This window comes from Andrographis paniculata, unplaced genomic scaffold (genome assembly GCF_009805555.1).
Source record: "Andrographis paniculata isolate CXL003 unplaced genomic scaffold, ASM980555v1 Contig86END, whole genome shotgun sequence".
Taxonomy (NCBI): Eukaryota; Viridiplantae; Streptophyta; class Magnoliopsida; order Lamiales; family Acanthaceae; genus Andrographis; species Andrographis paniculata.
The window spans coordinates 5,085,559-5,157,647 of NW_026137624.1; the positions used below are offsets into that span (position 1 = coordinate 5,085,559).

At 29.4% G+C, this 72,089-nt stretch overlaps 11 protein-coding genes across 16 annotated transcripts; 6 read left to right on the plus strand and 5 right to left on the minus strand.

Moving 5' to 3' along the window:
• Positions 1-7,118: 7,118 nt before the first annotated feature.
• On the plus strand, positions 7,119-7,824 carry LOC127242231 (uncharacterized). The gene has a single exon (XM_051261693.1). It carries the CDS (start codon positions 7,181-7,183, stop codon positions 7,655-7,657), a length of 477 nt encoding a protein of 158 aa, XP_051117650.1. The 5' UTR covers positions 7,119-7,180; the 3' UTR covers positions 7,658-7,824.
• Positions 7,825-12,125: 4,301 nt separating this feature from the next.
• On the minus strand, positions 12,126-13,119 carry LOC127242278 (uncharacterized). The gene is made up of 3 exons (XM_051261758.1): positions 12,933-13,119; positions 12,519-12,803; positions 12,126-12,441 (listed from the first exon to the last, which is right to left on the minus strand). The coding sequence occupies exons 1-3, from the start codon at positions 13,030-13,032 to the stop codon at positions 12,362-12,364; spliced, it is 465 nt and encodes a 154-aa protein (XP_051117715.1). The 5' UTR covers positions 13,033-13,119; the 3' UTR covers positions 12,126-12,361.
• Positions 13,120-14,773: 1,654 nt separating this feature from the next.
• LOC127242314 (BTB/POZ domain-containing protein At3g50780) lies at positions 14,774-18,070 on the plus strand. The gene is made up of 2 exons (XM_051261802.1): positions 14,774-15,973; positions 17,041-18,070. Exons 1-2 carry the CDS (start codon positions 15,338-15,340, stop codon positions 17,965-17,967), a joined length of 1,563 nt encoding a protein of 520 aa, XP_051117759.1. The 5' UTR covers positions 14,774-15,337; the 3' UTR covers positions 17,968-18,070.
• A 5,870-nt stretch (positions 18,071-23,940) lies between these two features.
• On the plus strand, positions 23,941-27,032 carry LOC127242358 (protein DA1-related 1-like). Of its 4 annotated transcripts, none has more exons than XM_051261870.1 (11): positions 23,941-24,055; positions 24,440-24,666; positions 24,742-24,832; positions 24,923-25,070; positions 25,231-25,351; positions 25,424-25,507; positions 25,578-25,697; positions 25,766-25,978; positions 26,050-26,112; positions 26,183-26,298; positions 26,549-27,032. In XM_051261870.1, the coding sequence occupies exons 2-11, from the start codon at positions 24,508-24,510 to the stop codon at positions 26,940-26,942; spliced, it is 1,509 nt and encodes a 502-aa protein (XP_051117827.1). In that variant the 5' UTR covers positions 23,941-24,055; positions 24,440-24,507; the 3' UTR covers positions 26,943-27,032. The 4 variants fall into 4 exon arrangements, with proteins under 4 accessions (XP_051117827.1, XP_051117826.1, XP_051117825.1 ...); XM_051261869.1 differs by having other exon boundaries at positions 23,979-24,092; XM_051261868.1 differs by lacking the exon at positions 23,941-24,055 and adding an exon at positions 24,150-24,284.
• Positions 27,033-29,053: 2,021 nt separating this feature from the next.
• On the plus strand, positions 29,054-32,250 carry LOC127242298 (serine/threonine receptor-like kinase NFP). Its single transcript, XM_051261780.1, has 3 exons — positions 29,054-29,627; positions 30,733-31,385; positions 31,670-32,250. The coding sequence occupies exons 1-3, from the start codon at positions 29,064-29,066 to the stop codon at positions 32,205-32,207; spliced, it is 1,755 nt and encodes a 584-aa protein (XP_051117737.1). The 5' UTR covers positions 29,054-29,063; the 3' UTR covers positions 32,208-32,250.
• Positions 32,251-35,220: 2,970 nt separating this feature from the next.
• On the minus strand, positions 35,221-35,918 carry LOC127242054 (probable calcium-binding protein CML41). The gene has a single exon (XM_051261386.1). It carries the CDS (start codon positions 35,916-35,918, stop codon positions 35,349-35,351), a length of 570 nt encoding a protein of 189 aa, XP_051117343.1. The 3' UTR covers positions 35,221-35,348.
• Positions 35,919-41,483: 5,565 nt separating this feature from the next.
• Positions 41,484-42,567, plus strand: LOC127242263 (elongation of fatty acids protein 3-like). Its single transcript, XM_051261737.1, has one exon. It carries the CDS (start codon positions 41,572-41,574, stop codon positions 42,565-42,567), a length of 996 nt encoding a protein of 331 aa, XP_051117694.1. The 5' UTR covers positions 41,484-41,571.
• Positions 42,568-42,598: 31 nt separating this feature from the next.
• On the minus strand, positions 42,599-45,121 carry LOC127242264 (calcium uniporter protein 2, mitochondrial-like). Its single transcript, XM_051261740.1, has 2 exons — positions 44,451-45,121; positions 42,599-43,597 (listed from the first exon to the last, which is right to left on the minus strand). Exons 1-2 carry the CDS (start codon positions 45,000-45,002, stop codon positions 43,166-43,168), a joined length of 984 nt encoding a protein of 327 aa, XP_051117697.1. The 5' UTR covers positions 45,003-45,121; the 3' UTR covers positions 42,599-43,165.
• A 4,985-nt stretch (positions 45,122-50,106) lies between these two features.
• LOC127242443 (uncharacterized) lies at positions 50,107-54,974 on the minus strand. Of its 3 annotated transcripts, none has more exons than XM_051261989.1 (8): positions 54,821-54,974; positions 54,127-54,643; positions 53,159-53,322; positions 52,249-52,460; positions 51,787-52,041; positions 51,599-51,685; positions 50,526-50,698; positions 50,107-50,455 (listed from the first exon to the last, which is right to left on the minus strand). In XM_051261989.1, exons 2-8 carry the CDS (start codon positions 54,456-54,458, stop codon positions 50,344-50,346), a joined length of 1,335 nt encoding a protein of 444 aa, XP_051117946.1. In that variant the 5' UTR covers positions 54,459-54,643; positions 54,821-54,974; the 3' UTR covers positions 50,107-50,343. The 3 variants fall into 3 exon arrangements, with proteins under 3 accessions (XP_051117946.1, XP_051117944.1, XP_051117943.1); XM_051261987.1 differs by having other exon boundaries at positions 54,127-54,661; XM_051261986.1 differs by having other exon boundaries at positions 50,108-50,455; positions 54,127-54,473; positions 54,821-54,973.
• A 1,617-nt stretch (positions 54,975-56,591) lies between these two features.
• LOC127242493 (UPF0496 protein 1-like) lies at positions 56,592-58,188 on the minus strand. The gene has a single exon (XM_051262058.1). It carries the CDS (start codon positions 58,153-58,155, stop codon positions 56,878-56,880), a length of 1,278 nt encoding a protein of 425 aa, XP_051118015.1. The 5' UTR covers positions 58,156-58,188; the 3' UTR covers positions 56,592-56,877.
• Positions 58,189-67,021: 8,833 nt separating this feature from the next.
• LOC127242335 (transcription factor CYCLOIDEA-like) lies at positions 67,022-68,432 on the plus strand. Its single transcript, XM_051261837.1, has 3 exons — positions 67,022-68,065; positions 68,155-68,250; positions 68,339-68,432. Exons 1-2 carry the CDS (start codon positions 67,101-67,103, stop codon positions 68,171-68,173), a joined length of 984 nt encoding a protein of 327 aa, XP_051117794.1. The 5' UTR covers positions 67,022-67,100; the 3' UTR covers positions 68,174-68,250; positions 68,339-68,432.
• Positions 68,433-72,089: the final 3,657 nt, after the last annotated feature.

The window sequence follows — 72,089 nt, forward strand, 5'->3', positions numbered from 1 at the left end:
GGGGTGGGAATTAATTTCAGCATATGCTGATTTTATTTTCTAATCAGCATATGATCCCATCCCTTATTTTTTTACTTAGATATGAAAAATTGGTTTAGTAATATAGAAAAGACTATTTTTTTTAGTGTGACTTTTGTGAAATTAAACAATACACTGTATTATATATTGTGAATTTACATCCGGATCAATAAATGTTTTTCTAAAAATACGAATTATTAGCGGAAGTAAATTCGAATAAAGTTCAAACTAAATTTAACCGAATCAAAACTGAAATTAAACAATTAAGCTAGACTTATATTCTGAAAATTATTACAGAACTCAGGCTGAACTGAATACAAAAATTTAGATATCTTGATCCAAGAATCATGATCTAAATTTTGTGATGTCTTGTAAAAAAAGAAATAAGTAGTTTTTTTTTTTTTTTTTTTTTTTTTTTTTAACGAAGGACTCACAAGATCAAGCTACATTGTCTCTCACATCTCTTTTCAATGACTGAAACTTTCTATGGACATTGTAGTACTGGTCTGGAATAGGATAAGTATGATACTTTCATATTTTGAATGTAAAATTAATTTTAGTATTATAAAAAAATAGAAAATAAATATTTGATTTAATATTTTTGAAGAAAAAAAAAAGATGAATAGTAAAAATCCGGAGAAATCTACCAAAAGTACACACAAGAAATTTATGCTTTTGGTTTTTCTTTTTGGGGTCATATTATAGGTAGGATTTTTAGTGATCTTTAAAGAGAATTTGTGGATGTTTAATTGAATGTGATTAGTTGTGATTTTTTTAAAAAAAAATAAAATAAAATAATACTTATTTGAATTAATATTTGGTAAGAAAAATAATATATTTTTACATCATTGAAACGATTGAATAGTAGAAAAAATAATTGTAAAAATGCATCCTTTGTCGTTGTCATCAATGAATTGGCATACATATCAAATTAAAAAGAAAGGGTGATTAACTAATTTCATATTTTGCATATATGCAATAATGAAATAAATATTTTGTAAAATAATTATACATCAAATAGAATAATAATAATAAATAAATACCAGAAACAAAACTAAATAAATATATAAGAAAGAAAAAGTACCCATGTTTCTTTTATTATTATTATTATTATTATTATTATTATTATTATTATTATTATTATTATTATTATGTTAGTTTGTTTAATAAAAACATAGAACAATGTGTGTTCCATTAGTTTCATTATATTTGCAAAAATATCCGATAAATAAAAATATAATTAAAAACTCCAATATATAGCACAAATAAACGAAAAAAAATAAAACTGTGTCTTTACTTAATTTTTATTTGAATTTTATTTAAATAATGTTTTATGTGAGTAAATATTAGAAAATATAATTGGAGTTTTTTCAATTTTAACAAATATACGCTTTATTTACCCAACATATTTTCGTTCATTTGATACTATTCATTTTTAAAAATATATATAACATCAAATATATTTTTTCTCTCGCAAAATATCAAATCAAATATTAATTTTTTTTACTGTTTTTTCAAACTTCCAAATTTCCGAAATCCTCCAAAAAAAAAAAAAAAAATATCCTATTTAAACAACTTTGCAGTAGCATTGTCAAACATCAACATCAAACATAAAAAGTTTTGTACATAGTACAACGATAACCGTAAAGGTTGCTTGCATAGGTCAAAAGCGAAGAAAAATTTATGTGATTAAAAAAATTTTAAAATTTAAATTTTAAAATATAATTAGAATGTATAATTATATTTTTTTAAAAAAAATTAATTACATGTGACTACGTAAATAAAAAATATGAACAAATTATGTGGGACAAAAGAGAGCCCGTCAAAACAATACATAGGATGTCTCAAAAATTTATGTATGTTAGACATTAATTTGCCTAAGATTCAATTGTCTCCAAAACCTCCTACTTGACCAACATGCATGAATGTTGGTTAGAGTGCACAATTTGAATTAATTCTAGAGAGAGAAAATAGTTGTGTTTTCTTTTAAGGGTGTGTTTGTTTGGGGATTGGATTCCCAGTCGACCGTTCATTCTATTTTTTTTCTTTAAAAAATATCAAATCAAATATTTATTTTTTATTTTTTATATTATACTTAAAATCAATTTTACATTCAAAGCACACATCAACACCTATTTATATCACATCATACAATTATTCAAATTCTAAATTTTTACTGTTCAAATCCCAACTCAAAATCCAAACCCCCAGACAAACACACCCTTAACTATCCACCATTTGATATTCCAATTTGAATATGAATTGTTTGTGGTCTTGAGTCGTGTAAACTTGGTGATAAATTTAATAAAAAAACACTTCTGAATTGGAATTCCTCGAAATAGGCTTTGTTCTTTTTATATATTTTTTTTCGCATATTTTTTTTTAAAAAAAGTAATACACTACACACAATCATTATTTTTATATTTTATACATAATTTCATATATCTCACATAAAAAAATATATATATATTTTTCAACAATCTCACAAAACAAACAGATTTTTATATTGAACTGTGTCAACAAATCATGTGTGTTGTTTATTTATGTTTTCGCACTTATTCTGCATCCTAAATATATTGAAGTTATAACCACATGATCACCATGGTTGTGTTTATTTGTGATTTTAAATTAATTTGAAATGTGGTGTTGATTTGAATTTTTGTTTAAATAGTATTTTGATATTTTATAAGAGAAAATAATACCCTCTCCGTCCTGGTCCAAATGAGTACTTTGAGATTTTATAATAGATTAAGAAATAATAATATTTTATTAGTTAGTGGAAGTATGCATGATTTTTTTTTAAAAGATATTTTTGCCCTTTGACTATATGTAAAAAATAATTGTATGTATAATAGTATGCTCGTAATTTAGGTTAAAGTTAAGGCTATTTCAGTATAATGTATGATTACTTTTACTAAAATAGGAAAGTGATACTTTGAATTGAAACTGACGAAAATGGTAAAAATAATATTTTGAATTAATACAAAAAAAAATATTTTTATTAAAAACTGAATTAAGTAAATATTATTAATTTTTATTTGAAATAATAAAAGAACTAAATGCATATTATAAAACTGTGTTTACCACAATCGATTTCATAGTTCCTATGTGTATAGCCTTAGCCCATTATTGGAACTGATATGAACCTAACAAATTCAATGCATTTATTATACAATGCATGTATCCATCCTTCTCTTTTAATTTAATTTAATTTAATTTGTTTTTATTTCATTTAATTATGTAATTGGATTACAGCCAATTATTAATTATTATACATATCCTGATATATATATATATATATATTAATGAAACTTACCGATGGATTTATATAAAAATTTCTAAGTGGGGTATAAATTTATCAATATTTTTAATTAGATCATCGCATAATATTCATAAACATATTTTGTAAAATAATGAGTTATTTGAAATTTTATAATAAATTAGAAAAATAATAATAATTTATTAATTAGTAAAAATATATAAGATGATTCTGATATTTTTATTATTTGTACTATATGTATAAATTATTTATATTTATATGATATATTTGTAATTATATAAAAGTTAAAAGGTATATTTACCCATTCTATTTATCTCCATCTTATTTGTATAAAAGAAATCAGTCAAAGTATTTTTAGGAGTAAAATATTTGTAATTGCTTGTATTATTTTAGAGTTCGCATAATATTTTATTTTTTTAAAATTAATTTTAATAAATAAAATATTTAATATAAAAAATAAATAATATTATTTTAATTTTTAGTTTTTCATTATCTAACAAAAAAATAATTAAAATAAAATTACATTACAAATATTAAATCAAACTAGTAATTACCTACATAACACAATACTTCTTAAATTTTGTACTAAAAAGAAATTAGACTAATGCTGTGGGACGGAGGGTGTTGATATGCCTTGAATTTAGGGATATGTTTTGGATATTAGGTATTATATTCTACAGATATGATTTAGATATTAGATATTATATCCTAAATTTAGATATATGATTCAAATATTATTGACATAAGTTATACTATAAATAGACATGTATTCCCATTCTGACAGGCTGCCATTAGGCTAAGCCAAACGACCAGGCCATGCGGCCAAGCGGCTCAAATCCTGCAATAAAATCAGTTATCCGTTTCTGTCCGTGGAGGTAGCAAACTCGCTTTTTTTAACCACGTAAATCTTTGTCTTTTCTACGTTTTTTGTTTGTTAGTCGATCATTTAACCTTAATCCGTCACAGCAGAGGGAATAATACTTTTTAGTGGAAGTGACAAAAATGATAAAAAAAATATATATATTCAGTTGCGATTGAGGAAGTATATACTATCCCCGATCTAATATACTCCCTCCGTCCCATAACTACGTATCAATTTGCTTTTTGCTTTGAGTTTTAGAAATATTAGTATTATATTGAGGTGTAGTAAGAATAAAATATAAATGACTAAAATATTCTTAGGATGTGTTTGTTTGGGGGTTTGGATTTTGAGTTGAGATTTGAATAGTAAAAATTTTGAATTTGAATAATTATATGATGTGATATAAATAGGTGATGATGTGATGTTTTGAATGTAAAATTGATTTTTAGTATAATATAAAAAATGAAAAATAGGTGTTTGATTTGATGTTTTTTGGGGAAAAATTTTGGATGAATAGTAGGATTTTGTTAAAACCCTACAAACGAACACACCCTTATAGTATTGTGTGATATAAAGATAATGACATTTGTGTAATATATTGCAAGTTGTAAGGGTATTTGTAATGTTAGGTAGATAGTACAATCACTAAAAAAGGAAATGGATACTTTGTTATGGGACAGACTAAAGTGAAAAAATGAATACTTTGTTATGGGACGGAGGGAGTATATTTTTTAAAAGTTTTAAAAAAAATAATTTATTACTCCCTCCATCCCATATATCGTATCTGCTACACTGTAGATATAGTATTTTAGGAGAGATGTAATTAGTATGTAATTAGTAGATAATTAAAAATGTATTAGTAAAAATAATTATTTTATAATATAAATAATTATAAATTAAGATTAAGATAACTAATTAATTTAATTAAAAAAAATTTAAAAAATAAATTTAAATGTTTAAAATGAGATTAAAGTGCGTAGTCATTTTCCAATAAATAAAAGTGACATGGAATGTAGGACGGACAGAAACAGCAACGTGGATATGGTATGTGTAACGGAGGGAATATTTTATATATAAATTAGCTATATATATAATTATACATTAATACTTTATATAAAAAAAAATAAGAATAATTTAGTAATGTGGTATGTGTGACGGAGAGAATATTTTATATATAAATTAGCTATATATATAATTATACATTAATACTTTATATAAAAAAAATAAGAATAATTTAGTATTAATATATGTATATATATATTATTTTTACTACAAGGTAAAGAAATAAGATACATTTGTAAAGGCATACCAAAATTGTAAAAATTGTAAGTTTGAATGGAAAGAAAGGAATATAATGTATTTAGATATATTTTAAATTTTTCTCAATATTTTGGATAGATTTGAAACTAGTAAAAAAGTTAAATATAAAATAATATTTTCAATCCAATTGCATGTATATATTTATTTATTTTATAATAGATTAAAAGATAATAATATTTTATTAAATAGTATAATTATGTAAAATAGTTTTAATATTTTTGTTGTTCTAAGTACAAAAGAAGTAATTTTTTTTTTTATAAAAGTCATAATTATTTTGATATTTGTATATTTATAAATTTACTATAATAGAATATATATTTTTTAAATGAGACAAACAAAAATAAATAAATAAGTACATCAAAAATTGGAAGTATTTAGTAATATCATTCAATATCATATTGAGTATTGACATTTACAATACAATTTTTCGTACGTAACATCAATAATATTTTTACTAACAAACACAAAGTGAACACACCCAAATGCTCCATCTCTTCTACATGTTTGTATAAAATGTAAATTAATAAATTTTTTTATTTTTTTATTTTTATATCCGAATGTAAATTAATTCTTTTGAATTTATGTATAATATATTATGATATATGGATACAAAGAATTAAAAATAAAATAAATTGATAAAAATTAAAAAAATAATAATAAAAGCTATAAATATATGAATACAAATAATATATTATTTTATCTCATAAGTTTCTTTTGGTCTACCGGCTTTTTTTTATGTATTTATTTAAAAAGTAAATATAAATAAATAAAATATCAAGTCTTTTTTTTATCCCTATAAACTCATGTGCTTTTTTACAGCCCTTTTTTTTTTTTTATAATGATGTGTTAAATATAAATATATTTTTTATTGAATTAAAAAAGCATAATTATTAAAAAGTAAATAAATTAATTTTCAACATATCTAAATAACAAAATAAACAGATAGATAATGACAGCATAATAACATCAAATCAACATATAACACTCTTTCTGTCCTCATAAAGCATTCATTTTCATCTTTTTTTTTCTATTTTTGTCGATTTTTACATCATTTTAATTATATTTTAAATTTTAAAATTTATAATTTTATTAATTTTAATTAAATTATTTATAATTATTAATCTTAATTTATAAGTATTATACTATTCCCGTCTGGAATGATACAATTTTTTAATTTTGTCCATCTCAAAATAAGATATTATTTTCTATTTTTGTCCCTTCTTACAACTTTAAATATATTATACAAATATCGTTACATTTATATCACACAATCTAATAAAAATATTTTTGTCATTTTTATTATAAACTAATATAATATTAATATTAAAAAATTTATGTACAAAATATAATGTTACTAATTTTATGGGAAAGAAATAGTATTATATACTAATAATTATTTTATCAATATATTTTTAAATTTTTTGTTAATTATATATGGTCTAAATTAAACTACATAACAAAAATACAAAGCAAAAAAGAGATAGGAAAACGACAAAACATTAGTATTTAAAAGTGGGCCACACCATAACGACGCAATCCTTTCCGTATATGATTCCAGCTCGCTGACAGCCTGGCACTCCCTACTCCCTACTCACCTCCTTCCCTACGCACCTACACATATATACATACAAATTAATATATATATAAATATATACTGATATACATCTCTCTCTGTGTATTGAAGAAGAAACAATAGATCAATGAAGAAGACGAGTATGGACGTCTGCAAATCCGGCGAATCAACTTTTCCGATCACCGCCAAATTGATTCTCGACGACGGAACTTTACAGGAATTTCACTGTCCTGTCAACGTTTCTTACGTTTTGCACAACATCAATTCCGTCGCAGGCTGTTTCGTCTGCAATTCCGACGACCTAGATTTCGACGGCGTCGTATCGGCCATGAACGACGGCGAGGAGCTGCAGTCAGGTCAGCTCTATTTTGCGCTGCCGCTGAGCCGGCTGAGGCGCCGACTGCAGCCGGAGGATATGGCGGCATTGGCCGTCAAAGCAAGCTCCGCCCTCGGAGATTGCATCGGAAGTTGCAGGAACGCTCTAGAATTCTCTGGAGAGAATGGCGCGAAGGCCACCGCTGGGGGTTCGCGGAGGCGGCGGCGATGCGGCGGCGCCCCGCGACGGGGGAAGTTTGCGGAGAGGTTAACCGCCATACCTGAGTAGGGAGGGGCGTTTTAGTAATTTCCCGTAGGAGACCATTTTCTGTAGATGGTGTAAAATGTGTTTGGCAGTTTATTTGCATTTTGTGTTGTTAAGTCTTTGTTAATTATAATTTTGTATTTTTGTTTAAATAGGGTTAACTATAATAATACTACATTTTGTTCCATTTAGTTTTCCGTATTGATATTTGAATGTTAATTATTATATTAAAATATAGTAGAAATTAAGAAAAAATTACAAAAATACTTCCATTAGTGTTTTATAATACTAATAGAAAAATATTTTGTACAAATTTTTTTTTATACAAATATAAGGATATTTTTAATGTGAAATATAATAACGCAAAAGGTAAATGTACCCTAGGCAGACGGAAGTAGTATTTTATTAAAAAGATAACAATAGTTGTATAATTAAAAAAAAAAAAAAAAAAAAGGTTTCGAAAGGCTAAAATTTTCAATAATTTGACTGCTATATAACCAACTTTCAGTTACATATTTACATACATGTAGTTTTACCTACACCATTAGATTTCATCCCCACCTTTTGTCTCTTGCTACGTCTATGAACAAACCGAAATACACATTAAAGATAACACACATGTGTTTGTTTGGGGTTTCGATTTTAGATTGAGATTTGAATAGTAAAAATTTTGAATGTGAATAGTTGTATGATGTGATATAAATAGGTGTTGATGTGATAGTTTTGAATATAAAAAATAAAAAATAGATATTTGATTTGATGTTTTTGAAAAAAAAATTAAATAAATAGAAAAATTTGGTAAAAATCCCCTAAACACACACCGAAAGAACACATAGGTTCTAATATGCACCTAAATTGAATACACAATAATCTAACACGTGTATACATATAGTTACTACAAAACTATATAAGCATACAAATAAATTTGAACAGATTCAACACGTGAATCTACAAATTTTAAGCGAGCACACAAACTATTTCATAATTCAACAATATACATGTATATTCACAAAGCAATGTAAATATATACCAAACAAAACTTAGAATAACATAACAAGAGCTCCACTTTATTTGACGTTAACTAGAGAACAACACATAGTTTTAGGCGCAAAAAGTAACTTAGACACACAACTCTACCGCTTAAGTACAAAACTTGATGGGCTAAGAACAAAGTTCTTTAGTCTAAGCACATGGATCGATCGATCATTATCACAAGAATCTCCAGAGACAGAACCACATGGGACATCTTACCCAGGAAGAACACAAGCAATCCGAGAGGAACACAAAACACTAAATAAATAACAAAAACACATAGTTTGGTCGAACACTACCATAAAAATAAAAAATAAAAAAAAAAAAAAAACCCGAAAACACAAACACAAAATATTCACTAAGGAACAACAAAAAAGGATACACATAGATAATAACTACAAATGTAACAATCACACATAGACAAAAACCAAAAAGAAAATAATCATTAGAAAAATAATCAAACAAAAATTATACCAAGAAAAAATATATATAATTAATTCCAAGGTTATTTAAAACATTCTCTGGCTTCTATCTCAACAAGCCTTGATGAATATTATATATATAAAAAAAAGGGTTGAGTAATGGATAATAAGATTAATTATATTGATGCATGAATGGAGCCAAATAATGAGATATGATTTGATGGGCCATGCAAAATTCAGGCATATTTAAATAATAAATAAATAAGTTGGTTGTCCATTCCTTGCACTTGAGATTCAGCTGAGGTCAGGTCGAAGAATCCAATGATCCCTAAATTCAATGTCAATGAGCTGTAACCATTATGGCTCTATGCAATCATTGGGTTTGTTCGTCACTCAATTTTAATTCTCGAATTACGAGTTTAAATTTTTTGTAATTCTTTTAATTTTAATATAATTTGCAAATTATTATATTCGATATTATTATAAGAGAATATATTTGATTTATTTGGATCATTTTTAAAATTATTTTTATTTTTAAATCACGCCGTTAATTTTAGGATGAACTATATGTTACAGACAAAATTTGAAAAAATTGCAGACTTGAATCCATAATTTGCGATATAAATTTTATCGTTTCGCTTGACAATTTAACTATTTTTGGTAACTAAATGTCTTTTATCGTTTTAAAAATATATATATTATTGTCTAGTTATGTAATTGAAATTATTTAATTAAGGGTAACTAAAATATAGTAAAATTTATTTCTAGGTTTTATCTTTCGAATAAAATAGGGTAAATTATATAACACATTCTTATATTTTAGTAAAAATGTATAAAATATTTCTCATTTTATTTATTACGTAAAATCTCATTATGTTAATGTAAAATTTGTACGAAATACCATTTTGGTCCAAAATTGATATTTGATTGTAAATATACAAATAAAAAAGATGAAATATCTTAAATACTAATTTTTTTGAATAAAATAAACAAAATAAATAATTGATTAATCTTTTATTTTATAATTGTTTTAAAATAAATTTTTATATAATTTTTACAAAAAACTATAAAAATAAATAATTGCTCAATTATATATTTATTTATTTTATTTAAAAGATATTTAAGATATTTATAAAACTAATTTAGATCTTTATTCAGAATTAAACATCATTTTTGGACAATAAAATATAAATTTTTAATAAAATATAAGAGAATATTATATAATTTACCCAATTTTTTTTAATGTTTTTATTGGCTCAACCGGTTTCTCCATAGCCTACCTAGAATTGTTCTGAATTTTAAAAAATATAATTTAAATATAATTATGAGCCCATTAAAACCGACTAAAAATAAAAAATGATAAAGTTTGTTGGGCTGGGCCTAATTAGCCCGGCCCATCCAGTTCCTAGCTCTAGGAAATACCACTTGGGAGAGTGGGTTTGTTTGGATGAATTTCAAAATTCTTATCTATACAATTCATATTATATTTTCTAACAAAAAACACTTTTAATACTATAAATTATTATTTGGGAAAAAGTTATTTTTAGTGTCAATATATCAAAATTCATCAATTTTGGTCCCAATATAAAAATCTTATCAATTTTGGTTCCAATATAACTAAAACTCATTATTTTTGGTTTCAATATAACTAAAACTCATTATTTTTGTTCTCAATATAATCAAACTTTATCTTTTTTTGTCCTACCGTCAACAAACCGACGGAAAATATTGATGTGAAAAAAAATCAAACCTTATATTTATATTCGAAAAAATTGCACAATCTTCCAAGTCCACGTCAGCATTTTCCGTCGGTTTGTTGACGGTGGGACAAAAAAAGATAAAGTTTGATTATATTGGGACAAAAAATGATGAGTTTTGGTTATATTTAGACTAACATTAATTAAAAATTTATATTTAGACCAAGAATGATGAATATTGGTTATATTGAGACAAAAAATGATAAATTCTTATTATATTGAGACCAAAATTGATAATTTTTATAAAATTGATAAATTTTAATTATATTGTGATAAAAAATAATTTTTTCCTATATTATTTTATATATTAACGATGCAATTTCTCATAACTCCAAAAAAAAAAAAAAAAAAAAAAAACATAGTTAAAATTAGAATACTAAACAAACACACCCTTTATTGCTGGTCACAATTTTCTCTCTTAAAGTTTAAGTGAATCATGTATATTTATTTGAATTTTGTTGAATGTATCTTTTTATTAAATACAATAATACTATGTTTTTATAAATATTATTCTCATATAAAAATAAACTTGTTTAGTTTGAACACAATTTTTAATGTTGTTTGTGCTTCTTTATTTTTATAAATAGGAAAATGATTAAAAATGATATAATTCTTTTTGAAAAACTAGTACAATTATTTATTTATTTATTTTTATGATAGATAAATAAGAAAAATAAATTTATTTTTTATAAAAAAATATCATAATAATAATAAACTAGAAACTATCTTAAAGAAAGTATAACATATAAATATATATATATATTAAATAACATAATTATCTTTATCATTTAAAACTATCACATAAAGCAATGATTTTGATACTCCCTCCGTCCCGACCACTATTTGTCTTTTGTGTTTAACATTAAAAATATTCTTATATTTGTATAATTTACTCCAAAAATATTATTGAATTTGTATTATAAGTGTCTAATAAAAATACTTTTGTATTTTTTTCTTAATTTATACTATGTATTTATATAATAATTACTCCATCCGCCCCACATAATTTTTTTTAAATATAATTATACACTTTAATTATATTTTATAATTTTTTAATCTTAATTAAACTCCCACATAATTTATTTTTTTTTTAAATATAATTATACACTTTAATTATATTTCATAATTTTTTAATCTTAATTAAACTATTTAGTTATTTTAATTTTAATTTATAATTATACTAATAAATTTTTTAATTACTTACTAATTATATTTTAGCCGTACATAGGACAATATTTCAAAGTTTTTTCAAAAAATAAGTAAACAAAGCCAACAGCTGTGGAATTTAATCGAACAAAATGTCTACTGCAAAAATTCCTCGGGAGGCATTTCATCGAACAACTTGAGGGAGTAATTAATTCCGGTAAATACATGTCTCGATCAGACCAGTCAAGCAACAATGTCAATTTCATCAAACATTCTTCATCAGTCATATCATCAGCAGTGTAAGAAACACAACCAAATCACCCAAAATTTCGACAAACATTAAAAAATTCTACAAAACAATACAATAACTATCAGTACCTCATTTCGCCATATTGAAATGCAAAGAAGAACAAGCTAAGGCCGTACGAAACTCCAACCAGCATCTTCAACCCTAAAACAAGACAACATCAAATCGGGCAGTCGATCCTGACATCCTTAATCAGTAATTAATAATGATACAAAATTTACCATATTTTGAAAGTGTGCCAGAATGATTCGAGCTGGATGGATTTTCCAGGCACAAGAACATGGAACTAACCACCAGCCCACTCCCAAATGTCTCCCTCACAACCCTATCCTTCATACCCAATGACCAGGCGACACGTGTCCCCCCAAGAACCCCCTCGATTGCAGCAACTTTTACAAACAAGAAAGCTCCAACCCAAAATCCAAACTTGGCCAATATTTTCGAATTGGGAATTTTCAAATTGGCAGCACAAGCGGCGGCGTACAGAGGAATCCATAAATACCAATCTGGAATTGATTTAATTATTGGCAAGAAAATTAGATTAATTGAAGATGGTTAATGGGATTTGGGGATTAGGGTTTTTAATTTTATTTTGATTTTTCTGATTTTTGGATTGATTTGTTAATTTTGCTTACCTGGATCGTTGAATTGGAAGCAGGTGGAGAGGGCGAAAAGGGCAGCCATTAACAGATGACAAATTCTCAGTGATGAATCTTTGCTACTGTCTGTAGCCATAATCTGATTTGGATCCTTTCTTCCTGTCTCTTCTGTTCTCTGCAAATCAAGTTAACCCTTATTTTTTCGAATTAGGTGTTGAAATTTGACTTTCTTGATTTCATATGTTTTTTTAAAAAGATTTTTTTTAATATTATATCTGCCCTCTTAGATCATTGGCAAATTAATTACTGAACAAATGTGTGTTTGTTTGGGGGATTGGATTTAATTTTCACTATTCATCTCATTTTTTTTTCTCCCAAAAACATCAAATCAAACACTTATTTTTTTATTTTTTATATTATATTAAAAATTAATTTTACATTCAAAATATTATATCAAAACCTATTTATATCACATCATACAACTTTTCCAATTCAAAATTTTTACTATTCAAATTCCAACTCAAAATCCAAACCCCAAAACAAACACACCCTAAGTTCAACCGAACCATGTGTGGCAGACAAGAAACATACAATCACAATCAAGCTGAAACGAATTATGTGTGGTAGACAAAATTCAAAGGCGTAAAAAATTTAAACCCAGGACCCCGTAGTCACGAGTTCACCCTTAAACTACCAGATCATCCCTTACGGGACTAGGTCAAGTGAGTTTTAGATTTTCTATGTTAAAAATTTTCTCACATTGTGTGCATTTGTAGTAGTGTAATGAGACTTCTAGTAAGGCTACCGAGTGTCGTGAAGCCCACAAAGAGTAATTATTCGAGTACGAACGATCCGACTCGTTACACGTGGAATCTGTTTAATGAGAAAATTAGGGAGAGCAGTGATGATGGATTGTGGTGTCTTTTTAGGACACAGTCAAGATCTCTGCATCTGCATGCATCCTATCTTGAAGAGTTGGATGAAACCTTAACCTTGGATGGTCCATGGCCATGGCTATCGTCGACAAATAATCATAAGGATGTAAGAAAAGAAGAGAAAGTGAAAAAGGGTTTTCAAAACCATATGATGAGTGAGTGAGGTGGTCCACTCTTTTTCAACTTTTGTTCTTTTGCTAATTTTTGAATATAATTAGGGTTTTCTTTTCCATTGAAGTTTAATTATATGGGTATCCAAGTACCTTATTTCTATTGCTTTTTTCGATTCCTACTAAAGAAATGGTGATATTTGGAAATATTTTGAATGTTAAATAAATGACGCAAAAAGTAATTATAATTTAGACTAAGCGAATATAATATTCCAGTTATAAAAAATACAGTTAGAAGACCTAAAATTACCGTTGATAATATTATAAATATTTAAAATAATATTTATGTAATACTCGTCCATTGACAATCTATCAATTTTTATATTTTCGTTCAAAATATTTTTTTTTTTTAATAATTGTACTATTTACCTACCTGATATTACAAGTACTCTTCTAATTTATAATATATTATACTAATATCATTACATTTGTATTATATCATACTAATAAAATTAATTTAATCTTTTTATTTTTATTTTAATTATATCCCAATATAATACTAATATCTTTAAAATTTAAAAAAAATATATATATCAGACTGAAAGACTAATTTTTTTAAAAAAATATTGTTTTGTTAATAATAAATAAGTATAAAAAAATTTAAAATTATCTAAAGGAAAATATTCTGGGCCCAATAAATAATTGACAACCTTTATTGGTTTTATGATGAGAAAGAAGAATAATGACAGAGGTGAAGCAATAATATCGTCTCCCATAAAAGACCTACAAAGCAAATGATGTCAGTATTTATGATGAAAAAAAAAATTGGAAATATAAAAATGTAAACAGAAAGCTCCAGTTGCGTCTGCAACTTACCAAAACAGCCATAGCCCTTAACGGTTTTGCATCAAATTTTCAGCTTTTCTCTCTCTCCAGTTCGCCATGTGAGTCTGTAGCTTTTATACGTTTTTTTTAAAAAAAAATTATTAATTTGGTAGCCTTCTTTCATGATTGATAATTCCACTTCCTTTCTTAAAGCGGTTCCCTTGATGCTTGCCATCAAAGCACTCCCAAATCATTTTTACTTGCTCCTAAATACATTAATGAGGAAGAAAGATATCAGAAATCTCCCAGATTTCGAAGCTTTCAAGAAATTGGTAACAAAGAAGCCCTTTCAATACTAACCTTCTCTTCAATTTCTTGGCCAATTTGATCTGATGGGTTGTTTTTGCTCTTCTTCGTAATCGATTTATATCCTGTAATTAGGGATTTTCTGCTGCTTGTTATTGCTTTTGTTTATCCCAAATTCCCCCAATTTCTAGGGTTTTGTAATTTCTTCTTCAATTAATGAATTCACTGCACTGTGATTCGATTCGAGCTTGAAATCTCCACTCCCATGGCGGAAATTAGGGTTCCTAGGTTAGAAAAGGGGCAGACGAAGATTAAAAACGTCCCAATTGCAGTGACCCCAGAGGGCTTCTGGTGTTGCCCTTCTCCAGGAGTTTTTCAAAAGCCATTTAAGCCACAGCCATCTCTGAACAAAGCTAAACAACCATCTCAAAACTCTTCAATTCAGCCTAAGAAAGTTTCGATAAATGAGGTGAAATCAGGTCCAACAAATGCTGGCCTTCTTGTTGTCGATGAGAAAAGAGCCAATGGTTCTGATGCAATTGTTCTTAATGCTCCATTGTCCAATGAAAAGGCCGGCAGGCCGGGGCCGAATAAGGTCGAAAATATGCCTAGGAAGGTTACCATCGAGTACGGTGAGGCGGGCACGGGTGATTTAAAGGTGATCCTGCTTGGAAAACAGGGGATTACTGTGAAGCTGAGTGTTCATAGAAGTATACTTGTCGAAAACAGCAGCTTTTTTGCCACTAGGATATCCGAACAGCAGCCTGTTTTCCCTTGTCTTGAAATTGATAACTGTGACGATGTTGAGATTTATGCCGAAACCATTGGCCTTATGTACTGCCAAGAAATGAAGCAGCAGTTGATCAAGCAGAGTGTTCCCCGTGTGCTGCGAATACTTAAGGTAGTTGATGATCGATGTTCTTGAGAGTGCTTTTGATTATGAGAAATTTTGCTAATTGGCTTTACAATTTAGAAGTTGCTGTGAATCTTTTAGGTAGTTGATTATCGATTTTCTTGAGAATTAATGCTTTTGTTTGTGGGAATTTGGTTGTCCCTTTTGCTAAATGGGTATAAAATTTAGAAATTGCTGCAAATTAGTAGATGATTGATGTTCTTGAGAATTAATATTTACGTTTATGAGAATTCGGTGGTCGTTTTTGTTGATGTTCAATTCATTTCCTTCTGTTAAGACTTTTTGCTAATTGGCTATAAAATTTAGAAATTGCTGCATATCTTTGAGGAAGATGATGATCGATTTTCTTGAGAAATTTGGGGGTCGCTTTTTGTTGATGTTTAATTCATACCCTTCTTGAAGGATATTTCGCTAAATGGGTATAAGATTTAGAACTTGCTGCGAATCTTTGAGGTAGTCGCTGATCGTTGTTCTTGAGAATTAATGTTTTTGTTTATGAGATGTTGAATTCATATCCCTCTTTTAAGGATATTTTGCTAAATTGCTATGAAATTTAGAAAGTTACCACAAATCTTTAAGGTACTTGATCGATGTTCTTAAAAGTGTGTTTTTTTATGAGAATTCGGTGGTTTCTTTTCGTTTGAAATTTTGCTCGCTCGCTACAAAATTTATAAGGGGGCGCAATTGTATTGTTACAATTGTTTGAATCCTTACACTACTAGAAAAGTGTAAAATTATCTCAAAATAATTGTCTTGGAATCTTTTTAGATACGAGACAATTAATTTAATTGAAAAATCTCGGCAATTGTCATGAAATAACCTTAAAAATTATGGTCGAGATAAATTGTAGCAGTAATATCTCAAACCTTGACTAAGACACTAACTTGTCTTAAAGAAAGATTCTGTTACATAAAATTGTCTCACTAATTATTTCCAAGATAATTTTCCTAGATAAATTAACATTTTGTGGTAGTGTTAAGTAGGAAATAGATTTCTTATTGTTTTCAGTTATCGCTACATTTTCTCTTACAAAATATTTATCTAAATGTGTCTAGGTCGGGGAGCGACTCGGTTTCACTAAATGCATCCGATCGTGTTTGGAATATTTGGAAGCCGTTCCGTGGGTGGGCGAGGATGAGGAAGAAAAAGTGGTCGCATCCGTCACTCGTCTCGAGGGTCACGGCATCGGAGTCGGGGCAGTTTTAAAACGAGTATCGTCTGTCACCGAAAAGCCGCCGAAGGACACACTTTGTCGCATATTGGAGTTAGTCCTCGAAAGCAAAGAGGAAAAGGGGAGACGGGAAATGAAGTCGATCGTACTCAAACTCCTCCGCGGCACTTCATCCTCGTCCGCCGACGGCTCGTGTAATGAAACCATTTTCGCTGCTTTCCAAGCATCCCTAGATTCTCTGCTGTCTCTGTTCAGACAAGCCGCCGAAGCCAAGCTGGATGACAAACCTATGAGTGTAAGAGAAACTGCGGCGAAGCCGATTGCTTTACAGGCGGATAACCTTTTATGGATGCTCGATATTTTATCCGACAGGCAGGCGGGGGACGACGTTGCCGTGATTTGGGCAAATCAGCGCGAGCTGGTTTCGATCCATTCGGGGATTCCTGTCGTTGTTCGCCATTATGTTAGTTTGGTTAGCGCGAGAATCTTTGTCTTGATCGGACAGGGGGCGGTGCTTTCGTGTAAGGAAACGCGACACTCGTTGCTGAATCTGTGGCTGCCGCCGCTGATCGACGACTATAAGTGGTTGCAGCACGGGTGCAGATTGTTCGACCGGGATGTTGTCGAGGAGGGGATCGGGAGGACGATTTTGACCCTCCCGATGGAGGATCAGCGGGCCCTCTTGCTTTCGTGGCTCGGGAGTTTTCTGACGAACGGCGATGGCTGTCCTAATCTCCAGCGGGCTTTCGAGGTCTGGTGGCGGCGGGCGTTGGCGAGGCCGGCGGCGGCGGCGGCGGCGCGTGTTGATTGATTGATCATAACGTTGGTGTGATGGAAATGTTGTGAAGATGTTCGATTGTGACAAATTTGTTGTGATTCTATATGGAGAGAAATTGCATGCTTTTGGTTTTCAAGATTTTATTTTTTATGATAATGTTACTATAGAGAAAAATGAACATATTTTTTAAAAACTACTATTTATTTAGTTTTTGAAAATAATATTATATCTAACATTCAACTTTTTTTTTTTTTAATTTTTATACAATGTATTACAATAAACAATTAATTTAACTTTAAATTACTAAAATAATATTACTAGAATTAATGACAAGATGATATTATGAACTAATATTATGGTGCTATTTTATGGTAATCTTTTCTTCATTTTTTTTAAAGTATTTTATAGGGTAAATTATATAATATTTTTTTTTTCTAATGCACTGTGTTTTATTTATTGTCTGAAACTTTTTGTGTTAATGTAATGTCTCCACGAAATACATTTCTTATCCAAAATTATTGTTTGATTCTAAAATAATGACCTAAATTAAACAAGTTTTATATCAATAAAAGAAACGTGAAATATTTTAAATATTTTTTTTGAATAAAATAAATAAATCATTTATTTTTATAGTATTTCTAAAAATCAGATAACAATTTGTCTCCAAAAAATTACAAAATGAATGATTAATCAATTATTTATTTATTTATTTTATTCAAAAATATTATTTAACATATTTTATATATATATATTTTTATAAAACTTGTATAATTTAAATTTTTTTAGAACTAAACATCAGTTTCAAACAGTGAGAATATTTCGTGCAAATTTTACATGATTAACACCAAGGGTTCCACGCAATAAATAAAATACACTACCCTATTTTATATGATATTTATATAAAAAAATATATTTTTAAGGTAATATTTTAAATAAAAAAACATGTACTATTTACATATAATAATTTTAAAAAAATTATTACTGATAAATGATATGAAGATTTAAAAAAAAGTGTATCTATAAGGAGTCTTAGGCTTTATGTTTAGTTTGATTTTATTTTATTTTTTTTACTAACTAATTTTTAAATAAAGCTTATTATTTATTTTGCAAAAGATTATGTTCAAACCATTATATATATATATATATATATAAATATATTATATTTATGATATTTATGTTATTTAAATGATCGATAGAATTTTAAATTTATTTAGACTTTTTATAAATTATTATAAATATGTAAATGTTATTAATATAAAGAATTTCAATTTCGTATTAATACAGTCTATCAAAGAAACTCCAAAAAAAAAAAAAAAAATACAATTGTTGAATATCAAAACAATCTGATGAGTTCATTCCTTAATTACAATTAGGCACATGACATGATTCGTGATCATAGATTACTATATATAAATATAATATCCAATGGCTATAATTAAATGAAGAAAAAAATTATTAATAATCAATAACAAACCTCAAATTTCGTATAAAAGAAACTCAAACTTTAAATAATATTCGTAAAAAAAATTATTTATTTATTTTTTTTTAAAAAAAACTTTAACTCTAGACCATAAATTAATTGCTATAAAATAATTAATAAGTTTGTAACCAATCCTCAGTATGATATCATTTACATTTGCTAAATGAAAGTCAACAATCCTTAAATTTTTTAGTTACATTTATTTGTTTTTATATATTTATTTATTTGGTCCAAAAAGATGTGAAGGTGTATTGAGATTTTAAGATTTTAAAGGAATAAAAAATGCAATGAAAAAGATTAAAGTCAATTTATATGATGTTGGACAAGTAGATAAAGAAGCTTTGAAAAAATGAAATATATTTACTACATATGTGCCCAAGTCACATTAGCTATTTTAAGCTAAATGTGATCATGAAAAGGTCAATGTTGAATGGTCTTCTTCAATTTGAGACGAAAATAGACATAATATGTACGATTTAAAGAAAATATTGAAGTTGAAGTAGATAAGAATAAGAAGATTCTTTATTTGTAAATTGAGAATGAAAGAAATACAATTCTACGTAGTTCATCCATTATATGCAAAATTGCTGAATTTGGGGTACGCTGAATTGAGAAATTCAGCAATTCAGCACGGTGCTGATTCCCGTAATATATACAAATAATACGCGATCTTATTATACACAACACATGTTTGTGTATAATAATAACAAGTGTTGTTACTTTATAATTATAGCGTGTTGTATATCAGTAAGCATTGTGCTGACATCAATTAGTATTTGTGTTGTATAAGATTATAGCATGTGCTGTCAGTTCATGTGTTGTATTGTGTTGTGAGTTCATAATTATAAATGTGTTGTATAACAATATATGATTAGCTGAAATCAAGTATTAGTAGTGTTGTATAAGACTATAGCATGTGCTGTATTTGTATTATACTAATGCAGACGGTATGCTGCCGGTAGTAATAATGTGTGCTATCTGACAACACACCGTGTGCTTCGATGTATTGTCAGTACAGTGCTGAATTTTAAATTCAGAACTGTAGCCGCCACCTTGAATTTGTTATCAATTTACATATTTCAAACATCTCACCGATAAAAAGACATGGCGAAAAGAAAAATTAGACATTTTGTAGAAAAATGTCAAAGTATGGTAGAGAAAGAAATGTTCAAAGAGAATTTTTGGGCTTGTGAATCAATGAGCGCTACAATCTTCGCGATTAATCAACTTTCAAATGTTGTATCTTCCGTTACCTTTTGAAAAGTTTTGGAACACAAAGTCTATGGTTGGTTACTTTTGAGCTTTTGGTTGTGTATGCAATATTTTTATTTTGGACTACTTACCGGCGAAATTGGAGAAAATAACTGTAAAGTTTATATTCATAGACTATGACAACAAAAAAAAAAGGGTAGAAATATTGTTATTCACTAATCCAAAAATGCTAGAGTTTGTTTTCTCACAATTTTTTTTCGACACAATTCTTAATATATATATATATATTATCATTTCACAAAAGTCAATATTAAATGTAAAATATTATTTTTTATATAATCAACACTATTTTCTATATCTCACGTAAAAGAAAAATCAAATCAAAATACTAAACAAACCCTTAAAATTTCTCAAATGTAGTATTTGATAAGAGTCCTTAGGGTGAGTTTGATTTTTTTTTAAGAAAAAAAAATCAAAATTATTACTATTCACTTTGTCCAATAAATATTGTTGTTTTTTCTCATACAATCTTATATAAAATATACTATCATTTAGATTAAAATTCAATCAAAATTTAATTTCAAATCAAAACTTGACACATTTACATGTCAGTGTGAATAGACCGTAGCTAAGTTCTATTTCATTCTTTCTTTTTTTTTTTTTTTGAATAATCATTTGCAATTTATATTTAGCTTATAAAATACTCCATTTGTCATTAAAAATATATATATGTTTACTTTTTATTGGTTGTCATAAAAAAAAAAAGTTATACTATTTTTTACAATTTTTATTTTTATTTTTAATTACTTTTTTACTATAAAAAAATAAAAAGCAAACACTATATTAAAATTGGTACTAAAAGCGAATGAACTTACTTTTACACATAGTAAGGAGTATGATCCCATCATGCGGCCATTAGTCTGCTGATTTGATTCGTTGATTTAAATGTTAATCTAATAGTTAATATTTAATTAAAAGGTAAATATGTAATTTCAGTCTACTTCTCTCTTCTTTTGTAAGTAATTTTTTTTATAGTTACGTCGTTTTTTTCTATAATCGCCTCTTAGTTTTTTTCATTCGGTACTTATAATTAATTTATTTTTTTCACTTATTCAAGATCTTTTAATAGTGTTTATATTAATGGTATTGATTTTATGTCTATTTAATTTAAATTTTACCACACAATTTTTAAATGCGGAATTTATGAGTTAAATAAAAAATTTTGCAATTATCTATGACAGGTACAATATTGAAGTGGGCTTCTGAAAAGTTTGCTGGCGGCAAGACGAGGAGCGCAGGACGCCAACGATAGGAGTGTCGTCGTCGTCGTCTTCCTTTTGGATCTGTACCGGTTATTAATATAATTATAGAAAAAGCATTCTAATTACATAAAAAAAAAAAAAAAAAAGCCCACCTTATTATGTGCATGGACTATTCTTGTGCTATAACCAATCAGACTTTGTGCTCCCTCAAAAGAGAATTAATTATATTAATTTTTTATAAGAGCATTGTGATTGTATAATAAGAGCATGAAATATATAAACAAAAAACTCCATTTTATTATTTGTATAGGTTGTTCTTGTGCAGGAACCCGAATCCGTACTTTCGTCAAAATAAAATTAATTATTATGTTTGTTTTTTTTTTATAAAAACACCGTGATTACATAATTAGAGCATGTATTATATATCGAGAAAACATTATCTTATTATTTTCATGTATTCTTTTTGTGCTCTAACGGATTATACTCCGTGCACCTGATCCCCGCTAATTATGATTTTTGTAAAATATATAACCAAAATTAATTATGATATATATATATTGCATTTTAACAAACATAAAAATAATAATAATGTATATACAACAACATTTTAGGAAAAATAAAAAGTCTGAAGCTTTTGAAATATGTTTATTCTAAAAGTTAATTATATTTAATTACTTATTAATTTTTTGTCGACAGTACTACTCATCAACGATTATATGTATATATACATTATTTTATTTATCTCAAAACAATTAATATATACTAAGTCGCTGTCGTTTGTTTGCATAATTATAGTATTAAATATATATAATTATGATAGTTTTCTATACAAAGCACTCTTGATTACATAATTAGGCTATAAAATATATTCTTAAAAGCACTACATTATTGTATCTATAAACTCTTATTGTGATTTTTTTTCATAATAAACTATCTATTTTTTCATTTTAGTCCGTCTCATAACAAAGTATCTATTTCTTTTTTTTTTTAAATAATTGTACTATCTACCTAACGTTACAAATACCCTTACAACTTATAATATATTACACAAATGCTATTATCTTTATATCACCAGTTATTTTAGTCATTTCTACTTTATTCCTACTGCATCCTAGTATAATACTAATATTTCTAAAATCTCGTGTAAAAAACAAATGAATACATAGTTATGAAACGGAGGGAGTATTAGAGTTTGTACGTTTATATATAAAATTAATTATGTATAAAACTACTGTGATTGAATAATCAAAGCAAGAAATATATATTAAAAAAAGACAACATTATTGCTTTCGTATGACTACCTCGTGCTCTTTTATATATGCGTATTTACACATTAAAGTGTATAGTATAATTACAAAATTAACTATGATTATTATTGACCATTCTCAAATCCAACGACTGAGATTTAATCAGTATAGCGTTGACTAATTATGTATCACCACCACCACCGTAACAGAAGTGATCTTATCACTGCAAAAAAAATATTATTTTTGTAATAAGGTTTTTTTTTTCCTAAATTTATTTTTCTGCTACTAATGATATTAGAGACGGAATTAGGTATAAAATTAGGTTAACTACGTTAATTTTAAGGACGAAATTTCATTACAAATATACTAGTATTTTTTTTATAGTGTAATTATCACATTAAATACTTACACTTTTGGTTTTCCACCTTTGGAAAATACTGTATATCTAGTTTGTTTTGACATTTACTCATTTCTAATTCAACAATATCGATCAATACATGATCAAGAGCATTGAAGAATCCTGACTTCCATGCAGTCCTGAATTAGATCGATCAACAGCACTCATTCATTACTACACAAACAAACAAACTTCTGCCTTTGAGTGATCTAAAAGGGAAAGCGATCCAATGATCATAACTCATAAGGCCCAAAAAATAAAATAAAGACATCCTACGAAAAGGGTCTGTCTGATCGATCACATCTGCCATCCCTTTCCTTAACCAAAACCTCACTTCACTATTCAGCCACTTGTAATAAAGCAACAGATCAATATAGTGTCATAGCCAATGATTATTGATGAGCAATCCACTTTTCGATTATTCCAAGATCTCATTTTTTGACAAGAGAAGAAATGAAAACATTAGTTGTCATGAAGTAATGATGAAAGCCCAGATCAAATAAATGAAGATATATTTACATATGTACGTATGTATCGTAGAAATTTAATCAAAAGTCAAGGTAGGATTAGATAATGAATAATTGGCTGTATTTAGACTGCATGATCTTTTCTACCTACCCATTTATTTAGTTGTTTCTTCATTGCCCTTTTCACAATGGAAAGAGTTGCAGACAGTTGTGGGTTTTAAAAGAGGGCATGATTTGATTATATGCTTTTTGTTCGATTGATACTATGTGGGGAAATTGGAAAGTGTTCGTACCTTCTTGTGTCAGCTTTTTCTGATTTCTTGATGTTGATTTTTGTTGCTGAATGAAATTAGGGTTCTTCAATTCCTTCGCTTCTCAGTCCTCAGTATCGATTAATTTTGCCTTTCTCTCTTACCAATTTGATGATCCAATTTTTGTAGTTCGGTGTTCTTAATCAATTTGGGGAAATATGTGATGCGTTCCTGATTTGGAATCGGTTTGGGTATTCATGGGTTGGATTACCAAAATTCTCAAAGGATCGAGCCACAAAATCTCTGAAGGGCGAAACCGCCGCCGGAGATATGACGACGACGATGACGGCGAGGCGGCGGCGGCGGAGGAGGAGGCGGAGGTGAATTCCGATGGAGCTTTTGCTGCTGCTTCAGAGGTAATCAAATATCCTCACAGAGTTCAATTTCTGATGAGATTTGAATTTATTTATAGCTTCGAATTTTCAACACAGGACGAGTCGTCCGATTTCGACAGGGAAGAGATCGATCGAGCTATCGCACTCTCCATTGCTGAGCAGGACGAGAAAGGGAAGAAAGTAATAGGTAATTAATCAATCAATAATTTAATCGATCGACTAAAAAAATCTCTGCAACATCTGGCTGATTAGCGGCGATTTTCGTGATTTTTGCAAGAGACCGAGTCTAATGTGGAAGACGATGATGAACAGCTTGCTAGAGCTATTCAGGAGAGTCTGATCATGGATTCTCCTCCTCGAGCATCTCCGTACGACTATGGAAGCTCCTTCTTCCCCAATCCATTCTACTATCCTTCAGGAAACAGGTAATTAATTATTAGTCCAAACTACTTGCCGCCATTGATGAACATCTGAGCTCAATCCGAAAATGTAGCTAGACAGACATTAATGGATTCACTACGCACCATAGGTGTTCGACGAATTGTCTCTGAAGAAAGTTCATAAAGTTCATCGTCTGTATTGCAGAGTCTGTGCTGGTTGCAATAGGGAGATTGGCTATGGAAGATATTTAAGCAGCATTGGAGCCTTTTGGCATCCGGAATGCTTCCGTTGTCGAGCTTGCGATCTTCCGATCAACGAACCAGAGGTTCTCGATTGTTCAATTACTTTTAACGCTTCAAAGATTTTTCCAACGTTGATTGTTCATTCTCTGTTGCAGTTCTCCATGTCCGAAAATCGGCCTTACCATAAATCTTGCTACAAAGAGCTGCATCATCCGAAGTGCGACGTCTGCAAAAACTTCGTGAGTGTAAATTTTAGCGACGGAATTATGAATTTCAGATTTTTGCTAATCTTTTCGAGTATTACGACAGATCCCGGTGAATGCTGCCGGACTTATAGAGTACAGAGCGCACCCGTTCTGGCCGCAAAAGTACTGCCCGTTGCACGAGCACGACGAGACGCCTCGATGCTGCAGCTGCGAAAGAATGGAGGTAAGTTCAAATCCCAAAATTAGATGATAAAAAGAAAAGGTATGGATGTGAAGAAACGGAAAATGCAGCCGGTCGACGCGAGATATTTGACGCTCGAGGACGGGAGGAAGCTCTGCCTCGAGTGCTTGGACTCGTCGATAATGGAGACTCACGAATGCCAGCCGTTGTACCTCGAAATACAGGAGTTTTACGAAGGTTTAAACATGAAAGTCGAGCAGGCGATACCGTTACTTTTAGTCGAGCGACAAGCGCTGAACGAGGCCATGGAAGAGGAGAAGAAGGTCGAGCTTTTTTCGTTATCGTCGATAATCTTCGATGGAAATTTTTTTTTCGATCGATTTGCGCTTTGCAGGGTCATCATCACCGCCCAGAAACGAGAGGACTCTGTTTGTCGGAAGAACTAATCGTTAGAACGGTATGTTGCTATAAATTCGTCGTTCGAAAATAACAAAGATCGAAACTTTTTGCCAATAAATGCGTTATAGATATCGAGGAGGCCGAGAATCGGAGGGTATCGGATAATCGACATGTTCACGGAGCCGTACAAGCTGATCCGGAAATGCGAAGTGACGGCGATTCTTATACTATACGGACTTCCAAGGTGAACGTCGTTATAATTTCATCGACTCTATTGGAAAAAATTGAATTTGAATAGTTATTTGAATTTGTGGGTGTGGGTTTGGATTTCTGAGTTTGGATTTATGAATAGTAAAAAGTTGAATTTGAATAGTTGTTTGATGTGATATAAATAGATATTAATGTGAGGTTTTGAATGTAAAATAAATTTGTAGTATAATCCTGTGATAAAATCCAGAACACTTAATCTAATCGATTTAATCTCATCGATCCAGGCTACTCACGGGATCGATCCTCGCGCACGAGATGATGCACGCGTGGCTACGGCTGAAGGGCTACCCAACGTTAAGTCCGAACGTCGAGGAAGGCATCTGCCAAGTGCTGGCTCACATGTGGTTAGATTCCGAAATCATTTCGGCGTCCCGCGGCAGCGACGCGCCGTCGTCTTCTTCCTCCGCGCCGCCGCCGTCCGATGCGACGGCCGGATCGTCGAAGAAGGGGAAACGGTCCGAGTTCGAGAAGAAACTTGGCGAGTACTTCTTGCACCAGATCGAGACGGACGGGTCGGCGGCGTACGGCGACGGATTCCGGGAAGGGAATCGGGCAGTTGTCAAGTATGGGCTGAAGAGAACCCTGGACCATATTCTGCTGACCGGCTGCTTTCCCTGATTTCCTTTGAAGGAGCGCTTGGAGAAGAAGAAGTTACCGTATGAAAAAGGTAATATACAATTGAAGTGTTAGTATTTTGATGAAAAGAAATATCAAAATGCCATAGAAAATAAATATAGATATAGATATCATATGCATGTCTTAGGTATATTTATATTGATGAACAGAAATATAAATGACTTTCCATTTGAGAAATTGCAAAAACAATTTTTTGTATTTTTGAATAATATATTATTTATATTAGGCTATGGAATTGTACCGTTAATATTAAAAAAAAAAAAAAAATTGTATTAAATTATTAATGTTTTGTGGGAAAATTGCAAAAAAATATTTCACATTTATACCCCATTATCACTTTTGTTGTGTGTTTACCTAGCTTGCAAAATATATCTGGTCAAAGGCGCGTGACGTGAATGTCATGCGCAGACAAATTACATAAATAGCGATTTTTGTAACATATGAGATATATTTTTGCCAACTAGACAAAAGTTATAAAAGAATATAAGTGTAAAATATTTTTTACAATTTTTTTAAATATTCTGTTAATATAGATGATATATTTTATTTTTTATAATATTAATTGAAAAGTCAGTTGAATTTTCTATTGTATGAATACAAAATTATTATTATTATTATTATGAGCTTCCGAATATATGTCTAGAACTTCTGCAAATATGTTATTTTATTTATTGAATATAATTAATATTATTATGATTTTAGAATAATACTAGTATTGTTGCATAAATTATACATTTTGGCTAATTGTTTGTATGTATATATTTTCTCTGCCGGTCTCTATGCTACTTAATATTAAAAATATTTTTATATTTGTATAATTTTTTGTACAAATGTCATTATATTATAATTATAAAACACTAATTGAAGTATTTTTGTAATTTATTTATTAATTTGTACTATATTTTGATATAATAATTGATATTTAAATATCAATACATAAAAAATAAATGAGACCCTTAGAGCCGGACGTACCTGGAAAAATGGGTAAGGCTTTACTTGTGTTTTTTGAAATATTACTTATGTGTGCAAGATTTAAAATATTGTTCAGTTTTTAAATTAATAGCGCAAACATGCTACATATGCTATAAGTTATATTTTATATGTACTATCATTTTAATATATTTATTCACTCGAAAATTTCTCTTTTTTATTATAATAAAAATAATAACAAATTAATGGTAAAATATATTTAATTATTTTATACATAAAGTACAAAAGAATGAAATAACAAAACTATTTTGGATTGAGAGGAAAAAAATGTACGATTTATTATATATTTTCTTTGTCCCAAATCCAAGCACTTTTTATACATTTTTATTCGTTCACTCAAAAATATCTATTTTCTAATTTAATAAAAATACTCTACATACAAATATCAAAATGCCACTAGTTTACCCAAATTACAAAAATAATACTCCCTCCAGCCCAGATATCACGTCCACGTTGTCGTTTCTATCCATCACATATACCATACATATACCATGTCACTTTCCTTTTTTGGAAAATGATTACACACTTTAATCTCATTTTAAACTTTTTAATTAAACTAATTAGTTATCTTAATCTTAATTTATAATTATTTATATTATAGGATAATTATTTTCACTAATATATTATTAATTATCTACTAATTACACCCCTTATAAAATACCGTGTCTACAGTGTAGCAGACACGGTATCTAAGACGAAGGGAGTATTATTTAATTTAAATTTTATAAAACGACAATATCAAGTTATTTTACATATTTTTACTAATTAATAAATAAATAAATAAAAAGAAAAGACGATCATTTCGAAATAAGCCGGAAGAATTATTAATTTATAATTAATACAATATCATTATATTTAATCAGTGCAAGTTGCTAACAACAAAAGGCAATCAATGATCAACACACTAATCAAACCCTACGACTAATCAAAAGGTATCTTAAGGCTGTCTCTAGCGTTTGATCCTACATGGCAAAACGACAACACAAATGTCGTTTCATTCACAAAACCCACTAACCCCTAATTTATCAATAATTTCTGTCACACTCCAAACACAAAAAAAAAATCCATACAAAATTACAAATTCAATTTTCTTGCCGTCCTAATTAACCCACAATGTCCTTCCTTGCAACATTTTCCCTCCTCTCCATCTCCGCACTGTCTTTAATTTCCGCTGACAACAACAATGTTACTACAGACTTCACACAGCCTCCGGGATGGCCCTCCACGTGTCAAACATTCGTCACGTACCGCGTCCGATCGCCGCGGTCGAGCCTCGGCGCCGTGTCGGACCTTTTCGGGATCAGCCGAATGTCGATCGCCGCCGTGAACAATCTTACGTCGGAGGATGCCCGGCTGGCCCCCGACCGGGTCCTATTGATTCCGATCACGTGCACTTCGAACGGGACTCGGTATTTTTCGAACGCGACGTACCCGATTGAGAGGGGCGACACGTTCTACTCGGTCTCGACGCGGGAGTTCCAGAACCTCACCGAGTACCATCTCGTCCTCGACGCGAATCCGGCGTTGAAGCCGAACAATCTGACGATCGGCGCGGCGGCGGTCTTCCCGTTGCTTTGTAAGTGCCCCGGAGAGATCGGGAAGGGGAGCGATCAGTACCTCGTCACTTATGTATGGCAGCCTGGCGACGACGTCTTCCTCGTCGGAAACATGTTCGAGGTTTTTGATATATATATATATATTTATATACTTGTTACAATATATATAGTTTTTTTGTCGATTATTTTCTTCGTAACGTTACAAATGACTTATTCTCTTTTTTGTTTTTTTTTTTCACTTTTAAATATATTTAACGAATATAAATCAATTTAATTAAAATTTAATCGTGATTCACTCAAAATCTCTTCAATAAACAAAATTTTTTAATTTATTTGTATTTAAAACTCTCTATTTTTTACAAAAATTAATTATAAATAAATAAATAATTTTTATTTGTAATATATAAAATTTTATTATTTATAAAATGATATTCATATATATATTATTAAGATACAGTGCTAAAAATATTTAAATATATATTTTAATTTTTTTTAATTATATATATGGATTCATATTTTTAAAATACCAACGATACTATTCATATAAAAAAATAATATTCTATCTGTCCCAAAAAAGTGTCTTATTGAAAGAGTTGACACGAGAATTAAAAAATAATAATATTTAATTAAAATGGGTATAAAGTAGAATATAAATGACTAATATGCCTTTACTTTTTGAAGAATTTTAAAGAGTATGTTAGAATAATAATTAGAGATACTATGAAAATATGAATAATTTTGTTATAAAGTGGGGACCACGACTACTAAATAAGGAAACAAGATAATTATTTTGGGACGGAGAAAAATGGAAAAACTAAGACAAATCTTTTGGGATTGAGGGAGTAAAATAATATCGTAATTTATTATTAATAACTTACTAGTGTACCCTTTCTGAAATAGGGTTCGATTATTTTACTGGAGAGAGATGGAGTATATAAATATGATTTCATTATTCAATATGTATATATAACTGTGGTTAGGGAGCTGATTTTAGGGTTTAGGGAATAGCAAATCATTACACGATATATATCGCATCACAAAATTAGTACATTAATTTGAAATAATTAGCAAATTGCCATAGACATATATAGCATATAGTATGTTATATAATGTATTATATATTATGTGATAGATTTGCTATTTTTTTTTATAGACATTTGCTAATTAGATTAAATTATTACTAAGCTGAATATAACATAAATTCTCTCAAAAAAAATGTAACACAGGTGTCCCCGTCGGATATCGTTCGAGCTAACAACAATCGGAACTTCACCTCAGCCTTATGTCTTCCCGTATTAATACCTACAAAATCCTTACCGATCCTCCGGCAACGTTTTCCATCGGAGAAGACGAAATCCAGAACTGTCCGAACAGCAATTTCAACTTCTCTAACAGCTTTCTTGATCATCTTATTAGCTCTTATGGCTTTCTTCTACAAAAAAAGGAAGTCGTCGACAAGGTCTGGTTTCGACCCCTCGGAAAAAGCCTTCAATTCCGAAGACATCGAGTCGAAGGCGATTAATAGTAGCAAAATATTGCCGGGCTTGTCGGGCTATCTCGGAAAGCCAATAGTTTACGATCCGAATGTGATCGTGAAGGCGACGATGAACTTTAACGAACGGTGTAAGATTGGTCGCTCGGTCTACAAAGCCGTGATCGACAATTGCGCATTCGCCGTTAAGAAGACGGGCGATGCGACGGAGGAGGTAGGAATATTACAAAGGCTTAATCACGCTAATTTAGTGAACTTATCGGGAATTTCTTCGGACAACGACGGGAATTTTTATCTTGTTCACGAGTTCGCCGAGAATGGATCGCTCGAGTCATGGCTCCACCCGAAGATCCCGGCTTCTTTGCGAACGCTTACGTGGAAACAAAGGTGTTTTTTTTAATAAAAGCAGTTTTAATTTTATTACATTAGGTTGCTGATAGCACTTGACGTCGCCAAAGATCTTTTTTCTTTTTTTTTTTATAATTATCTTCATATGTGATAAAAACAATTTTAACTTTACTAAAGTAGGTTACTGATAGCTCTTGACATCGCCGAAAGTTTTTTTTTATAATTATTTTCATATGTGATAAAAAAGGACTTTTTTTTTTCTTTTTTATAATTATTTTTATATGTGATAAAAATAATTTCAAGTTTCAACTTTACTACATCAGGTTGCTGATAGCTCTGGACGTCGCCAACGGTCTCCAATACTTGCACGAGCACACCGAGCCGAGCATTGTCCACAAGGACATCACGACGGGTAACATTCTTTTAGACGGCAGGTTCAAAGCGAAGATCGGTAACTTTGGGTCAGCGAGACGAGCAACGTGCCCCGTCATGTTGAACATCGACGTGTTCTCGTTCGGGGTCGTGCTTTTGGAGTTGCTTTCGGGGAGAAAGGTTATGGAGACGAAGGAGGGGATATCGGCGTGGAAGGAAGTTAAGGTTGTTTTGGATGTCGAGGGTCGGAGGAAGGAGGCGTTGGCGGAGTGGATGGATCCGTCGTTGAAAGATTCGTGCCCTATCGACGATGCTTTGAGCTTGGCCGTGTTGGCGAGGGCGTGCACGGCCGAGAAGAGCCTCGACCGCCCCACGATCGGGGAGATCGTGTTCGGGTTGAGCGTTGTTGCGCAAGCGTCCCCTACTTGGAACTCGAGGTTTGAATCGATCGAAATGTTTAATGTTGCGAATTCCATTATTGCCCGTTGACTTTTTTTTTTAACTCTTCGGACAATGTCCGTTAATGTAACCATCATATCTATAGAATGTTTTTTTTTTTTACTTTGAGTGGTATGTTTACTATAGACGATTAATGTTTTGTTCATATATAGTCACTCTGTCCTATCAAAGTAGTTCATTTTTTCGTTTTTTAGTCGCTGCACGAAATTAGTTTATTTTTTCTAATTACAATAAGCGATATAAATTTTGGTCTGTCATAACAAATCGTTCTTATAACAATCAAATTCGAAGAATTTGATGTATTCTTTGTTTTAAAATTTTTATAGTTATAATTTTTTATTATGTTAATTGCATTTAAATTATTAAAGTCAATTTATTTTTTTATTATCTAATTGCATGTATTACTTAGAATCAATACCATAGTTTTTTTTTTAAAAAATAATTTCAATAAATAAAATAAAAAATGTTTTAAATAAAATAAAATATTCTAACATTTATTTTATTATTTCATCAAATACAAAATATTTTAAATAACACTTTAGCTATGTTCTTTTACGATTTAAAATTGATTTGAAATCAGAGGTTAAATTTGAGATTTTAATTAAATAGTATTTTAACTGTGATGTTTTGTGAGAGAAAATAATACTATATTTTTACTAGAAACCGTGCAAATGAATAATACTGATTTTGGTTTGAAATGATATGAGAACAAATCGATACATATTACTTAATCAACACTTTATTATAAATATTATATTACTCAATCAAATTAATTAACTATCTAATACAATATTTTTTTAATACCGGCTCTCAAAATTTTTTATATTACTATTAATTAATCACCTAAACTTTTAAAAACTCAAAACTTGCTGAATCTTTAGGCAATGGATCATATGCTATATATTACTCCCCCCGTCCCCCATAATTTGTTCCTATTTTTTATTTTCGTCTGTCCCACGTAACATGTCCTTTCTATTTTTGGAAATATAATTATGCACTTTAATCGTATTTTAAATTTTAAATTTTATAATTTTTTTTAATTTTAATTAAACTATTTATTTATCTTCATCTTAATTTATAATTATTTTTATTAAATAATAATTATTTTTACTAATACACTTCTTAATTACTTACTAATTATACTTTACCTAAGTTTTCGTGTCTACAGTAATACACTCATATCACATGAGACGGAGGGAGTATATATTATGTTAAAAAAATAATTAGTTTTATTTGTATTATTAAATTATATTATTAATATGATCAAGATAAATAATTTTTATGAGATTCAACACACATGCTGAATTATGTTTTTTCAGCAGGAAATCTCTTCAGAAATTTTTATCTAAACTAAATTTAATTATACATGTTTGCCGGGTCAAACCTAAATCATGTCTTTGATTATTTTTTTTCTAAAGGAATCAAATTAAATATTTATTTTTATATTATAATAAAAATTAATTTATACTTAAAAAAGTATGTTAAGATATATTTATATCATATTAAATAATTATTTTAATTTAAAATTTACTGACTAAACTCTAAATTACTCCCAAAAAAAAAATGGTTATTTGCTTCGAAAAAATAATTCAGATATTGAATTGATTCCTAAATAAAATATAAAAAACTTTAGAATTAGCATAAGAAATGGACTAAAAAAAGCTCGTTGACATTCAACTAGATTTAAAAGTATAATAAAGTTTTAAATATTAAAAATATTACTCTCTCTGTCCCACATAATTTATTCATATTTTCTATTTTCGTCCGTCCCACGTAACTTGTCCTTTCTATTTTTGAAAATATAATTATGCACTTTAATCGCATTTTAAATTTTAAAATTTATAATGTTCTTAATTTTAATTAAACTATTTACTTATCTTAATTTTAATCTATAATTATTTTTACTAAATAATAATTATTTTTACTAATACACTTTTTAATTATTTATTAATTATACTTTACCTAAATTCTCGTATCTACCGTAATAGTCCCATATTTTCTGGGAAGGAGGGAGTATAAAGTTTCAAAATTTTCAAGATTCATAGCATTGACAATGAAATCGACTCGAAAATTTTATATATATATTTTTTTAATATTAAAATTATTAAATACTATAATAAAACTTCAGAATTTTGAATCTTAACACACGAAATGGATTTAGGTATTATACCAGAATTTATTGCGATATTATTTTCAAAATTATTAACCAAATTTCAGGTAATGTTAACTTCGAAACTAACCTAAAATAAAACAAACCCTTTTATATTTATGTTTTGTTGGTGTTTTGGGTATTATTTCTAAAATATAATTTTCAATATAATATTTCAAAAAATAATAAACTTTAACTTTTGAAAATAAAATAATACTCTTTGTCTTATGTCAATATATCCGTTTTTATTTTGATAGGACTAAAACCATTTTTTTTTAATAATTGTATTATCTATCTAATTTTTTTTTTTTTAAAAAAAAACTCTTTTATAACTTACAAAAATATTGCAAAAATGTAATTGCATTTATTTAACTAAATTATATGTATTTGTTTACTTTGTGTTTTTTATGAATGTATTTTTTTATCTTTTTTTTTTTTTTATGTTGGTACGAGGAATCGTACCAATAATATAAAAAATAATATTCACTTCATCTGCTCTAAGGCTCGTATTTATCTTTTGCGTAATTGTATTTAACATTAAAAATATTTTTATATTTGTATAACTTTTATACGAATATCCTTCTATTAGTATTATAAGATATTAATAGAAGTATTTTTGTATTTTTTTCTTAATTTGTACTATATTTTGATATAATAATATATATTAGATATATATTGTGTTAAAATATATATATATATTATATTTATAGAGACTCATACGACTCAAAAAATAACACATTTATATTTTAACATATGTATATGTAAAACAAACTAATTAATATATATACATTGTATTAATTCAAATAATATTATGATAATAAAATTCCCTATATATGTCCTAATTAAGTCTTACACCCTAACTATTCCAGTAAATTTCATACAATTTGTGAAAAATATTGACTTATATAAAATTGAAATTGAAATTGAAATTGAAATTGAAATTGAAATTGAAATTCATTTTTTTATTATTTTCTCTTTTTTTTATTATTTTTTTTAATTAATTAATTTTTTTTTTATAATTGTCATCTCATCATTTGGCGAAACTCATGAAACCCTAATTCCCCTTTCCCTTCCAAATCGAACGCCCGAATCATCGCGGCGCACTCATCGTACGATTTCGGATCCCCCAGTTTCCCCAGAACCCGCTGGAGCCCCGCCGCCGTGATCCGACCCGACCCGCTCTCCATCTCAAACACCCCAAACGCCGCCCTCAGATCCTCCTCCCTATCTCCGCCGCCGTCCTCCTCCACCATCAGCCGCACGAAATCTTCGAAATCGAGAAAATCGTCGCTATCCCCGTCGAGGTACTCAATTATCGCCTGAGCATCCTCGAACGACATGTACTCCCCAACCGACGCGAAGTACGATCGGATCTCCAGCGCCGAGATCTTCCCGTCCCCGTCGGAGTCGAAGCGGCGGAACACCTCCCGCAGCTCCTCCTCCCGCGGCGGCGCGACGGTTGACGCCGATTTGGGGGACCCGGACCCGGACCCGGAACCGGAGGAGGTCGACTTGGATTTCGGCCTGCGGCGGAGCAACTTCTTCGGAGAAAATGAACAGAAATGTTCGACGGATTGAATTAGAGATTTCATTGATGATTAATTAATTGTAGAGATAATTTACAGAGTGAGTTTTGTAATTAGAGATGGAGATGGAGATAGAGATTGTGAGTGAAGTATTTGTAGTGTGGAGATGGACGATGATGGCGGGAAATTTCTGAGAAATTACGTGAGGAGGAAACTGCATGGAAATTTCACCGGGGCGCAAAACGACGACGTTTCCTGGCAGCCTTTTTGCATCTTCTTATGAAATACTCTTAGAATTACTACTGTTCTATTTTGGCGTAGGCAACCTTCTTTTTTTTTTTTTTTCTCAAAAATTTTATTATATACTTCGGGTGTGTTTGTTTCTGGGTTTGGGTTTTTGGATTTGGATTTTTTTGAATAATAAAAAATTGAATTTGAATAGTTGGTTGACGTGATATAAATAAATATTTATGAGATATTTTGAATGTAAAATAAATTTATAGTATAATATAACAAAAATTGAATTTGAATAGTTGGTTGACGTGATATAAATAAATATTTATGAGATATTTTAAATGTAAAATAAATTTATAGTATAATATAAAAAAAATACTTGTTTAATATGATATTTTTTTTTAGAGAAAAAAGAATTTGAATAGTAATACAACCTTCATCTATCAATTTAAAAGATATACTCCCTCGGCCATATTTACTTTTGTTTGAGTTTTAAATATTGATTATTATATCAAAATATAGTACAAATTAAGGAAAAATGACAAAAAAAACTTCTACTAGTGTCTTATAATACCAATATAATGATATTTATACAAAAATACAATTATAAAGATATTTCTAATGTTAAGTACACAAAAGATAAATATGACTCTTGAAGACGGACGTAGAGAGTACATTTTGTCATTTTTATCTGTTTATCTAAGGCTTCTCAAATGCCTTCAAATGTTCGGTAGCCGCTTCAACAGGCATGGTATTTAGATCGCATACCTGTTCGATCTTGGTTATAACCTGATAATATATATTATTCACAGTATTGAATAGTTTCTTTATCACGTTGTATTCAGGGATGATTTTGACTTTCGAAGGGCTCGAGACAAAAAAATTAATAATAATAAAGACCCCTAGATTGTATATAATATTTGTATTTATAATAAAATAAATTATTTTTCTAATATTTTTAGACGGAAAATAGTACTTCCTTCGTCCCAATACAATAGTCATGTTTACCATTTTTGTTCGTTCCAAAACAATAGTCTCATTTTCATAAATAACCATATTACTGTAAAACTACTGTTACTTTTTCATTATTATTACACAATTGCCATTATTTTTTATACTAATACACTCATGAGGGCAACAGAGTCTTTTATTCGTACTTTTTTATCCACTGTCAATACAATATCAATATTCTTTAAATCTCGTATAAAAAATAACTCATACTATAATTTTGAGACGGAAAGAGTGTTAAAAAGCTTTTCTAAATTTTTGAAACATCAAGAATTTAAATACAAGACCTCATTATTATAAATTCACTCCTACACCACTAAACTACATTATTTTATACATATATAATATAAATATATAACGACTTCTCTATTCACTCTATATCTATTGTGTTTGGTTTACATTTCAAAAAACAAGTAAACATTGTTAGCGGCAAGATTTCAACAAAAATATAGTATTATTTTTTTTTACAAAATATTATATTAAAAACTATTTAAATGAAATTCAAATCAAAACCTCAATTTCAAATCTAACATACAACCTTCATAGTTATTTTAAACTAATAAGAAGGGTTGGTTAATTACTAAGGGTTTGTTCAACCTATTAACACAATATATAATATATATATATATATACTATATTCATCCACAAAAATAATAATAATAATAATAATAATTTAATACAAAATATTATTATTTATGTCGTTGATACAATTTTTCATATTTCACATAAAATATATATATTTATCCAAAAACACAAAGTGAACATGTCATACTATTATTTAACCTTAAATTTCAAAAAACTACTTATTATTATTATTATTATTATTATTATTATGAAAATTTACAACAATATTATAATTATATAAATTTACAATATAATAAAAATTTCATTTATAACCCAATTCCTTGTACAAAACACGTGTAATTAGAAACGAATCAAATAATCTCATTTAATACAGTATATACTTTTATTAAACAAATCTTATTTACTTCAAAATCACACACTACACCATCATAATATATATTTCATATGTTTTCATAATCAAATTATGCATATAAAGTTATATATATACATATATATAAACCCTATATATATATCGTTGCTTTGTATCCTTAATATAAAAATAATAGTCGTGTTTAATCTAATTTAAAAAACAAGAATAGAAGTTAATATGAGCAACAAATCAAGCTTCGTAATCGTGTTCTTAATGGTAGCGCTCGTTATCCTACCAGAATGTTCACAAGCGGATTTTGCGAGTTGCTTCAAGAAGTGTTTCAAAGATTGCAGCGACGGGAAAATGAATCCCGGGTGTGCTCTCAGGTGCAATAATAAGTGTTCGGGTCAGAATAAAAAAGAGGAAACAAAGAATATGAATTTAGTCGGATGAAGGAATTTCTTGTGTGAATCAAAATAATGGAAATATGTTTCCTTATATCGTCCTATATATCGAATAACAGTTTCTTTGATTTTATAATATATTGCAAAATAGTATCTATGAGGCCGCTAAAAATAATAATATATTTCTATTCGATTGTTGTTAATCATATATAACTAATAAATCTTTCCTAATTTTTAACCAATCGAATCAATCTCTCTCTCAAGTCAAAAAAAAAAAAAATCACTTCTCCTTATATTAAGGTTTGTTTGGTTGTAGTTGAATTTTTATTGAAATATTATTTTGATTTGATATTTTGTAAGAAATAATAATATATTTTTATTTAACATTATACAGGTTGAATATAGCGTTGATTTGGATTACATCCTATTTAAATAAAAAATTAGGTTGGAGTACTTAGAGTTGAGTTTGGACTATATTATTGCTTAAGATTGGGAATCGAAATCTGTTATTTTGTTTTAATTTGTTCTATCCTATAAAGTATCAAATATGGTAACACCCTAATCTATAAGTAGCTTTAAATAAACATCATATACACACACGAGATAAGGCAATTTCTAACCCATCAATTGTATTTATCCAATTTTAACTCTATGCAGTTGCTACAGTAATTTTACTTTAACGATAATTCTATTTTTCACTATTATTCTTCAAATATTCAATTTTTCCTATTATTTTAAACAACTTTTTATTTTTATAATTTAAATAAAATTTTTAAAAATTTAAAAAAATAAAAATTAAATTTATAATTTAAAAAAAAATTAAAAAAAATTAAAATAATAATAATAATAATAAAGCAACCCCATTTTTTGGGTTACGCAACACCAAAATCGGCATTGCTAGCGCCATAATGGCGCTGGATTAAAGTTGCTCTTAGTTGTACCAAATAAACATTACATAAACACACATAAAAACAAGGACAAAGGAATTATTAAAAAGATACGTAAACATATGAATATATTTATCCATGCATTTTGTGTAATTAATTTATATATTTTCTATTTTTGACTATTTTTAATCATTTAAGTATATTTTTATAGATAATTTATATGTTTGTACATGTAGAATATTTTATACTCTAGAGATTATAAGTTATAACTCAAATCTTACTTTACATGAAATAAGATTTTTATTTATTAATAATTTAGAGAAAAATTCGAACCAGATATTACATGATTGATCAATATATTCTACACATGGTATATGTTTATTATAATTTCTTGTTAAATTAAATATTAACATGTTATATTTTTTAAAATCAAAAGTATAATATATTCAATAGGATCTTATTTTATAAAAAAATAAATTTTATAGCACAAATAAATAAATAAATAAAATATATATTATATATAATTAAAATAAATTGGTTTATAAAAACTAGAAGTTTTAAATGTATATTTATATAAGATGTCATATTCAAAGGCATAAAAAAAAATAAAAAAATAAAAAAAACAAAACACCAAAATTTAGAATATATTATTATTCATATAATAATCAATAAAATTTTCATTTGAAGAATAAAATACACTCACCCTTTTTTATTTGAATATATTGAAATGAGAAAGAAAAATATAATAATTTCTATTATATTTTATTTGTCCGACTTTAAGGGCTACAATTATTTTTTATTTGTTAATATTTAAATAATTTATTCAAAAATATCATTGTATTTGTATTATAAAAGACTAATAAATATATTTTTGCACTTTTCTTTTGATTTCTATGGCGTATTGATATAATAATTAATATTCAAATATCAATATGCAAAAATATTCATGACAATCTTCTTGCGGACGGAGACAGTATAATTAATTAAATTTTTTTTAATCATGTCCCATCACATGAAAAAGATGTTTTCAATATTTTTAATTTTAATTTGAGGCTACCAAAGCATATTCTTTCTATTCCATTGATGAATTTTGTCGGACTCATGACCAATTCATTCAATAGATATAAATGGTCTTACTTTATTTTAATTTTATTACTTGAATTCGAGTAATCAACACTTCTAAGAAACGTGAAAAAAAAAAAAAGGGGGATTTTTATGTTAGTCACTAAGAATTATCAAAATATTTTAAAAAATTAAAATATTGTTTCGAGTAAAATAATAGATTCAAAAGTTGCGATCATTTTGTATTTAGCCACATTTTATTAAATGAAAATGATATTTATTATCTCCCATCAAAACATTATAATTTATTAATTATAAAATAAATACATGAATTATAAATGATCCGTGGAGTTATTTTTTTATCGATGACAAGTCAGGCCGGTAATGCACAAACTTGCACAATCCGAAACTAAGTCCGAGCATTAGCTTTTGTTTAATAAAAAAAAATTAAAATTCTTTGATTAAATTCATGTGTTTCTTTTATATATATATATATATATATATGACTTATCGATTTTGAATGTGTAACAACATGATCCAAAATAATAAAATGTAACTATTATTTTTTGTGTACAAAATCACATTATATAATTAAATATATGGGGCAAGAAGATTGCCCATTTTGGTCATATCTAACCACTAACTATCAGTGTCCTAATATATTCCCCATGCCATGATTGTTTTGGCCCAACTCTAGTTAAATTATTTGACAAAATTAACCATCATTTCCACACCTAAATTGAACAAACAGTGATTTGATATTCTTTTAAAAAACTGATAAAATATTTAAAATTTACTTGTGAGATTTGATTTTCGATTTTACTATTTCAACTTTTTTTTTTTATGTATTATATTACACTAAAACTAACTTTTATATTAAAAATATTATATCAATATAAATTTATATCACATCAGATAATTTTTTCAATTCAAAATTTTACTATTTGTATCATCGCATGCATTTACCGAAGCCTTGACAGGAAAGGAAATAATAATACTAATAATAATAAGTATATAAATAAATAATACTCCAGACAAGGCAAGGCATCATATATACTACTACTACTATTATTTTCTATATAAATTATTGTGATTATATCTTCTCTAACGTGACAAGGAGCACCACTACTGAAAAGTGACGGCCCAATGAAAATCTGCCACGTGGCCCAATACTGTCGGTCGTATATGAGATGCGAATATCTCACCCACCCTTAAATCCGAGAGACCTCATCGCAGGCGATGCTCCAATTTCCTTAACGGCGAATTCTGCCATTTCCGGCGGAACTTTCCGGCAAGAACCAGCGCCGGCGATGGCGTCCTTCATAAGCTACCACCTGTCGGAGCACCCCTCAATCGTCGGTTTCCGGTGGAGCCACACCCAATCATGGGGCTCCACGTGGTCATTCCTCTTCTCCTCAATCGCCCTCTATTTATCCACCGCCGTCGTCTTCCACTGCCTCCTCCGCCTCCTCCTCCGGCACCGCCGCCCCGTGGCGGTGGGCCCACTCCCGGCCTTCCACTCCCTCGCGATGGCCCTGGTCTCCGCCACCATCTTCACCGGCATCCTGGTCTCCGCCGCCGCCGAACTCCGCGACACGCGGTGGCTGCGGCGGCGGCTGCGTACGACGCCGTTTCAGTGGCTCCTCTGCTTCCCGATCGGCACGCGCCCCTCCGGGCGCGTGTTCTTCTGGTCGTACGTCTACTACCTGTCGCGTTTCCTCCACGCGCTCCGGTCGTTCCTCGCCATTCTCCGGCGCCGGAAACTTTCCTTCTTCAAGCTCTTCAACCACTCCACCCTCATCTTCTCCTCCTTCCTCTGGCTCGAATTCTCTCAGTCCTTCCAAATCCTCGCCATTCTCCTCACCTCCCTCGTCTACGCCGTCGTCTACTCCTACCGCTTCTGGACCGCCGTCGGATTACCCGCCGCCTGCTTCCCCGTCGTCGTCAATTGCCACATCCTCCTCCTCACCGGAAATTTGCTCTGCCACGTCGGAGTCCTCTCCCTCCATTACTTCAAAGGCGGTTGCAACGGAATCGGAGCTTGGCTCCTCAATTCTGTCCTCAACGGCGCGCTCCTCTTCCTCTTCGTGAATTTTTACGTGAAGATGCGCCGCCCTGCCCTTTCCACCGCCGCGCCGCCGCCGGCCGGAAAACTCGAACCAGTCAAAGATACAACGGATATGTAACTATATGACGATAATTTATACAGATATACAATTTTTTTTTTTTTAGAGAATTTATTAGGTTTTAGATTTGTATGTATTGTGAAGCAAATTCGCTTTTAGGGTTAATTATTTAAATAACTTTCGATATATATATATATATATATATTTAAAGTGTATGTAATTCAATAATTGAGAAGCTACTCTATATTTATATTAATATCAAAATACCTCCATAACTTTTATCAATTACTTACAAAACTATTAAATTTTTTTACTTTTAAAACTATTAAAATACTATTATTTATTAATCAACTTCAAACGCCTGGACTGAAGAAGTATATATATATATATTCGTTTTCTTCAATAAAATATAATTCTCCAATTTGAAACGTGACAAGAAATGCAAACAAACATCCAAAAATTTCAATGCAAGAAAATTGTTTTCTTGTATTACATTGCATGAAATAAAGCCTCAACAAAATATGGTACAGATGCCGCAACAAAATCTACATTAAGTGCAAAATTGTATCTAACTATCAAAACTATTTTGTCAGGATTCAATGTAATGTAATGTTCTTACCAGAATTAGTGTTTCAAGGTTAGAATTAACCGACGCAATTCAGTGTTCGGATCGTTGCGACTGCGAACAGCAAGCTTTCTTCAGCTCATTGTACCTCTCAAGATCAAATCTTTTAACCTTAAACAGCCGTCCTTGCTTGGCGCTGAATCGGGTCTGAAAGTACCCCTCGAAAGAAGGTTCTTTCGCTGTTCTAAGGAAGAACCCGAAGGCTCCCATGAGATAAACCGACGTGACGAAGAAACAAACGGGTTCCATGACGTCCCATGTGAGTTCCCAGAATGTTAGTCGCATGAAGGCTGCTGTCTGGACGACAAGATAGGCTAATCCAAATCTGAGCTCCCGTTTAACTGACGCCTCTGCAGTGCGATCGATTGTAGCCTTCTGTTTGTCCAATTCTTGAAACTCCTTTATTCTGGGATCATCCACAGATGGCGAGGACACCGGGATTAATCCCTCGATGACTTTCACTACCTGTAAGAAAGAAATGGTACACAAGATTTGGGTAAAATATAGATTCACTTACCTCTATGCATTAGTATGATTCCTTAGGTTCAATTAACTTCATCACCAATCAAAACAAAAAATCGACCTCCTAACATCAATGCCTACTCGACAATTCAGACCCAAAGAATTACGAAACAAACTAGTAACAAAACCAAACAGTCGAATCCTCTGTCTTAACTATAAACATGGACAGAAATCGATACCCGACCTACAATTCACAATTCTTGAAATGATCTATCAGAAAAGAGGGCAAAGAGAGATCGAAGAACTCAATTGCTTAGACCTATACGACTCCCAAAAAGATGGAGATCCTTTTCAATGTGTCTCTACCTTAACTCAAACCAAAGAGAATAATAATCGAAACATAGAAACAAGCCCGTCATCAATTCTCTGTTAGATCACAATGTGTGTATATATATATATGTATATATATGTATAATATATGTTTGAAGGAATTTTAATTTAACAATGGAATGAAAATTCTGCAATTGATGAAAGATGAATGATCCACCCTCTAATAAAAGGTCACCATCTTGTTCTAAGAGATCTGGGGCCAAATACTTTCCTGTGGAAGAACAGAGAAACAAAAACACATAATAAAAAAAGCTCATCAGTCCTCAGTAGTCTCCAAATCAAATTCATGGGGAACAAAAATTTAAACCAGATTAAGAGTTTAGCCACTTCAATCTATGGTGATTTTGAGCTTCGTCTACGTTTTAAGGCTTCTGGTGTTATCAACAAATGATTGAATCGAATGTAGTTTAGATTGAATTCAGTTAATGGAAAATTAGGGATTGATTGCGAAGAAATAAATCCCAACCTGCTCCGGCCGGAGGAACACGACGTTCCCGAGAACAATCACTGTCCCCGATTCATCAAGTGTTGTTGCGAATTCCAGGCCTTGATCGACGCTGGAGCATTCGTTAACGCAAATCTCCATGAATTCTAGATACGTAATTGAGTCTTTCTTCATCTGCCTCAGATTCGATTTCACCTTTTCCAACTGCGACAGGCGTAGAATCTTCTTCGCATCCGCCACCGTTACTTTCCCAGCCATCGATGCCTCCGCCGCCGCAGGCGGATTCAACCGTCGATTCCTCTCACCATCCATTTCTCGAAGCTTCTCCAGTAACTTCTCCCCGGTAGGGACGAACCCTAGCGCCGCGGGATTCACGGCGGCCGGCGACTGACCGCGGTGTAGAAATCGCCTTAATATCCCCTCATCTCCGGGATCCGGCGCGCGTACGTGATTCAATGCGGCGGATCCGACCACCGTCCGCGGCGACGATGTACGGCAGTTTGTTAATGTACGGCTATTGATCCTCGACATAGTATTGAGGCGATGGGCCAAGGATTTCCTCAACAGCGCCATTGCGGAAGTACAACAACGCAGATCAAGAAATTAGGGTTTAATCTCTCCGAATTGATTGAGAAATTGTGGAAGACGGTTGGTGAAGGCCTCTCTCATTTGTAGGGTTCCAAAAACGGACCAAGAACAAATATTCCGATAAAAAAATATATATTAATAATTACTGTTAATTTAAATATACCAAAATTAGAAGTGGGCCCCAAGGCCGGTTTGAATAAGGCCTAAAATTTGGAAGATGTTTATTTCTAAGGGCGTAAATACGTCGTCGTTTTGTGGTCAGTTTCCAGCCTTCCCGGAACGGTCTTCGTACGTGTGCCACGTGGTTGGATGAAATGGACCGGTTCCTACTGCTGAATTGCACTGTTGTTGAACGAGATAAATATATATTTATTTATAGTCATTTTTTAAAAAATATAATATATATAAATATATATATTTATCAAATATCATATAATAATATGTTTAAACGGAGATATATATTTTTAATTTTAAATTTATTTCAATATAGTATAAAAAAAATAAAAATTATGGAATGATAGAATTTGATAAATATAAATAAGTGTTGAATATGATAATTTTAATAGGAGAAAAAATTTTATACAGTATGAAAAATTTAGGTAAGGTTGATTTTACTTGTAGGATAAATGAATTTTTTTTTTAATAAGTTTGAATAATTTATTAAATTATTTAATATTTAAATTTGTTAAAAAAATAAATAGTCGGATAGAATCAAAATTTGTTAGAATGAAATATAGTTACATGGAACTCGGTTCTTAAAAATAAATCCAAATTATAAAAAGCTCATCTTAATTGCAATCATCATACTCCAAGATAATAATAATAATAATAATAATAATAATAATAAAATTGTATATTATTCTAAAATAGCATGGATTTGTTCACTTAAGTGTTTTTTAATTGAACAAATTCCTTATAAATATTACTATAAAAATATAATATACAAACAATAATAAAATATATATTATTCATTAAAAAAATCAATAATTTAATAAAAAATATTATTTTTATATAATCAAAACAATTTTTTATATTTAATATAAAAAATATATTCCTTAACAAAAATACAAAATGAACAACCTCAATACTATATTTAAAAATATATATATATATATATAGAGACAACGGTCTTCTTAAGTATTTTTCTATGCTTTAAAGATATTTTTATATTTTGGAATTAAAAGTTATTGAACAACGAAGGTTAACAAGAGGAAAATCGAATGACTAAATTATATTAGATTAATTTAGTCATTATTATTATTAGATGATGTTAATAATTGTCTCATCTAAAATATTAAGCTTGACCGAATACGTTGTCATATATTTATTTATCTACATATGAGAGTCATACGACTTTAATACCATATTAGATGATACTATTGATCATCTCACCTAAAAATTTAAAATTAAAAGATAAGCACCATATATTTATTTATGATGCGATGAGAATGAATGGATTGAAGATGAAATTAGAGAATTAGGGTTTCGTTCTTTGCGGGTTTATACTCGATGAGTTGGGATTGCGGATCCCGTGCTTGCCCAATCAAATCGGTATGGTGCTGATTTGATTAGGTCAACATATCACATAAACGTATAATTAGCATATATTATATATACTATCATAGCATATTTATGATACAATATATATTATGTTGTAACTCAATATATAATATCTTATAATACAACATATATTATGTTATACAAAAATATATGTCGTATGTCTTTATGTGATATGTTGACCTGATCAAATTAACACCATGTTGATTTTAATAGTCAGTTGATAGGCCAGCACCAAATTTGCGTCCATGATTAGATGTTAGTAATGTAGTGCTTGTATTTAAATAAATTCTTGATTAAATGTTAATGTGCTATTTGTGTTTATATGCATATTATTATTCGAATATTTTGAATAAATATTAATAATATGTTGCCTATATTTATAAATGTATATTAAATATTAATGATATGTTATGCATATATAATATTGCGGTTAAATTTTCTACCTTAATTTACTAATTGGTGGCTGAATGATGTTAATCACATGTTATTTGTATTTATATATATTAGTAATAGTGTGATAAAATAAATAAAATTATGTAAAGTAAAATAATTAAGATAATCAACAACTAAAAAGGGAGATCTGCAACATAAAGAAAATATTATTAAGAGAGGAGAAAATATTGTGTATATAAAAATGATATATGTTGAAGGCTAACAAATAAAGAATAAACAACATACAAAAGGCTCTAGTTGTGGCACTTTACTCATAAAGTTAAAATAATTTCACTTAATTCAAATAGTGTCTCAATAATTCAAAATTTTGGCAAACAAAACAAAAAGTTAAGAACTATGGTGTATATAGACTTAGATGCTTTAAAAAAATGTAGAAATACTACAACAAAAAAACATGTATCGTATAAAAAATATATGAAATATTTCAAAATTTTTACTATTCAAATCACAACTTAAAATCCAATCCCCAGACAAATACACCCTCAGAAAGTTTCACTATACTAATTTGAGGTCATCAATGTCATGTTGAAATTGTCAATTTATGATTATTGTGATCAAAATCTATAACATTATGACTATTATATGTTATATCATGATAATATTGTAATATTTACCTCTAAGACTATTAATGTCATATTTTAAAATTCAAAATCATATCTATGTTCAAATCATTGGATCCATATTCAAGTTTCATTGACTTAGGTTTAGAATAAGTAAGTAGCTATCTTTTGTGTATATTTATACATAAATATATATAGTTAAATATCATATGTTCATTTGAGCTATACAAATGAACAAATTTTAGTTTCATCAAATCAAGTTCAAGCTTCAAATTTCAAGTCTATGATTACAATTCGGTTTAACTTTGTGCCTAAGATAAAGTTAATTCTATTCTCGTTCAAATTTTCAAAAACATTTTATATTTCATAGTATTATGAATGTTCGGGAATTAAAAATCTTCACAAAATTCAGTAAACCACAATTCTACTTCAATTATCAAACATTCTCGAGTTTTTATAATTCGTCTTATCCTTTTATTCCACCAAATATTTATCCATCAAATTTTCAATTATTTGAAATTTCACCATATCTTACACCGCCTTGTTCAATGCAAAATATACATACTAAAGACATTCGTAAATTTTGTACGTAAACTTATGATGCGCAAGTCGATAATCCAACCAAGGAGACTGAAGAAAAAAAAATCATAAGTTCTACTTCTTGTTAGTGAATAGCATAATGCAAACAACGCTGTTTTTTCAAGTACTAATAAAAATATTTCGCTTTTTAGAAGAGAATATCTCATTCTAATTAAATACTATATGAAAAATAAATTGGATGCAAGTATGCAAAGTGATAAAACATATATTATTCTATATTTTTATAGATAAATTATAGAAAATATAATTAATATTTTAGATAGATTTATACTTATTTTTAACATATTATTAATTGGTGCAAGAGAATTGAGTGATTTATACGCTCATACCAAATGTTCGGTCAAAGAATTATTAAAGTGTTTGATTTAAGCGTGCGGGCCAATGAAAGTCGTGATTTAAAAGGATAGATGCGTGATTATAGTCGTGAAAATGGAAATGAGTAATCGAGGAGCGATTAAGGAGTCAATTGAAAGTTTGATCGTCTATAAAAGGGAGATCAAGGCCTTGGATGAGATATCACGATTTACACATACATTTCATATCTTGAGGACTTGGAAGCAATAGAACGAAAAAGGGCGCCGGAAGATCGTCATTATCAGTAGCTAGTTTCTCTTGTTCTAGTTCAAGGTAAACTTTAGATTTTAGATTTGAATTTGCGAGATTATATTTTGATTTAAATTGAATATTGTTTATTGAATTGGTATTTCTGCAATTTTTGTGATTCATGTCTACAATTGTTTTATTTAATCTTTTTATCGCGGCCGAATTCTATATTGGTTTAACAATTGTGTGTCAATCGAACTTTTGCCTCTGTAATTGTGAACTTGTTTGATAAAATCGTAAATAAGTTGACAAGTTTTGCCTAGAAATTGCATGATTAAATAATTTAATCGTTTCGTAATTGATTAAATATTTGAATTGGATTTTTCTGGTGTTGTTTTCAATTGAAGAAATTAATTTATGATCGTACGTACATTATTTCTTTGATTAGAAATGTGGTCAATCGGTCGCACAATTGCCGCCAATAAAGTAAGAAAAAATTGACTGTTATGCTCGTATCTAATGCCTATAACTAATTTATCAATTACAAAGAAATTCAAATTAATGTAAAATTTATTGGCAAAAAATATTTAGTTAAGATATGTCAAAATTTGTTGATTTTTATGAGTATGCTAATAAAAAAAAAAGACAAGATTGAGTAGTCTATTGACGATGTTTTAAATAAGACATAAAATATATTCTATTGGTAAGTTTTCATATATCAGCTCATGACATAAGTTAAAACATGAACTAAAATAACATGTAAAAATACATGTAAAAATTATTGTACTACTAATACCATTTGTAGAACATCTTATTTATAATAGTGGTGATTTGAAAAATACCAAAATCAACAAAAATGAGGGATATTTATCAAGTTTCAATTCTTCAAAAAAAAAAAAAAAAAAAAAGGAGTGAAAAGCCCAAATTGCAAAAAATTATAGTATATTTGGGCCACATTGCTACTATGGGAGAAATAAAACTTAAGAAATGATTAGTCTTATCCAAGTAATTAAAAATAATAATAATAATTTTTACAAATAAAATATTAAAATATTGTTGCAATAGGTGAAAATTTGAATTCTGACGAAAAAAAAAATAAAAATCTAACGATCAATTTACTTACTAATCATGCTTGTTGATTCTAATATGATATTATCCATGTCATTATGTTTGTTATATTTTACTATCGATGTTATTATTTATATTATTTTTAAATTTATTCAAATTTCCATTACATATTTAGTAATTATATATATTAATGCTGCATGATCATAAACTTAAATAGTTAATCATTCTCTAGTTTTTCCACATGTTCATAGAAGATCTAACTTATACAACTCAAAAATTATTCGATTGTCCTATATCTTTTGAATCGAAGTCCACCCAAGAGTGTAAAGAATACAACACCACAAAGAAGCAAAAAAAAAAAAAAAAAAATGATATTCGTTATTCTAAGAGAAGCAGTAGTCGTCTACATTATGAAAGCAAGAAATAAATTTTCCGGGAAAAATATCCGGGGGGTCGGGGTTGGAGAACTTCCATAACTCCCCCGACCTCTACTTTAAACCCGGCGGGAATGGGAAAACAAATATCAGTACAAGAATTACCTATCAACGCATAAACGGAACTAAGCGTCGCATCTCTGTTCCATTTCCGTTGGATAAGTAGAATATCTTTTTCCAATTTTCTTCCGTGAATGCTTCTCGTTTCATCACTCGTTGCCTGCAACCAACCAACCAACCATTCAAACAATTCGAAAATGGTGATGATATGTCATAAAGTTGAAGTGTACCTGAGATAGTAGTGGCAGACAGTCTCGGCTTCATCTAAATTGTAGCGAGGGAGATACACTCGGGCGTCAACAGGAACATCCGGCAATTCTTGCCGCAATTTCCCTACAGCAGTTGAGTGGGAAAAAGCCCCCACCATCATATTGTCGTGCATCATTGACCTAAATGCATTAACCTACAAAAATCGAGAATCATATTTGACAATACAATTAGCATCATCATGCCCAATACCTAAAGCAGCAAAGCAAAATCAAAATGATAAACATGATATAACACTACTCAAGGATAAAGAATTAATAAAATTAACAGTTGTGGGCAACTCCAACAATTCACAATGTCGATTAAATTAACAGTATCTAAACTTAAAGTTTGCTCCTCTCCTAGTTAACTCCATCGGTTGTGTTATTTTGAGGGTTTTACCACAGATTTTTACTATTCAGATTCTTTTTTCTCTTCAAAAGCATCACATCAAACACTTACTCTTCTTTTTTTATATTAAAAATTTATTTTACATTCAAAACATCACATCAACCTCTATTTATATCACATCAAACAACTATTCAAATTCAACTTTTTGCTATTCAAAAATCCAAACCCACAATCAAATACACCCTAAGAATTTATTTTCAGTTATCTAGGTGTAATTATCTCCTAGATTAGTCAATTCCTAAATGAGCTGTCTTATTAGCTTCCGTAATTATCCCTAGATTCGTTCTATCATTGATTTCTAGATTAGCTTCTTCACTTGCTCCTACATAATCCCTAATTATCTTCTCGATTAGTTCGTGTTGTAATTAACTGGCTATCATTTACTCTATACATACTTAGTGCATCAATAAGAATCCTGATTCGTGGTATTTTCTCAATATTTTCTTTAGTTCAGTATGCATATCGTCATATACTAATCAGAAATGAAAAATAAATAAAATCAAATGTTCCTAAATTCTATTCTATGAGAAATTTGTTTCTCATTTCTAACTTTAAGAAATATATGAGCACTCTTACACGCATTAAAAGAACAATGACGTAATAAACTCAAATTCTTTGAGCCACAATAAAATTCATCACAGCTCACCGTAGCAACTTCTCTTGCATGAATGGGTTTGCAAGACCGAACGGTTACTGGTTCCTCAAATCCAGCGAATGTAAACCAGCTGTTATACTATCCAGATGTAGCAAAAATTGATTAATCAGATAAAATAAAAATGGATTTTAACAAGTAAATATCAACGAACAGGTAAATACTAAATAATAATCACTCACTTGATCAATCGCAAGAAGGACCGGGATCCTTGTCACCTTTGACAATTCCTCTCTCAATCGAACTACCACTCCAACAGCAGCATATGTGTTACTGACTCCAGCTTCAACAAGCTGGCAGAGTGTCATCCTTTCGGAAATTGGCATGTTATCAATACCCTTTGGCGGCCCAACACCAGCACCCTCACCCAATGGTATAGGATCATGTATATTGCATTCTAGCCCTTGCAAGCAAGGTTTGTTATACCTCAAAAAATCCTAAATTCAACAACCAAAAGAAGGTACAAATTCAAAAAAATTTGATGGAAAGTGCTTGTCAACATTATAAGTACGACTATAGAATTGGTAGCAACAAAAAGGCAGTTTGGACTTTGGAGGATGATAAACCATACAGGAGCAAGATATGTTCTAAGAAATTACGACAAAATGTAAGCATTTCTATCGAAAGAAGAATGAAATCCTTACACGCAAAATGTTCGCCGCCTGCACAGGTGTATCCCATAGACCAGTCTGAGGATTTTTATAGAATAGCCCACCATGTGTCCAGTCTCGACCTTTGGGGACATATAGCACTAGCCATCCTTCCTTGCGAGCCCAATGAACAAGCATTGCAAGTGCTATACTTTTCCCACAACTCACAGGACCATCGAGTATAATTTGCTTCCTGGCTTTGGGATCTGAAAGTAGGACCATTATTAATCATGTATATTAATCAAGATGTAAGCATGTAATATAATGAATATTCCTTTACAATATGAGAGAACAAGAGCACTTCAAAATAAAACATAACTAACTTCTTGGTTGGATAAAGCTTAATAATTTATAACCCAAAAAGCTATCAAAAGGCAAACAATAGTTAATGATTCATATTAGTAACGGGCTATGATCTAGCATGCAAAACATAAAATCATTATTTAGAGCTTTGCCACTGAGCCAAAAGGCGATGCAAACTATTGAGTGTTTCAGTCGGAACTTATATAATTTATGTGTAAGTCAAATTACAAAAACAAACTCTAAGGATGTGTTCATTTGTAAAACTTTCTCCAATTTTTTACTATTCATAAAAAAAAAATTCTCTCCAAGAACATCAAATAAAACACCTAATTTTCACTTTCTATATTATACTAAAAAGTAATTTTACATTCAAAACATCACATCAATACCTATTTATATCACATCATACAACTATTCGAATTCCAAATTTTTACTATTCAAATCCCAAACCAAAATTCAATCTCCCAACAAACACACCCTAAACCAAATTTGTCCTTGTCATAACAGTAAATTCCTGCAGTTGATCAAGAAGCAAATATTCTACCCCGCCAAAAATCAATATTTACGACAACATGGTTACAAAGTAGGTTTAGAGGTGAACCTTTGGAATTAGCTATATTTGAAGGATCAGCAACTTTTCTGAAATTATCTCGGAGATCAATGAAACATTGTCTCACCAGCAAGGCACTCCTGCAAGATTCTTCAAATTCCGTGAGCATCCCCACTGGTATGCCCTCCGGAAACACCTCTTTTAGCTCTTCCATGCTACAAATAAATCCCAAAAATACCTCCATCAATCATAATTAACTATTCAACGTCCACATACATAGCGAGTGATCTTCAAACACATACCGACTAGATTACAAACCAAGATCATATGCTTAAACTTCCATCCTCTGACATCTTTTCACCAATCATTCATTAGCAGCTACTAAAGTAGGGAAAATTGCTTTCGGAAAATAATTCTAGAAAAACTGATTCTGTGAAATTGTAAAAGCCAAGTGCCACACTATCATGTTTCTTCGATCCACTGATTTATATCTGCACATCTAACAGTAACTATTACACAATACCGAAAGACAACATAAGCATCTCTTACTAATATTTCATTCAACAAAGCCTATGTTTGCTTTTTTTTTTTCCTCTTCTGATTCATATAAAAACGCAACTAGAAACCCAAAGCATGTAAAGATTCAAAATTTATTATTATTCACTAACTTAATGTTCAATAATTAGTAATATTAAAAAATCAAAATCAAAATCCAAACACTACCTCTGCACATACATATCAAAACACAGACACAAAATTGACCACAATCACATCTAAAACTATCATCTAATCCATTCACTACCACCTATACACTATCAAATCATCTGATCTATTTACAACTTTAAACATATAAATGCAAGAAAACTCATCATTTAAAAACACAAATAGTATGCATCCGGAAGTACACTAAAAGAACATTAAAAGAACATTATTTCCATCACTCTAAAACCAACAAAGCGTTCAATCAATCGCCTCGACAATTGATTGATATTTCTGCTGAAAAAAGAAGAATTGTATACCTGAATTTGAAGTAAGTGTTGACATTCTCATTTGTAAGCAAGGACAGGGAAGAAGCAGAGGTAAAAAGGGGGCGGCCATTAGGTCCAACGTCAAGAGCTGGATTCTTCTCATCCTCAGCCAACTGGCGGCGGCGGAGCTGCGCCTCTTCTTTGGCCAAAAACTCCGGGGTCGCCGCCTGCATTTCTTCCCTCGGATCGAATTTCTGCGGTGGTTTCTTTCCTTTGGGAGGGACCGGCGGCTTTGGAGCTTTCGCAGCCAGACCCCGGCGAAAGGAGATATGCAAGTGTGGCGGCACGGCGGCGGTTGATCGGAGGAGCGATCGGAGTATCATTTTTAGGGATTTCGACTTTGGGATTTTACCAATGGGAAAGAAAAAGGGTTTTAGGTTATTATTATAAATTAATATTCTTTTTCTTCGAAAGAAAAAAAAAATGGCTTCGTACTGCACTAGCACAAATCAATTTCCATTTTATTTATTTTCGCAACTGGAAATGTTCTTTTTATTCCGTCGAAAGTCTGAAACGGCGGCGACAGCTACCGGCGACCACCGGTAGAAGACAATGCGAAAGGAAACGAAAAGAGATGAAAAAAATGTTATAAACATACTCGATGTCCCTGACAAAATGGAAGCACCGGAGTAGAGGGAGAGGGAAAATGAAGAAAGAAAGAGGCAAATAAAATAAAATAACTCACCGGATATTTCAGCGGGCCGCGGCGGCAGCGGAGGCGGAGGCGGAGGCGGAGGTGGGGAAGGCGGCGGCGCAGGGCGTGGATTGTGTTGTGGGTTTAGGGTTTGTGTCCTTTCCACTCTCTCTCGTCTCTCCGCGTCCACGTCAGCTTCTTTCTTTCAAGTAACCCCAATTAAATTTTACAATTACATTAAACATCTCTGAAATCTCTATGGTTGTGTTATTTTTGGATTTTACAGGTTTTTATTATTTATTTTTATTTTAAAAAATCAAATTGAATAATTATTTTTCTTCTTTTATATTCGCTCTGCATTTTAAGAATCTATCTATTTTTTTTTCTACTAATAATTAAAAATATTTTTACAATTTAAAATATATTATAAAAATATCATTATTTTTATATAACATAATACTAATAAACATATTTTAATCTTTTCTACTCCATTCGTACCATTCCTCCAATATAATACTAATATTCATGTGCAAAAAACAAACCCATATATTTTAGTTTTTACTATACTACAAATTATTTTAGTTTCAAAACATCTCATCATCATCTATTTATATCATATCAAACAACTATTCAAATTCAAGTTTTTCCTATTAAAAATCAAAACCCCAAAACTCAAATCCATAAACAAGCACACATATTTTTTCACATTATTAAATATTACATATATTTTTTAAAAAAAAAATTATACTCCCTCTCTCCCGAATACGATATACACGTTGCCGTTTCTGTCGGTCCCATGTACCATGTCACTTTCCTTTTTTGAAAAATATTACACACTTTCATCTCATTTTAAATTTTTTAATATTATTTTTTTTAATTTTAATTAAACTAATTAGTTATTTTAATCTTAATTTATAATTAAACTAATACATTCTTAATTATCTACTAATTACATCTCTCCTAAGATAAAATAAAGTAGAACAGTGTATCTGGGACGAAGGGAGTATTTATTTATCGTATTTTATTCTTATAATATTCAATAAAAAATATTTTATGTATCACACCTCCATGATAATTAAAATTAAAAATTCAAATCCAATAACAAAATACATACATACTATAATTTTTTTATTAAATTTATTTATTTTAAAATATATTTAATAAAATATAAATTAATTTAATTAAATTTTCAACCACTTATTTAAAACCCATTTATTCATATATATATATATATATATTTAAAATTTCACTTATATTTCTTCCACAAGGAGGTGTTCGCCGTAGGAAACAAATAGTTTTTACTTTCAAAATATTAACAACAATGTTCACATAAAAAATATATATATATATTATTATAATTTATTATTATTAATTTACTAATTTGCATTACTTAAATAATAGCACTCGAAACAATAAAAATAAAAATAAAAAAAAAAACTATTTATTGCAAGACAGAGAAAGTAATGTCATGACTTACTATTATTAATTTAGTAATCTTCACTGTTTAAATCACGTAAAACCAGTACAAATGGGTAACTCAAAACTCAAATACCAACCAAACATTATATCCAAATATTTTTTCCATTCAAACAATAAAATATCAAAACATTCTTTCAATTTCAAAGTATCAGTACAATACTATTACTTTTAAATTCAAAACATTGTAAAAAAAATCCTGTTTCCATTGCCTCAACCAATCGGGTCTAGTTTGCAGGTATTAGTTCGGCCGGATTTACTACAGATTCCGACGTCATAAGTAAATAAAATAAAGAAAAAGACAAAAACAAAAAACATCCAAATACTCCAAAACAACCCCAAATCACAATCATAACAGTTCAATTCAAAATATGTGAATCCAAAATCAATCACAAATCCACAAACAACTCAAAACAGATGCAAAATTATAAACACAATCAATGGCCAACTATAGCTGACTCTCTGTAACATCTCTATTGCACAACAAGAATAAGATCATCAGTTACACACCACATATGTAAGAACTATATATATATATATATCTAATAAGCTTAGATAAGCAAGAATCCATATACATCAATGGCAAGATCTTATAACTTACTAAGTGCAGACAATTAAACAGTCAGTAAGCATCAAGGGAACATACCAAATTCCTGATTCGACCCGTTTGGATGATTGATTATACTCATCAACACAGCATTCCTAGCCCTGGCGATTTCTCGAGTGCATTTATCTGCATACTCATTCAATTCACGGACAGTATTCACAAATCCATCCACCTTCCTTTGAATCTCCTCCATTGCAATCACCACAGCCTGATCCTCCATTGTTGCAGCTTCAGCATTCGCCAACAACTCCTCAATCTTGATCTGGAAATTGTCCACTAGCACCCTTATGGTCTCCAGATCATTGATGATGATGAAATTCTTAAGCTGCATTGTAGTTATGACCTTCCCCTGTCCCTTCAATTCCCTCTCAGATTTCTTCCAGATAGAGTCGAGCCATCTTCCGATTGAAGTTAAGGGCATGGAGGCAGCCGCGGCGACTGCTGCCACTACAGGGGAGGCGTGGAGAGCTGCTGCTAACACAGAGCATATCAGAACTGTGGCGAATGTGGAGACGAATATCACATAGGAAACCTTCCGCCATGCCTTGAGTTTCCCCAGTTTGTTGTCCAGCTTCTTCTTCTCCGATTGAAGCCTCGCCAGAATTGAATATTGCTTTGTGCGAGCGGAATTGAAAACATTGAAGAATTCCTGCGAAAATGGAGCCTCCGCAGTGCGGAAAATGTTCAGTTCCTCCAATGTTTTTGAATAATTCCTCGAAGAACCTTCTGGAAGCGGCGCGTGGTGTTCTTCCTTGAATTTCCGGAGAGCTACATTGATAATCGACTCGATATGGCCGGCGCGTTTGAGGCAAACGCCGAGTGCATTGCAGAAATCCATGGTTAATAGACTGTTGTCGAAGTAGTCGTCAACGAGATCGGAGAGCTCTGGATTTTTCAGAATATCGTCTTTGTTTCTGAGAATGATCTTCGCGACTTCATGATTCATTTCGAGGAGCGATTCGGTGACTTCTCGGAGCGAATTGAGGGAGAGGGAGCGCATCTCGAGGTCGACGGCGATGGAGTTTATGGCGCGGCTTGTGCGCGCTTGTAGAGTCGATTCAAACGTCTGTAGCTCAGGATCGGACCTCGATTCGTCTTCGTACGAGCTCAAATCGGCCTCGGAGGGGTTTATCTGCGCGTCGGAGCCGACATTGGAATCGGCGCCCAAATTGGTGCTAGGGACGGTACCCTCAGGTCGCTCCGCCGCGAGAGGCGGCGGCGGAGGAGGAGGAGGAGGAGGAGGAGGCTGGTGGCTTCTGCTATTGCTCCGGTGAGGAGGCGCCTTGCTCATGAGGTTGCCCATTTCACGGCGGCGATTGGCTTCGAGGGTGAGTTCTGAGCGAGAATATATAGTAGACGACAGTAGCCTGGTCTTCCGACCGGAGTTGAATTCTCGGAAGGTACAGGGACTTCCGCTCCAGAAAACCCATCATCTAAGATCTCTAAAAAAAAATCAACGGCGAAGATTGATCTGGGAATTGCACGGAAGCTTCCATTTGCGTGTCGGTATCGCTCCATTAATGAATATTAGTATCTAAATTTATTTTCACAACTAACAGAATATAAAATTAATTGCAACTAATAACATGTGGAAATAAAAGTTTTGGGAACATTTTAAAATTAAGTAAAAAAATTGACTTTACTATAAGAAGTATTTAATATTATATATTTTTTAAAATATTCTTTTTGATTACTAATATTAAAATTTTTAAAAAATATTTAATTTTTATTTTGTAATAAATAAAATATCATCTTTTTATATATATATATACGTTTAGTATAAAAAAGTAATTAAATATTAACTAGTTTTATTAAAACACATATCCAATCAATCAAGTATAATTTTTTACAACATATGTAGTAATATTTTTGTCTTGTGTTTTATTGTTTATCTTAAATTGACTTTTCATTATTTTTCGAAAATTAGTATTTTGCAAAAAATAAATATTTGTCTAATAAGAGAAAATTAAGGGTGTGTTTATTTGAGGGTTTAAATTTTGGGTTTAATATTCAATAGTAAAAATTTTGAATTAATATAATATGATATAAATTGGTATTGATACGAAGATTTGAATATAAAATAAATTTTTAATATAATAAATAAAATAAAAAATAGATGTTTTATTTAATATTTTTTTAAAAAAAATATTGATAAATAGTACAAATTTAAACATACCCTAAGTATGTGAAAATTAACATATGAAAAAAAAAAAAAAAAGTCTAAGTAAATATAACCATAGAGCTTATGCTCCTAATAAGATAGAATTACTTTATCCCACTTAATTATTGTTTATTTAAGAGATCAAAACTAAGAATAAATTAATTTAGGAACTATAATATAATAATTTTCAATTAATTCTCCCTTAATATGTCGGATTTAATTGTATTTAAGTTAATTTTTATGCTAATAGACTATAAGATTAAGAATATTTAAGGTAAATTAGTAATAACATGTAATAATTCATTAAATTAAATATCATATTATTTTATTTAAGACGTGTAAGTTTCTGTGTTTATTTAAAAAATTCAGTATAACGATGATAACACATAGCAAAGAGACAATCAACACACTATATAAATATAAACAACATGTGCTATATTAAGGGGGTATTTGAGAAACAACGTTTTATTTAACATCTTTTAGCTGTTTGACCGGTTAAAAAACTAATTTAGGTGTTTGGTATATTAGCTTTTTAAAAGAGTTTTTTGGACCCAAAAAACTAATTTCTGAAAAGCTCATCTACCCAGCGTTTTGAAAGAGTTTTTTCATTTTAATTTTGCTTATTCCTTATTTACCCTTAAAACTTAATTATTATTTTTTACATATAAATATATTTTTATAGCAGTATTTATTAATTATTTTTAATATATTTAATTTATTAAATTATATTTTTATTTTTTTTTGTAAATTTAAAATAATTACTATTATTAATTATTAGATATAAATTATTTTATTTATAAAATATATAATTTAAAACTAAATCAAATAAAAAAATAAAGTTATTAATTTATTTATATATATTAAAATAATAATTAACATAATAAATATATATATACACGAAAGATTTATTATTTTATATTTTACATAATTTCAATAAAAAAAATTATTTTTTAGTAAAAATAATTTTCTCGGATCTAAATAATAAAAATAAAAATAAATATTTTATAATATTTTTATAATTTTAAATAATTAATAACAAAAATTCTCATAAATTTCAAACCAAAATGAACAAAATTAAATATTTTAAAAAATAATATATCAATGTCCTTAATAGTAATTTTATGTATAAACAATTAATGTCAAATAGTTATTTTACCAAACACTTTAATACAAACCGCTAATTGAATCAGCTAGTCAAACCAGCTAATTGAATCAGCTAACAACTAATTGAATCAGTTAACAGCTAAAAGCTATCAGCTAATTGCCAAACGCACTCTAAATAAAATCACATAATTATTCTGTTTTTTTACTATCAATTATGTTGTATTTGACCATAATATATGTTATTTGTTCTTCGGTAATACATACAAATATAATATATAAACAGGTAAATCAATTTATAGTTGATTTCAGCACAATATATATATAGTTATAATCTATAACTGGTTTTAACATAATCTTTGGTCAAAGACAACACAAATTTGTGCACTTTTTATGTCACACTTTTATTGGTTGATCTAAGATATTGACGCGTTGATGACTCATTCATCTTATATATGTTTCAATTATTTGTTGTTTTATTAGGCTATTGTTACGATTATATTTTTATTTTTATTTTTTTTTACATTCAAATTAATACTCTCTTCATTCGACTAGAAAGAATACATATTTTATTTTGTAACGTTCAATTATAAAGTAATGATTTTATTAAATATATATATTTTTTTTCACAAATACTTTTGCTTTACATCACATCATAACTTTTATAAAAAAAAAAAAATAAGGACAAAAATATCATTATACTATTTTTACCTACCCACTGTAATTAAAATACTATTATTTTATAAACTTCGCACCAAAAGTAAATGTATATTTCTTACATGAACGGACTAAATATTCAAATAATAATATGAAAGATCAAATATCAACATAATATACCCATACACTATGGCTACATCTATGCACAATTTGACAATTTATTTTCAAGTCTATGTGTTCGTTTGCAAGATTTTGCAAAATTCTTATTATTCATTCAATTTTTTCTCCCCAAAAATATCAACTCAAACACCTATTTTTTATTTTTTATATTATACTAAAAATCAATTTTACATTCAAAACATCACATCAAAACCTATTTATATCACATCATACAACTATTCAAATTCAAAATTTTTACTATTCAAATCCTAACTCAAAATCTAAACCCCCAAACAAACACAACCTATTGTCTGAATAGTTTTATTGGGCCACGTGTTAGAGTTTTTGGCATATACTTCTAAATAGATTTGATGTATGTATTTGTAATTATATATGAAAATACTAATATAGTATTTGATTTGACCGTTCCAAATATACATTATTTTGACCGAACTCAGTTAACAAATCTTTACGTACTTGTGTGTGTGTTTTTTTTATTATTATTAATTACTGTAACATGACACAAATAAAAAATTTTAAAACATAAAAATTAATGAATTTTTATTTGTATTTTGTATTTAAATAATAGTTATACTTGACATTTTATGAAGAAAAATAATATAATCCACAAGTGTAGGGCAAAATTTGCGGATGACCTCGGGGTATGAGGATGTACTTTGTGACTGTAAAATTATGATTTAAATTTTCGACGACTGCATACATTGTCTGTCACACATGCTTCATAAGTTTTGAATCATATAATTTTAGTATTTTTTTTTAATAATTAGTTGTACAGTTTCGTTAAGAATATAAGAAGGAAAAATGCGTGTAAAATAAAAAATTGTAAAAGTTTTCGAAATTTTAAATTTTAAAAATAATAAAAGTGACAGGTTCATAGGGTTTATTTGTTTTTAGTTTTGGGTTTTGAAGGATATTTTTTTTAGGTGAGTTATAAAAAATTGTATAGTCTATAAATATAATTAATAGGTGTAATATATTAATTTTTTGGAATTATATGGAATATTTTGACAAAGAAAAACACACCAATAGTATTTTCCAATTAGGCATCAAATTCAAATAAGGAGATAGGCCCAATAATATATACTTGGGCCGAACGGCCCAAATAAAATCAGTTTTGCAAAGTTATCATTATCATTAATATGCATATAAAAATATATCCATAAAATTACAATAGATAAATATTACACATAACAATATAACATGATGAAAAGACACATGTCTGGCAATTTTTGTGAAACTTTTATAATGTGACAAGAAACATCTTTGTTGTATATAATTAATAATTACATCTTCAATAATTTGACATTGAGATATATATATATATATTAGAAATTTTGATATAATTTATTAGTATTAATTTTTTTTCTTCAAAATATTCTATTAAATGTTTAATTTTTTATTTTTATAAAATATTACATAATTTCTATCTATTATTATTATTATTTTTATTTTTCAATCTTAAAAATCTCTATCTAAATAGAACTTCACTATAGTATATCAAAATTATCACTACAAGAAAAAATTATTTTTGTAACAAAACTTTTTTGTCGCTAAATCAACTTTTTTCGTTACTAATGACATTAGAGACGGAATTAGGAATGGAATTACGTTAGCTACGTGAACTTTAGAGACGGAATTCCGTTACAAATATATTATTTTTTTGTAGTGTATGAACATGGATAGTGGATGAGTTGACCGGATGATAGAGCTATAAACGAGCCGAATAGAGTCGAGCTTGTCGTGTTTGAACTCGGCTCGTGTTCGTTCGTTAAGATATACGAGTTGAAATTTTTGTTTGAGTTCGACTCGTTTAATATTTTTTTTTCGTATTCAGCTCGACTTAGTTCGTTAAGAGAAATTTTATTTTATTTATTTAATTTTAAAAAAAATTAAATTTAGTTGATAATAATTATAATTTTTATTAATAAATTTGAATAAAAAATAAAATAAAATGTATAATATTTATAAAGATATATATACTTATTAAATATAAAACTATTAATTTCATTTTTTAATAAATACTATCGAACGTTCGCAAACAAACTCGAGCTCGTTCGTAAATATAACGAGCCAAAATTTATGTTCGTGTTCGACTCATTTAGCTTAACGAACGAGCTCTTAGCAAGCTCAAACGAGCTGAACCAAGTCGAGCTCGCGAACTGTTCGTTTCTTTTACAGCTCTAACCGGATGAACATATACTATAGAGATGACCATCGTATCTTTATACATATTTATAATATATATATCAGCATAGTACTAATTTGACGGAATCAACGTATACTATAGAGATAACTATCATATATTTATACATATTTAAACATATTTATAATATATATTATATTATAATTCAATAAATATTATCTTGTTACGCCACATATGTTGAGATATAAACGATCACCCATATAACATATGTTGACTTGATCAAATCAGCTAAGTGTACTTTTTTAAAAATATTTTTAAATGATATAAATATATGTTGAACTGCATAGTATTTGTTCTTTTACTATTTCAAATTCAAATCAATATTTATTCTTTAGATATACTATTTTTTCTTACAAAATATCACATCAAGATACTATTTAAATAAAATTTCAAATCAATAACTCATTTTAAATTAATTTCAACCACAACCAAATAAGCTCATAAAAAATTTATTGAAAGATGATTATATATTATAATAATAGATAAATAAAATGATGCAATGTATAAAATATCACCAGGTTATTTTATTCTTGATATAATTATGAACTACAAAATTTTTAAACCACACCACAAAACTATTGATTTATTATGAAAATTTATTGAACATTATTTATATATATTCAATAAAATTAAAATTATGTTAAATTATGTGCAAATTTATGTAAAGTGGGTGTCTTTCTTGTGTACCATTATATTGCTTAGTGTTGAAAATTTATCTTAATTACTAAAATATTTGCCTTGTTTATTGTGATTTTTTTTTTTTTTAAATCATGCAACATGTTGCTTTTCTATACAAATATAACAATATTTCCCAAAAAATAAAATAAAATAAAATAATTGATTATTTAACCTAAAATAAAACACAAAATATTCACCTAAATAATTTTTTTTTTCTAATATGATTCTCAATATATATATATATTTAAAAAAAAGTCAAATTCAATACATAATGTTATTATTAATATTATCCATACAATTACTTATATTTTTTTTAAAAAACACTTCAAATTAAAAAAAAAAAAAAAAAAACTAATCAAGCATATGCTAGATTAATTAGTTTATATAATCTTGATGATAAATTGTTGTGTTTGAATTTTGATGTTTATGAAGTGAAAATAGTGAATATATATATATATTTTTAAAATGGTAAATAGAATAGTGTAAAAATGAGTTTGAACATACCTAAATATATATTTATTTGTTAAACATACTCCTAATATAACACAAATTTATTTTTTATTTATTATATTACACTATAATTTAATTTTATATTCAAATATCAAATCAACATATATTTATATCACATCAAATGACTATTTTAATTCAAAATTTTTTATTATCCAAAATCAAAACTTTACAGAGTAAACACACATGTCTCGGTTTATTTATGCATTTCAATAAATTTCGATACTGTTAATTAATAATATTCTTTTAAAAGCATATTTCATCAAATATTTATTTTGTTTTATAAATATCACAATAAATATTAGCTTATTTTTTTCATTTTAAAAATTCTTCAAAATTTTTTATCTAAACACAGCTAAAACTCCTAGCTAAGAAAAAAAAAAAAAGAGGCACTTTTTTTTGTACTTATCTAACCTAAAAATTTATGCAACATGCAATTTATAATTTTATATTATTTCTTCAAAAAAAATTTAACATTTAACATTCAATTTTTATTTTATTTTTTTTTAAAAATATTACATAAGAAACCAAATATTATGATTGAATTCCAACTCAAAACATCCAAAAATACACAAACAACCCACGTATGTCTAATTATTATTAGTTTTTATCCTATAATTTTTCACACTCATATTTTGGTCATATAAGTTACAATAGTTAACATTTTCGGTATTGTATCGATTACCAAAATTGTAAACTAGTACCATTTATAAAAATATTGACTGGACAAAATAATGAGCCAAAATTAGTAATCAAACTATATATCCAATGAAAAACAAATTTTCTTTATATATATGATATATTAATACTTGATATGATCATATATATATATATGTAATAAAATATAATAATATATGTAAACATATACTTGTAAGACTATCAGGATCTAATATTTAAATTTCTTTTCTATGACATAAAAATTCGTTCTTGCTATTCCGCGAGTGCGCTCTGAGTTATAATATTTTTACAGTATTGATATTTTCACAAATCTTCATGTTTTTTACCCTCTGTCTTTCTTGTCAACTTTCAAAAGGTAAATAAATTCACTTACACAGAATTAATTTTAAATTTCATCATATTTTCAAATATGGGGAAAATTTTATAAAGTCGAGAATCAATTTAAAGTTTAAATGCAAGAACCAAGCTCAAAAAACTAGCAAAAGGAATCAAGAAAAGCATTGAACTGATTAAACCAAACCCTTTTCATTTATAAATCTATAATTTTCTTTTGAGCACTAAAACCCAATTTAAAAAATAAATAAAAAATAAAAAATAAAAAAATAATGAAATAAAATTACTACAAGAAAAATTAAGAGCCATGAAATTACAATCCCAAACAAGATTTCAAGATCTATAGGGTTTTCCACTCTTGCAATTCAAATATGCTCGTAAATGAATTCTACCAGATTTATATAAACAGTTTACACTCATACTCACAGATATTCTTTTTTTGTTTATTCAAATTCTTTAATCAACTGTAACCTCCACTTCATTTCCAAAAAAAAAAAAACAATTTTTATCAATTATTCAGTTAAAAAATCCAACCAAACAAAAGTCAGCTGGATCCAAGAAATCACAGAAGAAGAAATGCAGAAAACCAGTAAAGTTGTAATGAAAACAAAGAAGAAGAAGAAGAAGACAGAAGGAAACTACATAAGACTGAATTTACAAAAAAGAATAAAAAACATAAATAATAATAAAAAATGAAAATAAAATTAGGGCAGAATGAAAGCAACCCTTCAGAAATTAGGGTTCTTACCGAATTTCTCCACTGTTCTTGTCTCTCTTTACTGCTTTCAAACAAACCAAAACCGACCTCAGCTTGAAAGTAAACATCTAATCTTTCTCACCATCGAATTTTATTTTTATTTTTAAAATTTCAATAAACTTTAATTTAATTTGAAGAAAGAAAAAAAAAAGAAAGAAAGGATTGAATTAAAGATATACCAGCAGGCAGAGAGGGGGCGTAGCCCCCAAAAAGATCTGTTAAATTTAAATTTAATTAATTAATGTTATAGTGTTATTTTTATTTTTTATTTTTCTCAGAAGATTTGAGGAACCCCAAAAATGGCGACGAGGGTTTATTTCCCAAGCTTCTGTGAAGAAGACACGAACACGATGGGGCCCCCCCTTCGGACACGATTTTTGTCCATTGCGTAGGCCGATAGACAAAAGCAGCTGTGTCTGTCTACGATGCCTAAAACCTGGTGTAATTACAGCCTTTTTCATAAATTTTAATTTCAATTTTATCTTCCCTGTCAACACATTATTGCTCTTTTACAATGACCTAATCAGGATTAGGGTTTCTTTCCTGCTTCTGCTCCTACTGTAATCCTACTGGTTTCGGTCCGGATCGGGTCGGGTCGGATTGAATTTGTTCGATTGTTGCCATTGTTGTTGTTATTCCAGAATTGAATTCATGTCTGTGGATTCTTAATATGGGCTGCTCGGAATTGGGATCTACTGTGAGGTTACTGTGTGGTAAAACAGTCGTACCATAGAGGGTAGTGGAAATTAGTGGTTAGTTTCTTGGGGTTTTTTAAAAAGGTGCAATGATGAAACCCTTTTTGATCATGTGTCTGTGTATATGTTTATATATATATATGTATCTATATATATATGTGTGTGTCTTTCTTCTTCACTATTTCTTCTTCGGACATTAGCGAGCATAAAGTGGTCCTTTCATTTTCTGTGAATTGATACGATCAATTGCCAATTAGGGTTTTCAATTTGGGGGAAATTAGGGTTTCTTGTTTCTAAAATGTTTGGGAAGAATAATCATTCCTACATGTTCCCGCCGGAATCCGGCGCCGGCGATATAAACGGCGGCGGCGGTTTGTCGATTCACCACGAGTTTCTCGCCAGGCATTACTTGGCGGCTGCCGCCGCCGCCGCCTCCGGCGGCGGCGGCCCTCCTCCGGTTTCGTTGTTTGATCATCATAACAATAATCTGAGCAGAGGCGGAGATCCGGCGGCGGCGGCGATGGGGATGGCGGCGAGTCCGAGGAAGAACGCGGCGGCGAAACGCGACCGGCACAGCAAAATTTACACTTCCCAGGGGCCGCGCGACCGCCGCGTGCGGCTGTCGATCGGCATCGCCAGAAAATTCTTCGACCTTCAGGAGCTCCTCGGATTCGACAAGCCGAGCAAAACCCTCGATTGGCTGCTGACGAAATCGAAGGCCGCCATTAAAGACCTGATGCAGCAGACCAAGCAAAACGCCGCCTCCGCCGAGAACTCCCCCACCCCTTCTGACGGCGAGGTCGATTCTCCGGCAAGCCCCGAAAACGCCGATCCGGTCGACAATTCCTTCTCCGGCAAGGGCAAATCCGTCAAAGACCCTCACCAGATCGCGGCAAAGGAATCGAGAGTCAAGGCCAGAGCACGTGCGAGGGAAAGAACACTTGAGAAAATGTGCATCAAGCAGATGAACAACGTCAATGGCGGCTACGAGTCATCATCAAACCCTGGAATAATCCCAATCCACTACATGAACAATCAGCTGAACGATTTCTGCAGAATCTCCGGCGGCTCGCCGTCGTCGTCGTCGACGTCGACCAAGAACAACACTCCTCCATCGTCGTCATCAATTTGGGGATTTCAGCAAAACCTAACGACCTCAACAAGAGATTCATCGATTCCAATTTCCAATCTCCCACTCGACAATTGGGATTTCCATTCCTCCAATTTATACGCACTTCTGGATCAGCACAAATTCATCAATAGGTAAGTAAAAAAAAAAGACTGTACTATTATCATCATGATCCAATTATTTTCGATCAAAATTGAATTCTGGGCTTTTTCCTTATCCACAGCAGCACTTCGAACAACTGAAAGCAAACAAAAAACAAAAAATCATAAAAAAAAAAAAAAAAGAAAGAATTGTTGTGTCGGAATTGTTGGGAATCAATGTAAGCTGATTCTGCTATCTGATCTCTATATTATTATTATCATTTTATTTAAATTGTGGAATTAATTATGTAAATTTTTTTTTTGCAGGATTTAATTGCCATTTCTATCAAAGTGTTGGTGGAAATTGTTGAGAAATTTTAGTAGTTATGGTTATGGTTAATTTGTGAGGTCAATAACCAATGGTTTGTACAGTGAGCTTGCCAGGCAATGCTCACACTTGACTTTCTATTCTATGCTATCACTTGTCATTATTATTATTATTATTATTATTATTGTTATGGTTTTTATTATTTATTATTTTGATGAATTTGATGAATCTGAATACATAATATATATATACACGTACGCAAGTAATGACTTGACAATATAATTATGGCTATTTATTTAATTATTTTGGTGGTCAGATTTGAAAGTAGACGAGGACATTTTGGAAGTAAACAATCCTTCTATATCTATATATTCATTTATTTTTTACACAGAGATTTGAGATAAAATAAAAATAAAGGTAAAAATACTAAATTAATTTTATTAATATGGCATGATATAAAAATAATGATATTTGGATAATATATTATAAATTGAAAGAGTATTTGTAATGTTGAGTATACAGTATAATTACTAAAAAAAAATTGATATTTTGTTATGGACAAATAAAAATGAAAAATGGATGGAGTATAATACAACGGCATCAAGATTATTCTTGTTAGGTATATTGAGGCTCCTTTTTTCTTTTTTTATTTATGTTTTCAAATAAAATTTATATTATTTAGTATTTTTTTATTTTAAAATATTAAATACTTATTTTTTATTTGAAATATAATATTAATTAAAATTATTATATTTAATAGTTATTTATGTCACATCAAATATATTATTATTATTTTGATTTTTTATTATTCTCAAATTAACCAAAATATGTCAATTTTTTTTTTTTTGTTTTTTTCCCAGTAATACCATAATAAGTTTTAATGGTGATACAGCAAAATCAGTAGCCAATTTTGTTTCCGAAATAAAAATAGTTGGGTCATGCAGACCATTTGTACGATGCTGATTTAATCAAATCAGCATATATGATATAGGTAAGCAACATATATTATATATACCCAACATATTTTAAATACAATATATGCTATATTATAATATAATATATGATATTTTATCACATAATATATATTGTACTATATAGAAATATGTATATATTTTGCGTACCATACTGACCTGAACGAATCAACATGAAATCCGCACCCAAATAGTCGTTGAATGTAACAATTTTAAACAATTAAAAAATGGAGGAAAAAAATGCATGTGAACAAATCATAAAATAGAATTGTTGAGAAAAAAATTTAGTAGAGAATGAGATTTGATTTTTCTATTCTGGAAAATAGAGAATTCAATTTAAAAAATATAAAAAAAAAAACTCTGTTGAGAAACGTAAAATAGAAAAAACAATATGGATGAATTGATCTCGTAGGGACGATGTGTTACGAGTGAAAAAGATAAAAACTAATGTATTAGGAGAAAACGATGAATAAAGTAACAAATGAAAGGCACCACAGAACATTTGAGGTTGCGTAGCTGAATTCACAGTCATTTATAATTGATCCGAATAAGGAATGAAATGGGTAAAAATTAATATATTACATACTCATTATTTTTATATATTATTTATATAATTTTTTATTTTCACTTAAAAAAATATATATTTTTTCAAATTATTTTATAAAACAAACGCATCCTAAAAGTTGCTACTATATCAAACTAGTCGAGGAATGAAATTGCGAAGCCTTCGATTTCATTCCGTATTCAAAATAATTTTGAATTGTTTTCCATTTCATGGTTTGTTTGATTTAATTTCTTTTACTTTTATGAAAACGGTGTTGTTAGTTAGTATTCATAGTGAAAATAAAGATCTATAAAATAGATATGACATACAGATTCAAATCATAACAATGTAATTTAATGAATAAAATTAAATCTAAAATAACTAAATTTAATCTAAACATAACTAATTAAAATACCTCAATAGGTGTATTCATAATTTTGTGTATTTATAAGTCCAAAATGACCCATCAAAAGTGGGTACTGGGAAACCCCCGGTCGAACTAAGCCCGATGAAAAAGTCACACTAGGGGAAACATGTGTGGCAGATGGACTTGAGGCGTCGGGGGTTTGAACTCCCTCGTAGTCACAAATCTAACCCCTACACCACCAGGTCATTCCTTACGGAACCAACTAGCTAGGTTGACTTAGAATGTGTTTGTTTGTTTGTTTTTTTTTTATTTTTATTTTTATTTTTATTATTCACTAAAAATTTTCACTCCAAAAATATTTAAATTAAATATATTTTCAATTTTCATATTGTACAAAAAATTATTATTTTATTAGAATTAATTTTCTATTCGAACTATTTTCAATACGTATTTATATCAAATCATACAATTATTTCAATTAAAAAATTTTAATATTCAAAATCTAAATTAAAACTCAAATCTCCAAACGAACATATTATTATTATTATTATTTGTACGAAACATTATTAATTAGTCGATCTTTATCTATACTTCTTCGATCGATCGATTCGATTCAATGTGGTATAGTTATGAATTGACATATATTGTTTCCATAACAATGAAAGTAGCCTTCATTGCTAATGAATTTTCCATAGATTCATTAATTTCCAAACTCTACAAAGAGTAATATGTCCAAACTTGCCCTAAGGGTTTCTAACCTAATGTGTTCGATTTGTGTTTCAAACACAGACTACTACTATTGTTAAATTCTTGTAGATCAAGAGGTGAGACATCCTCGCTTGAAGGTTGGGTCTCAGGCCGATCCTGGGTGGGTGCGTGTGTGCATGTGTTGGGTGAAATTCCCGTTGAAGGTGTGAGTGTGTGCGTGTGTGGGGTGTTTAAAAAATATATATATTTTAATAAAATTATTATTTTACTATTTAATAATATATTATATCAAAATACTATTTAAATAAAATTTAAATATCAAATCAAAACCAAACACGCTCTCAAATAATAATATAAAAGAGAAAAAATAGGTTGCCCTAACGAGGACATGAGCAATTATTTCTCAAATTAAAGTAGTATATGCTATGTAAATATTTACTATGTATTGTCATTTTATATCGTACATTTGACCGAATTAACATATGTTATAGGAGTAACCAACATATATTTATACATATTCTATCATATTTATAATACATTATAGTATTATATTATAACTCAATATATGATATCTTATAACACAAGATATGCTAAAATATGTATAAACATATATTGATCATCCATATGACATATGCTGACCCGGTCAAATCAGCACTATGCTGACTTGGCCGGATCAGTATGGACAGTTACGGAACCAGCGTTCGATTTTTGGGGGGCAAGATACCGGTTTATTTCTTCCAATACGATACTATTATTTTCGATTCATCTTGAAGCAATATTATTGAGCTGAAGAAAAAATAAAAAAAGATAAAGAAAAAAATAGGAAACAAAAAAAAAAAGAAAAAACATAAATAATTACTTGAATAGGGAGGACATTTTAGCAAAAATATATAGTATGGTTTTTTCTATTTTTACACTATAAAAATATTTTCTCAGTCCGCTTCTAAGGGTCACATTTATCTTTTATTTTATTGTAGTTAATACTAAAAATATATTTGTATAATTTTTTGTATAAATATCCTTCTATTAGTATTATAAAAGACTAATAGAAGTATTTTTGTAATTTTTTTAATTTTATTATATTTTGATATAATAATTAATATTCAAAATTCAATATATAAAAAATAAATGAAACCATAGATCTGTCCGATCTGCCGCCT

Coding starts and splice junctions, on each gene's coding strand:
- LOC127242298 (XM_051261780.1), top strand. CDS start 29,064: ATGTCCTTCCTTGCAACATTTTCCCTCCTCTCCATCTCCGCACTGTCT. Junction 29,628..30,732: donor TCGTCGGAAACATGTTCGAG/GTTTTTGATATA, acceptor AATGTAACACAG/GTGTCCCCGTCGGATATCGT. Junction 31,386..31,669: donor ACGCTTACGTGGAAACAAAG/GTGTTTTTTTTA, acceptor TTACTACATCAG/GTTGCTGATAGCTCTGGACG.
- LOC127242231 (XM_051261693.1), top strand. CDS start 7,181: ATGAAGAAGACGAGTATGGACGTCTGCAAATCCGGCGAATCAACTTTT.
- LOC127242278 (XM_051261758.1), bottom strand. CDS start 13,032: ATGGCTACAGACAGTAGCAAAGATTCATCACTGAGAATTTGTCATCTG. Junction 12,804..12,932: donor CTTCCAATTCAACGATCCAG/GTAAGCAAAATT, acceptor AATCAATTCCAG/ATTGGTATTTATGGATTCCT. Junction 12,442..12,518: donor TGGCACACTTTCAAAATATG/GTAAATTTTGTA, acceptor GTCTTGTTTTAG/GGTTGAAGATGCTGGTTGGA.
- LOC127242054 (XM_051261386.1), bottom strand. CDS start 35,918: ATGAAATCTCTAATTCAATCCGTCGAACATTTCTGTTCATTTTCTCCG.
- LOC127242264 (XM_051261740.1), bottom strand. CDS start 45,002: ATGGCGCTGTTGAGGAAATCCTTGGCCCATCGCCTCAATACTATGTCG. Junction 43,598..44,450: donor TGTTCCTCCGGCCGGAGCAG/GTTGGGATTTAT, acceptor TCTTTCTTACAG/GTAGTGAAAGTCATCGAGGG.
- LOC127242493 (XM_051262058.1), bottom strand. CDS start 58,155: ATGGGCAACCTCATGAGCAAGGCGCCTCCTCACCGGAGCAATAGCAGA.
- LOC127242443 (XM_051261989.1), bottom strand. CDS start 54,458: ATGATACTCCGATCGCTCCTCCGATCAACCGCCGCCGTGCCGCCACAC. Junction 52,042..52,248: donor AGGCGGCGAACATTTTGCGT/GTAAGGATTTCA, acceptor TGTTGAATTTAG/GATTTTTTGAGGTATAACAA. Junction 50,699..51,598: donor ATGCAAGAGAAGTTGCTACG/GTGAGCTGTGAT, acceptor CGATTTTTGTAG/GTTAATGCATTTAGGTCAAT.
- LOC127242335 (XM_051261837.1), top strand. CDS start 67,101: ATGTTTGGGAAGAATAATCATTCCTACATGTTCCCGCCGGAATCCGGC.
- LOC127242263 (XM_051261737.1), top strand. CDS start 41,572: ATGCGAATATCTCACCCACCCTTAAATCCGAGAGACCTCATCGCAGGC.
- LOC127242358 (XM_051261870.1), top strand. CDS start 24,508: ATGGGTTGGATTACCAAAATTCTCAAAGGATCGAGCCACAAAATCTCT. Junction 24,833..24,922: donor GAAAGGGAAGAAAGTAATAG/GTAATTAATCAA, acceptor GATTTTTGCAAG/AGACCGAGTCTAATGTGGAA. Junction 25,979..26,049: donor CCATGGAAGAGGAGAAGAAG/GTCGAGCTTTTT, acceptor TGCGCTTTGCAG/GGTCATCATCACCGCCCAGA.
- LOC127242314 (XM_051261802.1), top strand. CDS start 15,338: ATGGCGGAAATTAGGGTTCCTAGGTTAGAAAAGGGGCAGACGAAGATT. Junction 15,974..17,040: donor GTGTGCTGCGAATACTTAAG/GTAGTTGATGAT, acceptor AAATGTGTCTAG/GTCGGGGAGCGACTCGGTTT.